Source organism: Jaculus jaculus, chromosome 3 (genome assembly GCF_020740685.1).
Source record: "Jaculus jaculus isolate mJacJac1 chromosome 3, mJacJac1.mat.Y.cur, whole genome shotgun sequence".
NCBI lineage: Eukaryota > Metazoa > Chordata > Mammalia > Rodentia > Dipodidae > Jaculus > Jaculus jaculus.
In genome coordinates, this window is record NC_059104.1 from 121894119 (window position 1) to 121965898 (window position 71780).

Sequence of the window (71780 nt, forward strand, 5' to 3'; positions counted from 1 at the left end):
AAATTTCACAAAGGGGGAATCCTTGGTGCCTTTGGAGAAATCTTTTTTTAAAAAAATATTTTATTTATTTGACAGAGAATGAGAGGGAAGAGAGGGAGACAGACAGACAGAGAGAATGGGCATGCCAGGGCCTCCAGCCATTGCAAATGAACTCCAGACACATGCGCTATCTTGTGCATCAGGCTAACGTGGGTCCTGGGGAATCAAACCTGGGTCCTTTGGCTTTACAGGCAAATGATTTAACCACTAAGCCATCCCTCTAACCCTTTGGAGCAATCTTGGCAACAGTGGTTATAGTGAAATTCTAACTGAAGTATGGAAGTGGGTACAACAGGCACCTACCATTCTCTCAAGATATTATTAAGAGGAGCAAATGAGTGAGGTGGTAGCTGGAAAGGGAGCAGGCTTCTCTGTTAGGGTGGGAAACATGACCTCTTTATGATGCCAATGGGAAAAGCGAGGGAGAACTAATGATGCAGGGAAGGGGGTCGAGACATGTCCTTCAGAATTCAGGGGCTTTGGTGTGCAGGTTTACACACACTTATAGAAATGCAGGCCTGGGCCACTAGTGACGACAGCAAGGGCATAGCGGGTCTGTGGACAAAGGTGCTCTCAGATGACAGCTGGATGGACACCCTGATCAAATTCTCTTCTGAAGGCTTCTGCAATCTCCAAGGGTGGTGGCAGGCAAAGCCACCACTGAAAGCAGTTGCTATGAAATGAAATGAAGTTCCATCACACCAAATGCTAGAATCAGTTAAATGTAACTGGCTGGCAAGATGGCTCAGCAGCTAAAGGTACGTGCTTGGGTTTGATTTCCCAGTACACATATAAAGATGGACAAGATGATACATGTATCCAGAGTTCCTTTGCAGTGGCAAAAGGCCTGTCATGCCCATACTCTCTCTTCTTTTCTCTCCCTCCCCCCTTGCAAATAAATTTTAAAAAATTTAAATAAATATAACTCAGAGAATGGTGGTGATGTGGTCTAGGGGTGAGTCTTTGCTAAACATACTTAAATACTAAGGTTCATGTCAAGCCAATTCAAAATTCAAGTAACAAAAACCATGTATATGATGCTCAGATATGTTTTATTTTCTAATATTTAAATCACTCCAAAAACACTTTTAAGAAAAAAAAACCTGAAAAATTCAGGAAGAGACTAGGTTCCATTTATCTATACAAAAGTACCTGGAAAACACTTATTTTGTTAAAACACACTTAACTTTGTGGGATACTTTCAGGTGATGGACTATTAGGATAAATAAGAACAAAGTAAAAAGGCATTGGTGTATAAAACACCATTTATAAAAAAAACATTACTTTGTACAGTAACTTTAAAGTTTCAAAAAATAAACAAAAGACCAAAAATACCATAAATTTCTCTTAAGCTGTTTCAAATGAAAATTTTGGTTAATTTTTCAAAAATTTCCTATAGAACTTAAACTTAGGCTCTACCCCCTTTCTCCAGTGAGAGCCTTGAGCTTTGGGTAGATCTGTGCAAAGGGTAGCAACTACTTTGATTCTTCATAGAGCGATGCCATTGGCTCAGTCATCACAGGTAGAAGAGATTATTGGCGAGTTCCAGACTTGGTTCCTTATGAATGCTCTGTGACACCAGGAAGGTTAGCTTGTGTGCATACAGGCATGGCGCCGGGATGCTGACTAGGCCCTGGGGAGGAAAAACAAGTGAAATTACTTCAGAGACAATTTTCCACCTACTGGCTGCTTATGTGATGGAACGTGTTTCTAGGTAAGGTAAAGAATAATTAAACTCAAGCAACAGAGAGCAGCCTCACCCACTGGGAACTTAAGTTTAACTGGAGGATCAGGCTTCAGGCCTGTGGTGGTCTGAATCATGTGTCTCCCATAAATTTATGTGTCCTGAATGCTTGGTCCCCAGCTGATGTCAATTTGGGAGGTGAAGCCTTGCTGGAGGAAGTGTGTTGCTGGGGGCAGGCTTAAGGGGTCTTCTAGGTAGTTCCACCTTGCCAGAATGGGGCTCGCCCTCCTGCTCTCTTTTCCCCCTGCTGTGGCAGAGGCGATGTCCATCCTTTGTTCATGCCATGCTTTCCCCTGACATCATGAAGCTTCCCGTTGAGAAGCCAAAGTAAAACCTTTCTTTCCATCAGCTACTTTGGATTAGGTGCCTGCAACAGAACTACTCTAAGCTTCCTACAGCCCTGTGTTCCCAGGACTCAGAGCAAGCTTTAGACTTTGAGAGCAGCTCTTGGCCTGATGCAAGGGGATATAGAAGAGACACATGCCTGTTAACTTTCCCACCGTCTGAGTCTGCGCTGTCTTCACCTCCCTCACCCATACTATGGAGTTAGCAAACTCTGCTTGTTATACCCTAGTCTTCCCCAAGACAGCATATACTGTAACTGAACATGAATCTATTGTGGTGCTTGATGCCATGTTTATACCACAGACTGGCTCCTCCCATTGCAGACTTAGGAATCACTTCCCCGTTCCAACTGTGAAAGCTGAGGGATGCAAAGGTGAACAGGAGGAACCATTCCCAGGTGGTGATCTCTAACATCACCCTTACTTCTCTAAACAGTTTTCACTCACCTGCCAATTGTAGTACAGATGGCACAATTTGTACGTCAGTCTCTGCATGTGGTCAGGCTTCAAGCCATTGTCATCATAAATGACATTATAGTAGGTGGGGCTGACAGTCCCCCGACTGGCGGTCTGGCTGACCAAGTAAAAGTCATACCTGCAGAGGAACATGGGGAGAGTGGGCCCCAGAAATCACACCAAGCAATGCCAAGCCCAGACAACACAATGGGGGTTGTTTGTTAAAAATTGTTTTTCCAGTAGGAGGGATGGCTTAGCGGTTAAGTGCCTGCCTGTGAAGCCTAAGGACCCCAATTCCAGGCTGGATTCCCCAGGACCCACGTTAACCAGATGCACAAGGGGGCACACGCATCTGGAGTTCGTTTGCAGTGGTTGGAGGCCCTGGCGTGCCCATTCTCTCTCTCTCACTCTTTCTCTCGCTGTCTGTCACTCTCAAATAAATAAATTAAAATTTTAAAAACTGATTTTGATTTTCCAATGCTAAGGAGAGAGCTCAATGTTATGTTTACCTTGCAAGCATGAGGACTTGAGTTTGATCCCCACGACCCATGTACAATGCTAGGTGTGGCAGTGTGTGTCTGCAATCCCAGTGCTGGCACGCAGGGGCAGGAGGTGGGGGAGGGGCAGAGACGGGAGCTATCCATGGAGCTCAAAATCTAGTCAACTAGCCTAATTGGTGAGCTCCAGGCCAATAAGGGCTGGAGAGATGGCTCAGCAGTTAAGGCGCTTGCCTGCAAAGCCTAATGGCCTGGGGTTTGATTCCCTAGTACCCATATAAAGCTAGATGCACCAAGTGGTACATGTGTCTGGAGTTCAGTTGCAGGGGTTAGAGGCCCTGGCACACTCATATTCATTTCTTCTCTCTCTTTCTCCTTGCAAATAAATAATAAAAGCAGGTGGATGATATTCCTAGGGATAACACTTGAGGCTGACCTCTGGCCTCCACATGCGTTCCACACACACACACACACGTGCACCCACATAATACACAAATGCACGCACACATGCATATCCACCATACACCGCCCCCCCACAATCAGTTTTATGAAGGCACTTGCCATTCAGGACGTGTTGCTTCTGAATCCACCACAGTGCCAAGTGGGGGGTTCTGCACAGTGCGGCTCATCTCCGTGAAGAAGCGTGGCATGCATTTCTTCCGGACCACAACCACCGACAGCCTGGAGCTGCTACAGCCAGAAAGGCAAGAAATGAGAAGCATGCAAAAGACCAGCCAGGCTACCTCTGGCTTACAAAGTGGGTTTTGGTTGTTTGGGTTGTTTCTGTTTGTTTTGTTTTTGTAAATTTTAAAATGAAATAAAAATTAATACAAAAACAGTGCAAAAAGAAAATAATCTCCCTCCCAAGAGAAACATGTATTTTTTAAAATTATGAACTATCTTCATTGTTATAAAAGTGCACTGTGCCAATTATTTTCCTGGTTCATACCACAGTTAATATGACAAACAACTTCCATAGTTCAGTTTGGTTTGGTGGTACTGGGAATTGAACCTAGAGCTTCACAAATGCTAGGCAAGCACTCTACCATTGATATTTTTGTTATTTTTTTTCATTTTTATTTATTTGACAGTGACAGAGAGAGAAAGATGCAGATAGAGAGAGAGAGAATGGGTGCACCAGGGCTTCCAGCCACTGCAAATGAACTACAGACGCGTGTGCCCCTTTGTGCACCTGGCTAATGTGGGTCCTGGAAAATCATGCCTTGAACCGGAGTCCTTAGGCTTCACAGGCAAGCGCTTAACCGCTAAACCATCTCTCCAGCCCTATTGATATTTTTGAGATAAGGTCTAAGCCTAGTTCATTTCCCAGTATATCCTTAAACTTGCAATTCTCCTGCCTTGACCTCCACGATGCTGGGCTTACAGGCCTGCACCACCCAGCCTAGCTTTTCAAAAACTGCATTTTGAGAAAAGATCTCTGGATTATCCTTGATAATAAGCTTCTCCCTCCATTAGCAATAGTCACCCATTTCCACCATCACCCATCCTCGCATGTTTTGCTCCAAAATGTTGCTCCAAAATTTTTTGCTCCAAAATGGCCCTCAAATTTGCTCCAAGGTAAAAAGGAAATGCTCAAAGTTTAAAAACCTGATTTTATAGAGCAAGAAAAAAACTTTTAAGAAAAATTACCTTTAATCCCAGCACTTGGGAGGCAGAGGTAGAAGGATCACCATGAGTTCAAGGCCACCCTGAGACCCAGATCAGCCTAAGCTAGAGTGAAACCCTACCTCAAAAAAAAAAAAAAAAAAGGAAAAGAAAAATTAACACCCTTGCACTTTTGGCTGCTGAATTCCTCTCGTCCCCATCAATCCCCATCAATAACCTATTTCTTACTTTCATTCATTCACCTGACACATTGGCCTGAAGTCTAGGAGACGGCAGTGGCTCTTACCCCCTAAGTGCTGCCGGCTCGCAGGCTTTCCCTCCTCCGTGACAGTAATTACCTGAGGTCAAGATTCCCTCCTCTATGGCTGGTGGTGGCCAAGGCTCTAGTGAATGGTGCCCAGGGTGTGACCCGAGAAAGCTCTCTCTGCTCATAGCTTGGAAATATTTTCCAAAATGTTTAAGATACCATCTACTGTTCCCCCTAACTTCCCACTTCAGCTATTTTTCTTGCATTTGCCACTGCATATAATCACAGAAGAACATTCGGTATTGAAAAGCTGAATCTAGACAGGAGCAATGGAGCACAGGGCTGCATGTTCAGATGTCTGATTTCCCCTCTCGTGCACCCCACCCTTCAGACGCGCAGCAACTTCAACTCCTCAGTAGACTGTTCTGCAGTTTCCACCCTGAGTGTTGGTCTGGGTCGCAAATTGGAAACCACAGCTTGAATTCCCCCATGGAATATAAATACTCTAACGAATTTTACTTGCCAGCAGTCCCTGGGCTTCTTGTGAGCCCACGTCAGCTGCTCTGAAGGATGCCACCTAGGGTCCCCAAACCTTATACCGCCAGGCTATTGAGGTTAGACCATCTCACCTAGCCTCCAGTTCTCGGGAAACTCTACGTAGCACGACAGGCATGATGCAGAAACACACAAGGATTGATTACAACAACAATGAAAGCTGTGTTCTTAAACTGTGTGGATCCCTGTAGGTGAACTCACTGCTAAGGAGGTGTTGGAGAAGAGCAGTAGCTTCATACCTGGTGTTTGCACTGGGCTTCGTCACGCTGCTCAGCAGCTGCGGGACTTCATATTCCATAACTGTTCTGAGCTGGCCATCCCCTACGCCATCACGGTACACAACTATCCGCGCTGGCAAATCATGGTTGGTCTTTTGCCATTTGTTAAGCGCCCCTGTGGAATTTGGTGTCAGTAAGAAAAGAACAAACAGTCCAGTTCCACACAAAGCACACCTGTATGTACTTTAATGTTTAAATAACTTCATTTACTTTGGACCGCAGTAAATCAAGACATACTTATTTGGGTTGCATCTCCAATAATATAAAATGAAGGGCTGGGGGGATGGCTCATTATTTAAAAGCACTTGCCTGGAAAGCCTGATACCAAATAAAGCCAGTTGCACAAAGTGGCACATGTGTCTGCAGTTTGTTTGCAGTGACGCTGGACCTTAGCATGCCCATTCTTCATTCTCCTCCCTTTCTCCCCCCCTTGCAAATAAATAAAATAAAATATTTTAGAAAAAAAGAGAGAATTAACTTTAGAGCCATTGCTTTCTCTGCTGTTTGAGCACTAAGGGTTTCTATGCCATAATATATTCTTAAATTTCTCATAACTCTTTAGTCAGATTTTAATATTTAAGCAACAAATCAAATTTAATTCATGCAAGGACAAATGTTTAAAACCCAATCAACACTAGCTAGCTCAACTTCAAGTCTTTAACTCCTCTCGCTATATATGTTTGTATCACTTTCTTCCCTAATGAGAATAAATATGAAAACATAAGGAAATGACTTTGCCAATCCTCTACAAACAGCTTTTTACACTGACTCACCCAATTGGGTTCTCTCAGGGATGGTATGGATTCTAAAAACACTTAGCTACTCTAAATTGCCTAAAAGTACAAATTAGTAACTCCTACATAAGAAACTTTTAGTAAAAGTTGCTAAAAGAAATTTACCAGATTTTTTAATGAGAAGTAGCATGTGATAATTTTTTTCAGGTAATTACACAATTGGTTTTAGAAGAGTTTGTTGTCTAGGAAATTCATCTTAGTTTAATAAAAGATAATCCTACATCTAAGACCATATATATTTATGTGATATTATATATATATCACATAATCATTTATCTAAGCAGGATCATATATAAAAAGATATTCCAAACTCCCAAAGTGGATAGACTGGGAACTGCAAAGCAGAAGTGGCAGGACTTGTAGCTCACACTGCCATGGAGCACACGGGACAGCCAGACCTGGGCCAGCCCTGCTCCTGCTGTGCCACTTTATCTGCCAGCATCCTTTTCCAGGGCAAAGGCTCGTTTTCTGTGTCTATACTTAGTACTGTTCTGTCTTCAACCTCCTTCCTCCACAGAAGATTCTTTGGCTCAAGCTACTTCCAGGGCCACCAGCACCGCAAGCCTTCCTTCCTTTCGGCTTTACACTCATTGCAAACAGTACAATGTGGGTGATACACAGTCTGCTAGCCTTGACAGTCAGCATACAGATTTGGGGATCTCCAAGTGGGTGAGAGGTGACAGGCTTAGGGAATTTGCGTCCATCAATCTGGTCTGCTATGAGCATGTGGAGTTTGGGTGTGAAGGAGCAGTCCCTGGACCCCCACCCCATCGCTACATATTTAGTACCAGTCATGAAGACTTTTAGGCAATCTGCAATGCCAGTTGTTGTTCTCTGAAGGATGCAGCGGGAAAACCACCTGAAGTAAATAAAAGAAGAGAAGTTCAGCTTCCATTTTCTTACTCTACATGTGTATTTTATTCAATTAAAAATATTCGCTACAAGTAAAACTCAATGATCCTATTTTGTAGATGATGCCTGGTCACATTTATGCTAAAATCACTTCCTCCCAGAATGAATTTCTTAAGTGAAAATAAAGCACAGAGGCCAGGCGTGACAGCAGTGCACACCTTTAATCTCAGCACTCCGGAGGTGGAGATAGAAGGATTGCCATGAGTTCAAGGCCACCCTGAGATTACCTAGTAAATTCCAGGTCAGCCTGGGATAGAGTGAAACCCTACCTTGAAAAACCAAATAAATAAATAAAAAGTACAGTGTTGGCATCAGGGCTCAGATTTTGGCCAGCACTCTGGCCAGCTGTGTGACTTTCATGTATAAACAAGCCTCAGGTTTTTTTGTTTTGTTTTTTAAGTTTTTCGAGGTAGGGTCTCACTCTAGTCCAGGCTGACCTGGAATTCACTATGTAGTCTCAGTGTGGCCTTGAACTCATAGCAATCCTCTTACCTCTGCCTCCCAAGTGCTGGGATTAAAGGCATGCACCACCCTGCCCAACTCAAGCCTCAGTTTTCTCATCTGTACCAAAAAGGTTTACAAGATAATGGTTACTACTTTGTAGACCTGATTAAAATTACATTTGAGGGCTGGAGAGATGGCTTAGCGGTTAAGCGCTTGCCTGTGAAGCCTAAGCACCCTGGTTCGAGGTTCGGTTCCCCAGGTCCCACGTTAGCCAGATGCACAAGGGGGCGCACACATCTGGAGTTCGTTTGCAGTGGCTGGAAGCCCTGGCGCGCCCATTCTCTCTCTCTCCCTCTATCTGTCTTTCTCTCTTTGTCTGTCACTCTCAATAAAGATAAAAAAAAAAAACAACGAAAATTACATTTGATAATATATGTAAAATACTTAGATTGGTACTTGGTACCTAGCAAGCACTAATAATTGTCATTATACTTTTACGAGTGTTTAGCAAGTTTTCTGCTTCCAACTGTATATTTGGAGTTGGCTATGAGAGTAAATCTGAGGTATTCTCAACACACACCAACATTATCTCTTTAAGGTTATGAGTTTGTAAATTTAATACATATATTAAAACATCATGATGTATAAATATATATGTGTATATATAATTTTATATGTCAATTACACTACAATAAAGCTTGACAAAGACTGATATATAAATTTTACTATTGTGATGGTCTTTATAAGTCTTCAATTTCATCAGACCTAGAATCACCTGTTAAGGATTATGCAGATTAGGTTAGCCTCTGGGCAGGCCATGAGGGAGTATCTTAATTAGGTTAATTGAAGTGGGAAGACCCAATGTGGTGGTTTGGATGTAAATATATGTTCCCCATTGCCTCAGGGATTTTGATTAAGAGTAAGCTTGCAACTTAAGTCTCTAGCAGCCTTTAGAGGTGTCGTCTCTGGGAGGTGGGTCTTCAGTGCAGCCCTAAGATGTGTAAAGAGCCAGTCTGAGCTCTGACTTGGTGCTTGCTGGCTGGTGTCTCTGTGCTATCATCTGCGGAAGTGAGCCAGGTTCCTCTGCCATTGATGGTGCTTCCTCTGGATTCTGTAATCCTGAAATAAACCCTTTCCTCCCATAAGCTGCTTCTGGTTGTTTGTCCAGCGACAAGAAGGTAACTGCAACATCCACCTAGCTGTGAGTAACACCAGTTCACAAGCTGGGCTCATGGACTGCATAGGAGAGAGCGGGCTGAGCACCAGCGTTCAGCCCTCTCCGCTTCCTCGCTGTGCTGAATGCGAGGCCCGTCACTGTGCCTTCGCTGCTGTGGTGAACTCTGTGGCGCACATCCACCCCTGCTGGCAGGATGCCTAGTTCTGCCTGACTTTAACAGCTGTGGGAACCACCACATCAGGTGTCTGCAAAGATGACGACTGATAACAACGTGCATGTACTGAGCATTTACTATGGGCAGCAATGTTCCTAGCATTTCCTCTTACCTAATTCCCTCACAGAACTTATGAAAAATCACTATTATTACCCAAGATAAGTACGGTAGTTATACCAAAGTTACATAAGTAGGCCTGAGTTGCAGAATAAGTGGCAGACCAGGATATGACTCCAAATGATATGATTTCAAAGCAAAACTGCTCGACATAATACATATAAAGTACCCAGATCACTGACTGGTACATGCAGACACTCAGAAAATGAATACGAATTTCCACACACCAACTGGGTGCATGCCTTTAATCCCAGCACTTGGGAGGCAGAGGTAGGAGGATTTCTATGAAAGGCCACTACATAGAGAATTCCAGGTCAGCCTGGGCAAGAGTGAGACCTTACCTTGGGGGGGAAAAAAAAAAGAATTTCCACACACACATAATTGGAGGAATGTGACTGGAATGCAAGCACTGAGTGTGTTAAAAAAAAAAAAAAAGGTTTTTAGTTAAAAGTACACTTTGGGGCTGAAGAGTTAAGGCCCTTGCTTGCAAAGTCTAATAACCTGTGTTCAATTGCCCAGTATGCATGTAAAACTGGGTACACAAAGTGGCACATGCATCTGGAGTTCATTTGCAGTAGCTAGAGACCCTGGTGAACCCATCCCCACTTGCAAATAACTAATTTTTTTTAAAAAACTATAATTTACTCCAGTATTATTGCATTTTAGCATGCAATAAATGACTATAAGTGTTGGTGTTTAAAATATGAGAATAAAACAAATTATGCCTTTTAATCTATTTATTCAAGAGAGAGAGAATGAGCAGGACAGTGCCTTTAGCCATTGCAAACGAACTCCAGACACATGAGCCACCTTGTGCATCTGGTTTATGTGGGCACTAGGGAATTGAACCTGGGTCCTTGGTCTTTCCAAGCAAGTACCTTAACCTCTAAGCCATCTGTCCAGCCCAAACTATGCCTTTTTGATGTATTCATCAATTAAACTACATTTAAAAAGCTAATTGAACAAGAGAAGGTGAATGGATGAAAGTGATTGAAGTATATTATGTATGTATGGCAATATTATGAGTTTGTACAACTAATATGTAATAATAAAAAATTTAAAGCCCTGAAGAATATGTTAGAGTGCCTGTGAAGCCTGAGGACCCCAGTTCGAGGCTCGATTCCCCAGGACCCACATTATCCAGATGCACAAGGGGGCGCTCGCATCTGGAGTTTGTTTGCAGTGGCTGGAGGCTCTGTTGCACCCATTCTCTCTCTCTGTCGCTTGCAAATAAAAATAAACAACAACAACAAAACCTGGTGACAACATGGTTCGGGGAAATTTGCAGAAGAAGGGGTGGAAAGAAATTCAGAGCCATACGTTGGGTCATGACACGCAGAGACATTTCCTCCTACCTGAAACTAAAGGCTAACCCTACAATGCACAACCCAAGTACCCCAACAAGGAGGGTTCCTGTGGAGAAGAAAGGACAGGGAGGAGGCTAACAATGGTACCAACTTGACTGTATTCACTGACTACAAATAATAATAACAACAACAACAATAATTAATAATAATACCTGGTGATTCTGGGGTTAACACTGGCCACAAATCCAATCACTGCCATGTCCTTGTTGAAGGCATCTTTAGAAATATCAATACCAACCACCATGAGGGACTTTAACTACAAAATTAAATATGTTTTCATTTAGTAGGATGACATATTCCCACAAACAATGATTAATATGACATTGCAAAGACTGTCTGTGGTTACTAATTTCTTCAAGTTAAACTGTATGTCTGACAGATCTAGATGCAGATGGGGCAGAAACCAGACTGAAAGATGGAGACAAGAAGGGATGCAGACGTTGCTTCAGAGCCTCAGTATAGACCAAAGACGCTCCAACCCCTATGACAGCTCAAGAGGAGATCCTCCCCCACCTAAGCTGGGGGGGGGGGTATAAATCCTGGTGGGGACATTTGCCTTTGCAATGGAAGCAAAAAGGGACAGGCAGTGTGAGCTGCCTCTTTTCCTCACTTCCTCCCAAAGTGGCTACAGCTCAGGAAGCAGATGTGCACAGTCCCCACCACAGTTGGGAGGTTCAGACAGTCTGCTGTGCCAGTGCTCTAAGCTCCGGAGTCACCATGTGGGGTGCAAAGCTACTCCAGGGGTGAGTACTATACTGAAAACAGGAAAAGGGAGAGGCCACGGATTTTGAGATAGCGGTCATAAAGTCCCAAGTCAAGCCTCCCCACATCAGGACACATTGGAGTGTCTTTGAAAAGAGAGTCCAAGTTAGCAGTGAAATGGAAGCTCCTTGCCAGGGGTCAGGCCTCATCTTACTTTGCAGTGGCTTGTGTGATGCCTCAACCCAGGGTGGAATTCAACCAACCAACCCCATCCAGCAAGTCCTCTGTATCTGTAGTGTTTGCACTGACTCTGGATTCACTGTGAGAGGCAACGTGGAGATGACTGAAAGCGCAGGAGGAGGCATAGAGGTATTTCAAATATCCCATCATTTTACATCAGAAACCTCAATATTTTCCAGGGTCCTGGACCAACTCTCCCAAGAATATCGAGGGATCATGTGATAGTATCTCCTGCTTTGATTTCAAAGTTAATGGACTAACTGATCGTAAGAAAGCAAAAGTGTGACAGGGTCCTCACCGGGATCTCCACAGCCCACAGCTCGCCGCCAAGTTTGCAGTTCATCTGCATGGCGATCTTGGTGGCGACACTCATCATCATTCCCTGTTTGCTCAAAGTCCTGGTCAGCACACACTGGCTTGGGACTGCACAGTCGGAGCTCAGATACTTTTTAATGGAATCATAATAGTTTTTCTGATTAGAGGGCAGAATGCACATCACCTAAAAGCGAAATGGCAAGCAAAGATAAATTCAGTCCACTTATGTTTGGTACTGGCTTTTTGGACAAATGAACACATCCATTCTCTAAACATGTTCTGCTCCTAAGTTTCCAAGAATCAAATATTAACATGTCTATAGATTCTCTCAAATGTCCTTTAAGCTACTGATAAACTAATCAGTGCTGGTTTACTCTGCACCCCAGCCCCAGCTATCACCCTTGGCAAAGTCAGCCACACATGTGTGCAAGCAGACATGTACACACACTTCCTCCTCATCGCTCTCCTGAACTCACTCTCGGTCACACAACCCCCTTCCCACTAGCCCTTTCTCCTGTGGTTGGCTGGTTGTCCCAGGGCTCTGGAGGAGAGTGACCGTGTTTACAGGACTCACCCTCAAAGAGTTCAGAAAAAAACAGAAAATGATAAAGCAAATATTGCAAAAGGCCAGTAACTAGGGATCCTGGGAAGGGACCATCATTAGAGTTCTTTGTGTTTCTTACACCCTTTTCTTAAGTTTTTCTTTCATTTAATTAAAAACAAATGATCTTAGGGTGAGAACTTTATTCATTTAATATAACACCCATTGGGCATTTTTTTTCCTGTCCAACTCTAAGAAAAACAACAGATGTTATGCGAGTTTGTAGCAGACCTGAACCAGGATCTGGGGAGCTGTGCTGCAAAAACTGGGGAGGCCAAGGCTTGCAAGAAGAGTAAAAATTTGCAGGAAGCAGGCAGGGATGAAAGCAGTGATGCCAATTTTGACTAGTCTAAAATGCTGGACTGTGATGTAATCATGCCAGGTCTGCAACATCAACTGCACAGACACAAGCAGGCACCCATGCGCATGCACACATATGCACGTACACATGCTTGCATTTCAACTCTGGGAAATGTGGCAACTGCAGATACCCAACCACGGTGTGCCGTGCAGGAGGAGGGGCACTCATCAAAGATCAAACACGTGACAATGGCACAAGTCCCTAAGAGGACCTGGGAACCACAGGCAACTAAGATGGACCTAGACCTTCTGCGAATCTCAAAATATTGAGGACACAGGTACCCTACCATTTGTGGGATTAGATAACATAAATGTTGTTTTGAGGGAGCTGCATAGTAATTTTAGACATATTATGGAACAGTATGCTCAGATCCCTTAAGACTATAGACAAAAAGAAAATAAACATAAAACGTATGCATCTAAAACCAAAAACAGTCCTGTACTTACCAACTGAACTTCAGGGTTGACCTGTTGCTGGATAGCTCTAATAAATGCACCTGGGTTTTCTTGTACTTTTATGCTATGTAAAAGAGTAATGAATTCCCATCTTAGAAACACGTAACTATATGGTGTTAGTAATAGTACAAATAGATTTTTTAACATACTAGTAATTTTAGGAAAAAAACTCATTAGAGAAAAATGAATACCTCTTGAATATGAGCTTGTTTCCAGTAAAAGATCTGCCAAAATACTCAATAATCATCTTGCTAGCATAAAAATTTGATAAAACATAAAAAAAACCTCATTCATATAGAAATCTTTTCAATTACTATTTTGATCATTCAAAATTGGGTTGAAAGTGATTTCCGAAATTATAAACTCATGCCCAGAGCAGAATTAGGGTTTCTGTTTTCTTCTGATCCTGAATCTTTGTGAGAATTTTTAAATATAAGCTTCAGAAAGCAAATTAATGAGAACAAGATATTCAACTAATCTGCATGAATCAGAAAAGGGGGGATTAATCGATCCTGTACTATCTTGCCTTTATTGTTAGTCGGCAAGTATCTGTCAAATACATAATGTTGTGTCAGGGAGCAGGAAACCGCATCACATCTTCATGCACCACCATGGGGCGCGGGGGGGGGGGGGGGGGGGGCGGGGGGGGGGGAAGACTATTTTTGTCTTCGCTCAGTGACCTTTTCAATGTTTCCCAGCAGGTGGCAGCACTAGACGCTCCCAAACAGCTGCTGCTACTAAAGGAGCTACCTGAATGGAAGTACCAATTTTATAAATAACTGTAATGAAAGTAAGGAAAAAAGAAGTAGCAACTTAGCAAACCAGTGATTCTGACATCTGTTTCCAAGTCTTGTATTCCAACATGGCCATAGGTTTTTGTTGTTGTTATTTGTGTGTTTGTTTGTTTGTTTTTGATGTAGGGTCTCACTCTAGCCCAGGCTGACCTGGAATTGACTATGTAGGCTCAGGGTGGCCTCGAAATCGCAGTGATCCTCCAACCTCTGCCTCCCGAGTGCTGGGATTAAAAGCATGTGCCACCATGCCCGGCCCAACATGGCCACTCTTACTGCTCATTCCTTCTCAAATCATCAGGCACATGTTTACAATGAAAGAAGCTGTGCACATAAATCTAACGAGTAAGTGGATAACTACAGTAATGAGAAAAGGTTGGGTAAGATACAGGCTGTCAATAAAAAGGGCCATGGACACACTGACCTTTTGTTGTTGTTGCTGCTGCTGTTTTTATCACTGAATTCATGCGACAAAAGACCTGCTCCTGGTGTGTTAGGCTTGTGGCTTAGGAGAAACTAGAACCGGGGAAACTCGAACCGGGAGATTTGGCGGCAGATTCGTTAAGCAGAGAATTCTAAACTGTGTGATGTGAAATGAGACTCTGGGAACAGCTGTGGCTTTCAGCAGAACTTGGGCTGCTGCTGTCATGATTAGCAACTGTCTTTAAAGACCAACTCCTACTTTGCTAATTAGAACATTCAAACTACTGCTGGACCGATGAAGTAGCCATTTGCTTTCCAAGTGCATCAAGTTGTACAAAGCAAGGCATGACCGATTTTTGCTTTTCAAAAAGTGAAACAATGAATTTGGAGTCTGACATGTATGTATATCACCTATTAAATTGAACTCATTTCTTTATCTCATTGCTGACAACTGATTAGTATCTAGCGTACAGTAGATACTCAAAAATCTTCAAAAAGTAAAAAACCTTGGCTTTTTTGTTTTTTCTTTTTCTTTTTCTTTTCTTTCTTTCTTTCTTTTTTTTTTTTTTTAGAAGTAGGGTCTCACTCTAGCCCAAGTTGATCTAGAACTCACTATGTAGTCTCAGGGTGGCCTTGAACTCACAGTGATACTCCTGCCTTCTGAGTGCTAGGATTAGAGGCGTGCACCACCACACCTTGGTTTTATCAGAAAGCTGTCTGATAACAGAATCAGAGAAACATTGTAGATCTATTAAGTTGTTTTTTTGTGTGTGTTTTTGTTTTTGTTTTGGGTTTTTTTTTGTTTTGTTTTGTTTGGGGGGATTTTTTGGTTTTTCGAGGTAGGGTCTCACTGTAGCTCAGGCTGACCTAGAATTCTCTATGTGGTCTCAGGGTGGCCTCCAACTCTCAGTGATCCTTCTACCTCTGCCTCCCGAGTGCTGGGATTAAAGGTGTGTGCCACCATGCTTAGCCATCAAGTTATTTTAATTTTTTTTTATGACAGAGAGAGAGAATGAGCAAGTCAGGGCTTCCAGTTACACAAATGAATTCCAGACGCATGTGCCACCTTGTGCATCTGGCTTATGTGTGTACTGGGGAGTCAAACCTAGGTCCTTAGGTTCCAGGCAAGTGCCTTAACCACTAAACCATCTCTTCAGGCCTTAAATTATTATTTCTTGTGTGTGTGTGTGTGTGTGTATGTGTGTGTGTGTGTGTTTTATGTAGACTTTCACTTTAGCTCAGGCTGACCTGGAATTCACTATATAGTCTCAGGATGGCCTTGAACTCACAGTGAGCCTCCTACCTCTGGCCCCAAGTGCTGAGATTAAAGGTATGTGCCATCACACCTGGCTCAATTTCTACAGTAAATTTTGAAGTCTAAAATCTATCAAGTCAGTCAGGAAACACATTATTTTTTCATATACAGTTTGCTGTTAAATTTTATAAATAACTGTTATGAAAGTAAAGAAAAAAGAAGGCAATAAGTATTTTCACCCCCAGCTAATACTGAAAGGAATGAGATATATAAGAAAAACTGTGAAACTAACTTTTACAAAAATCAGCATAAAATAAAATTTAACTTTGTAAAATAATTTAATAATTATAAAATGTATCTTGCTATGACTAATTTTTTACACCTTAAGAAACGTTATTAAGATGAGACTTGTATGTATTTGTCAGTCATTATTTCCTACTTTCAAACCAAATTAACATATGAAAAATCTATTGTAGTCTCACATTTGGGGGTAGCCCACATTAAATCCCATGGAACTTCCAACTCTTCTCAAGCAGCTCAGAAAGCTCTCAATCACATATTCAGCTCTGTTAGCACAGAAGATCAACCATTTATCCAAAGACTGTGCACTTAGCACCTTGCAAGTTCGTATGTCCTTGGCCCAATCAGCAGCAGATGCAGGCTGACACTGCAAAAAATAAAGATCATGAATGGATTGAACGGATTTATTCAGAACAATTAAATGTTTGTCATAACGAAACAACTGAAGACAGCTTGTTATTCACAGTCTTAAAACACAGATGAGGCACTGCTCAACTCAGCAGAAGATGTGCTTCCTGAGAGTGAGCCGCCACAGCATGGGCCAGCTCCACCAGGCTGCACAACCCTGGGTCTGTGTGTGTGCAGAGAACAGTGTCTGACTTAGAGGTCTCTGAGGTTCCCTTCAAACTCAAACTCTATGTCCTTGTCCTTTCTTCTGAATAGCCCAGGCAAGCAGCTGTCCAGTTTTTCTCCTTACTTTAGGTATCCATAATGGAAAATAAAGACCAATGTCTTGGTCATCATGCTAAAATGAACTAGGCTTGCAAGGAAGTTATGACTGTGCATTCTGTGAGCCTTGTTGGGAGTGGACTCCAAGAGCTCTTCACGTGAGAACAGAGGGAAGGCTTGTGTCCTAGCTGGTTCAATCAGGAACTTAAGATTATTCCTGCTAATTATGATTAGTGCAGAAACAGCCACAGCCCACTTGCCCACAACACTACATAAAGTCATCCTGCAGAGACAGGAGCTCAAGACACTATGCATACAGATCTTATAGTTCACTCTGTTCCTTAGGACACGCTTCCAGAAAAGAAGTGACCAAGAAGTTACTGACACAGCCACCTCCAGCCAAGTGCTCCCTCCATTCCAATGGCTTTTTCCTAAGGGGACCTATTTCCACAATAAAAAATGCAAACAAGGGCTGGAGAGATGGCTTAGTGGTTAAGCGCTTGCCTGTGAAGCCTAAGGACCCCGGTTTGAGGCTCTATTCCCCAGGACTCATGTTAGCCAGATGTACAAGGGGACACATGGATTGAGTTTGTTTGCAGTAGCTGGAGGCCCCAGCGTGCCCATTCTCTCTCTCTCTGCCTCTTTCTGTCTTCCACTCTCAAATAAATAAATAAAAATAAACAAAAAAATAAAGAAAGAAAACTGCAAACAGAAGAAACCACCACTCTAGACAATATGGCTTGATCATTAAGTCCTGTGCCCTGTGTGCTTCTGAAGCTGAGCTGAGCTTCACCAACCCCTGACCAACAATGGAGCCTGTATTTCAGTACTCCACAAAGTCTGCCTCTAAGAACTAGCTTTTCTCTAGCTTCTCCAACAAAGGTTCTGATGATTTGTATATCATATATCAAAAATGATGAAAAAATTCTTCATTTGGTCAGCTTAAGCTATTCACTGAACAGCTGTATTGGTTTTGACATGTTGGCTCATTGTAAGTTGAGAGAAGCTTTTAAAATGCAGTGTTTTACCCCTTCTTTCTCTCTCTCTTTCTGCCTCTTTCAAATAAATAATAATAATAATAAGGAAAGGGCAGGAGATATTGCTTAGTGGTTAAGGTGCTTGCCTGCAAAGCCTAAGAACTCATACTCGAATCTCCAGGTCCCATGTAAGCCAGATGCAGTGACACAAGTGTGCAGTGTCACACACGTGCACAAGGGGCGCATGTGTCTGGAGTTCATTTGCAGCAGCTGACAGCCCTGACATACCCATTCTCTCCCTCTCTCTCTCTCTCTCCTTCTCTCTCTCAAATAAGTAATAAAAATGCAGTGTTAGTTGTCCTTAGAAGTGGACAAATCAGAGGCTAGGAAGATGGTTCAGCAGTTAAAGGTACTTGCTTGTAAAGTCTGCTAACCTGCTTCAATTCCCCATGGTAAGGCTGGACACAAAAAGTGCCACATGCCACTGGCATATGTTTAACAGTACCAATAGACCACGGTGCAGACACACACAAGCACACGCGCATGCACACACACACACACAGACACACACACAGAGAGAGAGTGAAATATAAAAGTTAAAATAAATAAATTTTAATGAAGTGAACAAAACAGAAAGAAAAAGAGATGCACAGTAGAATTTTTCCCTAAAATCAATTCATTTCTTCAACCGAAGCCTGGAAGTGTCAATGATTTCTCTCTTTGGGTCTCAGGAGATCTTTACCTAAGCACTATGTCTGGGGATGGGGCTTTTGGAAATCTCTTCACTTTTATACTAAAATGGCCAGCACAACTAAAGTTGCTCCTCTACCAGTTAGAATTTTCTCAAGTGTTTGTTGGGTGGTTTGTTTTTTGCTATGGACAAGTGACAGCCATTAGCTAGCTGGTGTGTTTAACTTGGAATGGTTTGAAATACCACTTGGTAACAAATGTAATCATGCCCAACAGATACCACTAAGTCCCTTCAATTAAATTCACACTATAAAAAGAACAAGAAGAGACCTGAACTGTTAGGACAAAGTAGTCAGAGTCATGGTCACAAAGAAAATAAACATTTACAGCCCTCTCGTCACTCTGGTAACTGCTCAAACTTCAAATTTTTGAAGTAAATACTTCAAAATGAATGTCAAACCATAATACTTACTACGTGGTCTTGCATTAGTATCTTTTCTGGAGGCACAATCCGGCCAGTCAGAGACATCTGGCTTCCAAAATGAAGTCCCCAGTTCTCCAACTCAAAACGAGCAACCTGGTTTCTGTGGACAGAGGCATTTACAATCAGACTGAGGATTAATTTTCTAAAGATTTTAAACTGAGGAACCATGATTGAAACTAGATAAATGATTCAGAGGTGATTTTCTGTCTTTAAAATTCTGGCTTCTATTTCTCATGATCTTTTTTTCCTCTGCAAAAGAATTATGTGACAACCATGCCCATCTGGAATATTCAGGCAGGGGAACATGCTTCCACTTGGGTATATGGGTTACACAAGGAGCCTGTACGCCTGGCAGACCTGTGTTTTACTCCCAGATTTAACCTTTGATAACATATGGCCTTGAGCAAATTATTAGATCTTTCAAAGCCTTGGTTTCTTGACTGGCAAAACATAAAGATAGTGAAAGTAGCTACATCATACACTGGATATAAACATGAAATAGGACCGGACCTGAAAATGCTTACCAAAGTGCCTGAAACATGCTGTGTGCTCACTAAATGTGAGATGTTATCAATGCTACTAACTGGTTATTAAAGAGACACTCGGGTGTCTGTCTGGGGAGACAGCTCCTGGGAATCTTTGAGTTTACTGGCTTGAGAGTGGATGGAGAATGCCCAAGGAAGGGAACGTCGGGATGTAAGCTTCAACGAATTCGCAGGACACAGAGTAGTGGGACGACTTTGAATTAGTATTAGTATTAGCAATAATAATAGCCTCTTATATTTTTATAAAACAAATGATTTATGTTTGTGACTTAAGCTTCACCGTGTGTTTTATCTCATGGCATCAGGCTATGAGGGATTCCTACTGAGCTGTCCGTGAGACCAGCAAAGCATACTGACCTTGTTCTGTTTCCTACTCGGACATCCATCACAAGCCCGGCACTTGCAGAACGCTGGAAAGACCCACACTCATTCTTTGGGGAGCTCAAACCTCTTCCCAGTGCTGCTCCGTAACAACTCACCATTTCCAAACACTAAAATTGTGTGTGTTTTGCCTGATCATACAGAATCCTCTGAATCACTATTTTGCTTCAGATACTGTCTGCCAAAAATGAGATGGGTGATGCCAACTAACGCTGGTTAGAAAATTGAGTGGCAACCCGCTCCTAATGCAAGGAGAGCGCTGTGGTTTGAATGTAGAATGTCTCCCACAGGCTCCTGTATGGAAATACATGGTCGTGCAAGTAGTGACAGTTTGGGGAAGGTTGGGGCACTCGTAGGAAACAGAGGCCTGCAGGAGGAAGTGGGTCACTAGGCACAGACCCCACTTCCTATTCGTCCTCTCCTTCCTGACTGCAATGGACTAAGCCAACCTGTTACGCCTCCCCTGCCAGGAAACTCTCCTATAACTAAAACTAAAACTAAAATAAGCCCTTTCCCTTCTTAAGTTGCTCCTGGTCAGGCACTTGTTCAACAGCAATGAAAAAGTAACTGATACAGGGGCAACCAGAGCCTCTTCTCTGGTCAGCATACATCAGGCATATCCAGAATAAGTGGGAAAAAGAGTGTATCCATAAAGTGGAACCATGAAACCACTAGTATAGACAAGAAATGCATGGTTACTATAAGGAAACATCCAAGAAAAACCTTAAATGAAAATGTTACTGGGTGTGGTGGCGCACGCCTTTAATCCCAGCACTAGGAGGGCAGAGGTAGAAGGATCGGTGTGAGTTCGAGGCCACTCTGAGACTACATAGTGAATTCCAGGTCAGCCTGGACTAGAGTAAGACCCTACCTTGAAAAGCAAAAAAAAAAAAAAAAAAAAAAGGTACACATTATGACTTATTATGCCATTTTTCCTTAAAAGAACAAAATTGCATGCATTTTCAAATATTCGCAAAAAAAGTCCATTCAGTCAACTTATTATTAAATAATTGAGTTCTCTCTTCCTCCTTCTCTTCTTCTCTATTTGGTATTCCAAATTTCTATGAGCTAATGCTACTTAAAAACAATTTTAAAGAAAAAATGATCATTTTATGATAATATGGACCAACAAAGATATAAATCAAGCTACAAACATAATTGAAAGTTTTTAGGTACCTCATCAACATAGTAGGTAGTACTTCAGCATAAAGCTTTCTTACAGCTACATTAATTGTAAAAAGTAACTAAAAGTATTTTTAAAATATGTACTATTTGGGGCCAGGAAGATGGCTCAGTAGTTAAAGGCATTTGCAAAGCCTAACAGCCTAGGTTTGATTCCACAGCAAGAGGCCCTGGCATGCTCATAACTCTCTCTCAATTAAATAAATGTTAAAAAAAACTATGTGTTATTTAACCTAATATATCCAAAATGTTATCAATTTAAAGATGTGTCACAAGCCATATTTCAAGTGTCTCATAGCACAATTTCAGGAAGTCAGAAAACAGAATCAGGGAGCAACTGGAGTCTTTCCTCACAAGCCACACACAGCAAACTGTGGAGAGGGTGGGAGGGAGTCTGAGCAGGCAGAGATCTATCAAGTCAGCTGACCTTTGTATTATGACCTGAGCATTGCTTACTCTAAATCCTAGCAGCCTGGAGAAAGGCTGTGTTAGGTTTAGTTCTCATTCATTCTTTAAAACTATAGTTTCTCTCTTCGTTCACAATTTACCCAGACTTCAAAGCCTCTCACTGAAGCTGGTCCACATCCAACCAGCCGTGATGCTGAGCTGTCCTGCTGGACCTCTGCACTCTCCAAACAGCTTTGCTCTGAATTGAGAAGATTGGGAACTTTTATCAAGGAATGAAACAACATATCCATTGCATAATTCCACATCAGCAGCCTCAGGAAGGGCACACACGGTCTTGGCAAGGATACCCAGTACCTTTGGATGTCATCTGCAAGCCTAGCCAGGCGCTGCTGCCGGTCCAGAGGACTGAGCCGCGTCTCTTCAGCCACTGCCTTCATGAGCTGGAAATCTGAGGTCGCTTGACCACTCAGGCCTGTAAAATGTGAAAGTGGAAATGTGGAAGTGAAAGCAAAACTGGGAGAGGACCACAGGTCGGGGACAGCCTGGCCCATTCAGAGCTGCAGAGCACCATCGAGCAGAAGTGCAAGGCCACAAGCCACTTAAGGTCTTCTAAGCAGCTGGTGAAGTGGGGGATGCCTCAGCGCTCGGGAGGCAGAGATAGGAGGACTGAGAGTTCAAGGCCTGGTGGGACTACACAGCAAGCCCTCTCTCAAAAAGGGGAGAGGGGTTAGCTTAGGGGTTATGAAGATGGCTCAGTCAATAAAGTTTGTTCCCACATAGGTATGTAAAGCTGGGCGTGGCGGGGTGTGACTGTAATCCCAGCACTAGTGAGTGGAGACAGGGAGAACCCCAGGATTTGATAGCTAGCTAGTGTAGCCAAATTGTTGGTGAATTCCAAGGTCAGTAAGAGTCTTAAAAAAAAAAATAAAACAGTCAAGCCAGGCATGATGCCACGTGCCTTTAGCCCCAGCACTACTTTGGCTGAAGTAGGAGGATCTGTGAATTCAAGGCAACCCTGAGACTACATAGTGAATTCCAGGGCAGCCTGGGCTACAGTAAGACCCTACCTCAAAAAAGAAAAAATCCAACATGTAGAGCAATTGAGGAAGACACCCAATGTCAACCTCGGTCCTTCACACACACGTGCACAGACATGCATGTATACCCCCACACATGTACCCACATGCACATAAACACACATATGCACGTGTACCACACACATATGCCAACAAAAGACGCTTTCTAAGTAGCCATGTTTTAAAAAGCAAAAAAAAAGTGAAATTATTTCAAATAGTATGAATCATTTAACTCAATATATTCAATATATAAATACAAAACTCTATTACTTAGATAACTTTCTTTAAAAAAAACACTAAACTCTCAAAATCTGGTGGGTATTTTGCAAGCACAACTCGTCCTATGGGGGAGCTAATCACATTTCAAGTGCTCAATAAACTTATGCGGCCAGGGCTTCCATCTGGACTGAAGAGTATCAGAAAAACAAAGGAACACAGTAAACTCCCTTCAAAGATTATGTTATACCAACTTCTCTAACCACAGAACAAATATTTATATATCATAAAGGATTGAAGCAACACAAACATGTAAAAATATAAAGTCCCCTTCCTTAGTCACACATTACTAGTCAAACATTACCGACAATACTAGAGATATATAGATTCTGATAGGTTGTTTTCTTTTTTGAAAACTCATACAAAGAAACTGAGGGTCATTTGATGCCACTTTAACATTGAAAACCAAGTCATATCACTTCCTGTATTATTGAATTAAACACACACAGAGACAGACAGAGATAGAGATAAGAGACAGAGGGAGACAGATTGTAAACACCAGACTGGCTTCAGGAAGCTATGCAGAGGCCTACTGGACATCAAAATTACAAGTGCAGTGCCTGATATAATGGAGATTCTGGAGGGCACTCCACCTTCTCATGTGTGCTAGCTACTGGATAAGCTATGAAGGGGCCCATCCTCCCCGAACACTAATACTCTGGCCCTGAGCTGATGTGGGAGGTTCTGCCCTCTGTGAGACTCCACAGCTGTGATCAGGGGTCCAACAGAGTTATCGACATAAAACTTACCTGTTAGAAAGCAGAGTTCTGGGATCAGGTGGACAACCTGAGGCTCAGAGTTGTCGTTTCTCTTTCTTTTCAGCAGACTAACAAGCATTGGCTGATTTAGGTCAGATAAGGTGATATCGTATTGCTGTAAAACACAAGCACAATGAAGGGAGAGTTAAGGAGGAAACCAGGGTGAAGAGCACCTGTTACACACAACACACAATCCTCAAAATGGTATCTGAGCAAATCTGAAAACCAACAGTATGCCCTTTTGATGCTCCTTAGAACTTTCTTTCCAGGACTAATCTTCTCTATCCGAGGGCCATTTTTATGATTCTAATCATCTTTTATAGTGCAGCACTATCTTTAAAACATCATGGCCCTGTTCCTCTGGGTATCATCCAGATTGAGAACAGGTTCCAGCAGGTTCCAAACTAGTTCAGCGACCTCCCCTGGTGCTGACTCACAGCCAGCACTTCCACTATAAATGACCGAGGCACACTGACCAGGGCTTGAATAACAGATTCTAAACATCAGAATTCACTTTGAAATTGTTGAGGCAAGAGTTTGTTAACTCAAGTTCTCAGAGAGCAGCTGCACCTACACTGAACATCCTACAAAGGTGATGGACTGATTAGAGCCTCAACGACAGGGCTGGACAGTGTTACATGTCCATATTATCTTGGGATACCTTAGGCACTGTTGCATCTCTGTGAGATCCAACACGCTTGTGGTTATTAGGTAAGTCCTTTTGGGATGTACAGACACCCTTGCTTCCACCAATTCCAAAAGCGAAGATTGTCATCAGACAGATGTATAGTAGATGTCCTGCTTTGCTGTAACTCCCCTTCTTAATGTTCCCATGCACCAATATATTTGAAATGTGTTTTGTGACTTTCTTTGTTCTATTACCATAAAAGTTTCATGAAACTGTAACCACATTGGAACACAGTATTTGGGGTAACCTAAATCTGTGTTCCAAGCCATGATCACACATATTTGGCTCTAGAATTGATTGTGTTTATTACCTTTGAGGGGAGAGCTGCCCTTTTCAAGTTGCCAGGTCATATTAAGTTGACCTCAATTTCCCACAACAGCAAGAAAGTCTTTAACATCCAGGGTGGTATATCACAGAAGGCAGCTCAGAATTGACAAAGGGGAATTTGATCCCCAGCGCTTCTGTTCCTCAGGACTGTAACACCCTCCCTCATGAGGACAAACAGCAGCTCAGAATGATCCTGGGTAAGCCACTAACCTCCAATTTACAGTGAGTCCTCAACTACAATCTGATCACACCCCTCTCCTCTTCCCTTCCTAGACTTGAATTTCAGCCTGTTCTCCTTGCTTTGCAAAAGTTCATTTCCACAGACAAAATGCAAACTAATATTCACTTTCCATAAGATAATGACAGAACTACTTGAATTATAATTTATAAAAAGCATGGGGATTATGCGATACTGACCTCAACAATTATAATTAAGAGCATAAGATATGTTTATCTATTTCAATAAAGACTTTTTAGTCATTAAAATAAAAAGCTATTCAGGAATATTGTATGAGTACAACTAATACTATGGAAAAATAGGTTGGAGCCTTGCTCAACGAGGGCTTATACATTGGTACTTTATGGATTCAGTACATATTCTACCTTCTAGTAACTACGACAGATGCAGACAGAGATAAAGAAGACACAGTCTTTGCCTTTGTAAAGACTCATAACTACATTATTTACAGAGCAATGCAGAGAAGCACAAATGACACACCCAGCACAGTTTTCCACTTTAACCTTCACAGACATAGGAAATAAACATTAGCATCATCCCCTTTGTAGATGAGGCAATGGTCAGAAATCAGACAACTCCTCCAGGGCTCAGTAACTGCATAACCAGGATTTGACTCTTCTGCCTGTTGTACTACAAAGTGCTGTGTCCTTTGGTCTACTAAATCAAGGAAGGCTTCATGAAAGAAGCAGAGTCTGAGAAAGGGCCTTGGGGAAAATGTAGGAGCAGGAGAGTCCTAACAAAACAGCCCCACCAAAGCTGTGCAAGTTCAGGGAAGAGTGCCTTCTACTTATATGAAGCACTCTACCTGCCCCTCCATAGCTGCCCTCAAGCGAATTTTACCGTCCCTTACCCCGATTTTCTTAGTATTTAAAAATACTTTTGGGGGGCTGGAGAGATTGCTCAGTGGTTAAGGTACTTGCCTCAGAGCCAAAAGACCCTGGATAAATTTCCTAGTACTCACATAAATCCAGATGCAGAGGGTGGCACATGCATCTGGAGTTTGTTTGCAGTGGCTACAGACCCTGGTGTGCCCATTCTCATTCCTTCTCTCTCTCTCTCTTTCTCCCTCCCTGCCTCTCTTACCTCTCTTCCTATGTGAAAATAAATACATAAAATACTTTAAAAAAATTTCCATGGTAACATAATACCTTCCACTTTGAAAACTGAGTACACAGAAATTTAGTGCTCATTTCCCGGTATGGAGAGGATGACGTTCTAAAAGGAGACAGGATTTTGTTTGCTTAGGTCCATAACTGCCATATGCATGTGGTGCATGCCAACTCATTGCAAAAATGAGAGTGGGGGGCTGGAGAGATGGCTTAGCCATTAATGTGCTTGCCTGCAAAGCCAAAGGTCCTCAGGACCCACATAAGCCAGATGTACAAGGGACTGCATGCATCTGGAGTTCATTTGCAGTGACTGGAGGCCCTGGCATGCCCATTCTATCTCCCTCCCTCCCTCTCTCTCTTTCTCTCTCTCTGCCCTCCCTCAAACAAATAAAAAATAAAAATTAAAAAAAATGGGGGTGGAGTCTTGCCATGATTCTCCATTGAGAAAAACCACAGGTTCTAAAATTCATGCATTCAAACTCTTATTGTAATTTCCAATGTAGGAAGCCCCAGTGTCTAACAAACTGCAGATTTAATAAACACATCCACAGCACAATTTATGCACAAGACACTTTGCAGCTACTATGCAACCAGGATCCCAAAGGCCATCTCTGTTCTATAAGACAAATGCATTCTAGAAGCAGTGTGGTATAACTGGTACAGGTGTTTAAGACCTTTTCTGCATTGTGTGACAGAAAGGACATCATGATAAGGTGACAGCTGTAGTGTAACCTAGTGATGGATGCATATCTGTGTGCAGATACCCACGGACCATGCAAAAAGTCTGATGATCACTTATAGTCTAGTAAGGACACAGGAAACATAACAGCATGGAATGTGTGGGGAGATGCTGCAGGCAGGTGAGGCTAAAAGGTGAAAGACAGTCAAACTATGATGTCAGAGAAGAAGGGGAGGCTGCAAGAGAAGGACAAGGCCTTCACAGTTTACCCAAGGTCAGATCTCACCCTGTGCAGGTCTCAGGCTAAGGGCCCTGAAGGCACTGTCACCCTGTTCAATGCTTACATCACACGATGAAGGCAGTTCAATTTCTTTGATGGCAAAATTGCATCTGGAGTTTGTCTGCAGTGGCTAGAAGCCCTGGCATGCCCATTCTCTTTATCTGCCTCCTTTTCTCTCTCTCTAATACATAAAAAAATACTTTTATTTTTAAAAATTTTTGTTTATTTTTATTTATTTGAGAGCGTCAGAGAGAGAAAGAGGCAAAGAGAGAAAGAGAGAATGGGTGCACCAGGGCCTCAAGCCACTGCAAATGAACTCCAGATGCATGCGCCCCCTTGTGCATCTGGCTAATGTGGGTCTTGGGGAACCGAGCCTTGAATCGGGGTCCTCAGACTTCACAGGAAAGCATTTAACCACTAAGCCATCTCTCCAGCCCACAAAATACTTTTAAAAAATAAAAGAGGCAGACATCATCCTGGTAACAGCTGAATGAGCAGCTAAGGGCAAAGGAAAGGAAGAAAATCGTCAAAAGATTTGCTAGCTGGCAAGCAGAATTCTCATGGAGAGCCTGCAAGGGGAAGTTAATGACCTCAGTTTGAATGATGATAGTCTGAGGCACCCGCAGGGTATTCATGCAAATATGTTCTGGAAGTGAAGGTGATATGTAATTTAAGAACGAGGGCAAGGCAAAATTACTATATTTGAGCACTCTCAAAATACAAGGGAGAGATTCTATGTGCAAGAGCTGTAGTGAATTAATTTGGTGTGAGGGGAAAGAGGGAGGAAATGTCAAAAAAAGCTGAGAAAGATGAAGCTGAAGACTAAGGGAGGACCACACGGAATGCAACGCAGGGTGCAAGGAAGGAAGGGAGCTGGTCAAGCAAGTGGGCAAGGTCACAGGGGTCCAATGTCACAAAAATGCATAATGCATTATCAACTATAACTGCCTCTGGTATGGAACACCAGAAAGCCTTCCTCCCATTTCACATGGCTTTGTCCCAGTTAGACAAGCTTCCCTCTTCCTCCCCTCCCCGGCCTCTGGTTATCACTGTTCCACTGCCCAAGTGCAGGAGCTCAGCTGCTTCAGATTCCACCGCCAAGTCGAACTGTGCGCTGTCCTTCTGTGCCTCTCTTCTTTCATTTAACATTATGATCTCAGGGAAAAAAAAATGCACAAATATCCCAAATGCCATACTTTGTACTGTAAAGATAACTGAAAGATAATGATAAAGATAGAGATAATGAAAAATAAAATAATTACTAATAAGAAAGAAATGCCATGGAAGGCCGCATGGACTAAGAATGGCAAGTACCTTTGACCTTCACAGCATTATTTTCATAGCAACAGAGCCAGATATAGGACTTCTGAGGATGGACGGGGGCTTGGAGCTAGTAAAGGGTTTTCCAAAGTTGGCTAAGGAGAAAAAAAGAGCTTTTCCTGTAGATGTTTGAAGATCACGGAAGGACGTGTGGTTTGTTTTTTGATACAACTATGAGATCTGAGGGATTGGAATGAGGACAAAGATGCCACCTCTGAAGGGAGCCTGGAAATGGGAGGGCAGGGCAACTGTGACAGACATACACAGAGCATCCAGAGGCAGCAGGAGATTTCTCCATCAATAATGTTTCTTGGGTATCTGCTGTGAGCTAGGAAATGTGACAACTGAAGTACCCAGAAACAGAGTTCAAGGCATGCCTTGGACAGAGTAATGTCCAGGAAGATCTGTCACACCATTCATGACCTCCATGAGATGAGTCAGGGAAGGTCAGCTCAGGGAAGGGAGTCCAGGATCAGTGCCAGGGCTCCCATGAAGGAGCTTCTCTTTGACTCCTGTGGCAATAAAGAGCCAAGGATATCTTTAAGCTTGGCAGTGACATGACCAGTATGATTTTCAGGAAGAGCACTCAGACTTCAGGAAGAAGGACAATAGGAGGCCGGATGAAGGTCTCAGCCAAGCCATAGACAGTGAGGATGGAGAAGAGACAAGGTCAAGAATGAATTATGTGGGAGGCACACACACTCTGACAACTCCTAGAATTTGCTGGAAGGAACAGGGAGAATTATTTCTAGTTAAGAGCAGACAAGACAAGAAAAGCAATTCCTACCTGCTTGTAGTAATCCACATAGGTGATCTCAGCACCATCTCGCTTCTGAAAGCTGAACGTGGGTTTCACTGTCCAGTCAATGTCATCAATGCGGTATGTTCTGTTATTGTATCTGGAAAATGCAAGACACCTTCAAAGCTCTTCCTGATCATCTCAGACAGGCAGCTACACCACCACCTTTGAATTTTAAAACTGTAAGATACACTCCAGAATGCCAAAACTAACAGAAGCTACCATCACAAGCAGAGTCATTTTTCCTTTCTAAATGATCAGCTCTTAACTGAGAAAAGCATTAATGAATTCTTCCGTATTCAGGAAGATCTCTGTATTCCCACTAATCTGGTGACAAAGTCATTAGCCCACACTGTGCAGGGTAATGGTGCTCAAATTTTGTCATTGTCTTCTGGTGTCGCATATATTGAACTCCCAGGTAATCTTTCTGACAAAAGAGTTCCAAAGTGGGCTAACCAGTTACAGCATTGTAGCATCCCTCTTAACCTCCTACCTGGGCTTGGCCCTCAGCAAAAGTGCAGAACAGGCGAGCTGAGCCCACTTCACGTGACTTCTCCCCTTCACAACCACTGTGCAGCCTACCATGTCCCGCTTGTGTTCTAGCCTGTGGACAGAAACCTCCAAGGCAGGTTTCTCCAGAGCACTGAGTACCTAGAGAGGTGTCTCTGAAAGTGTGGCATTGTGATGCATCACCACAGGGGAGGGGGGAAGGCCCCGTGCTGGGCAGAACTTAGCCAGCCCTACCCTCTGCTGTACAACCCAGAAAACTAGCTTGAAGGGGATAGTCCAAGCCAGGCTAGATGCTAACATGCTCCTGAAAAGAAGCCAGTATGTGATGACTTCTGAGAGCTAGGAAGTCTTAATTTAACTTGCCAGTGTCTGATTTAGTCCATGCATACTGAGGACAAACTACAATGATAAACCTAGAAGTTTGCTCTCAAGGCTACAAGACTTCGGTGTCTTATACAGAAAACCAGCCACAGTTCTCATGTGCCATCTTATGACTTAACAACAAAAAGGCCAGAAAGAGGTGGCTCTAAGCAAAGTGCTATGGAAGCCGCCAGGGAAGGGGCAAGTGAGGGCCAGAGAAGCTCTGGAGCTGGGTGTGCAGATGGAGACTGACAGGCAGAACTAGGGTGGGGAGCCCTGGCAGAGGCATTGCGATGGCTGAGGCTCAGAATGGGAGGGAGTACAAGAGAGAATGTTTGATGAGACTGGCTCGGGATAGCCCAGAATGTCACATGAGGAAGTCTACACTTCAGACAACAGCACAGCCAGGCCTTACGCACAGGTGGGCAGACTGACCACACCTGTGCTTTGGTCAGTGCTCTAGTGAAAACTCGGATCCTGAACATCCCTAAATCATTCACTCTCTACAGAACATCTATTTTTACCTAGTAAGGACGACAAGCCCCACCAGCTGCTTCTCACACATCTGGGTGAAGCAGGACGTGCCAGTTTTGAAGCAGAGATCAGTCATGAATTCCAGAACCGTCTCATTACGAAGGACCTTATAGCTCACATCGGCACTAAACAGGAGCCTGCTTTCAAAAGGGGATACAGAAATGGCAAAGCCAGGCCAAAGCGATAATCTTTAAAATCAAATAAAAGAAAAAGAAAAATTAAAATCTTGATATTTAAAATATCATCCCAGAAACCCAGTAAAGATTTTAAAGTGGTGGATATTTTTCATTCTAATTCTCTAGAAGTAATTTTTTTTTCTTTAATACTATTTCTTTCCATGGATGACTAAAAACTTTAGTTCTTTTCAGCTGGAGTGCCTTTCAGCACATTATTTAGGATAAAAACTGCATTCCCACACAGTGGGTTTCTCAACCTCTCCACTGATGGCATTTTGCAGGGTTAACTCTGTTACACACTGCCGTGCGCCTTGCAGGATGCTCAGCAGAACCACTGGAATTCACAGGTATCCCCTGAGGATGTCCAGGAGAAATGCCTGCAAGCCATGCCTAATGTCCTTGAGAGCAGGGGAAATACCACCACTGTAAGAATGATGTCCTTGTGGGGATCAGTTCCAGCACTAAATACATCTGGCTCAGAAAAGCACACCAACTCCAAGGGGAAAGGCAGTGATTAGGACACTTTAAAGAATGAGGTTGAGAAATGCAAAAATGATATCATTTACAAGTATGCGAAGGCATTCCAGGTGACAGTCCCTTTCCACATAAACTGCAAAGTCTCAAATGAGAAGTTCCCCAAATGAAAAACATGGACAAATTATTGGTACCAATCATTCCAGTTTGTAATTTCAAAACTTAATTCACTGATAGCAGGCCAGCCTCAGGCAGGCCCATGCCCAGGGCACCTGTGGTGGTGGACTGTGTGAACACGCACATGGACACGTCTCACCCAGGAGGAAAGGAGGCAGCAGGCATGAATGCAATGCTGCAGAGAGGACATGCTGACACACTGAATGAACTCAGAGGAACCCCACCATCTTGCCTCCACTGGTCAGACGGGCAAATGCTCCACCCCAGCCCTAACCTTTACACATCTCTGCCTCGGTTCATGTGTCTCTTTGGGAAAGCAGTTACCTATCTATCTTTGACTTCACCATGATATTCCAGAGACTGTGTCCAGCCAGCACATGGCACTGCTGTCCCTCCAACTTCTTCCCAGTTTAGGGGAAACATTATGCAAAGGTGAAGCAGTTCCGCCCTCTGCCAGGGACGTGGCTGGTTTCTCTCCATCTGACTATTTACCTGATGTCGTCTTGTGGGTCATTCTGGCTGTGCTAATTTCCTTTCAACACAAGCACAGAGCACCAGCTATGTGTTACAACAGAACATGGCCTATTCTACTTCCATGACTTGCCATCCACAGAAAATCAAGCTTCTGAATTCCTTCTATAGTTTATAATGACCTAGCACATTGAAGAAAATAAGCTTCTAGTTTTCACATTTGGACTCAGCATTCCATTACAAAACACAATTATAAAGCTCTACTCCATTTCATATCACAGGAGGCATAATGGCACGGTACTGCCTCATAAATCATGCTGCACAATTCTAACCATTTCACAGGAACAGAACATAGAAACAAACCTACTTGTGCTGGGGGATTTCCACTGGCTCTGAAGGCTTGTAGAAGTTTCGTCCAATCTGATACATGGATAATTTTTTCAAGATCCTGCAAGGACATTTTTGAATTTTTGGTAAATACTAGTCAGTAACAGTGTTATTCAAAGTTTGATGAACATAATAAAAATATACAGAAAAAGCTGGGGATGTACCTCAGTTGGTAAAGTGCTTGCATAACTTTAATAAAGTCCTAGGTTCAATCCTCAGCACCCCATAAAACACACCTGTAATCCCAGCACTCAAGGGTTTGGGTCAGAAAGATCAAGTTCAAGGCCACCCACTTATTCATAAAGAGTTCAAGATCAGCCTGAGCTGCATGAGACCCTTGAACACTGGAACATTAATTTACATACTAAATATACATGTGGGTGTTTACACATAAGAAACATTGCTTCATATCTGAGAATGATGCAGCTGACATCATTTTATAATGCAGTGCGATGTAACTGCCATGGTAAGTATGTGGCCAATTACCAACCACAGCTGTGGTTACTGTGACATTCTAGTTAATTTCAAGGTCTGAGGCGCGCTGGGCCTAGGGCACTCTTGGCCTCTCCAACGAGTCATTCAGGCCTCTGTGATGGGCCGCTTTCATCAGGACGGCACCTTCAGCAACTACCTGCCCCAGTTGCCTCTGGAACTGGAGGCATTGAAAATGGAGACTGTCCGGGGAATGGGGAAAGGTAAGAAGCTTTGAGTCTGACTACAGGAATGCCAACTCTGTGATGCGGGCCACCGAGCCTCCGCCTCCCTGCCTGTAAGGTGGAGACTTAGTAACAGCACCTGCTCAGGACGCTACACTGAGGAGCGTTACAAAGAACTCAAGTGAAAAGGCTTTGCCACTGGAAAGGACCTTCTGCATGTCAGCTGGTATACAACAGTCCCCTCATGAGGGCACAGACAGGGTCCAATAAGACTAGACATGGGCTAGAGGGATGGCTTAGCAGTTAAGGTGCTTGCCTTCAAAGCCTAAGGATGTAGATTTGATTGCCCAGTACCCTCGTAAGCCAGATGCACAAGGTGGCACATTATGTCTGTAGTTCATTTGCAGAAGACCTGAAGTGCCCATTCTCTTTCTCTTTCTTTTTCTTTCTTTCTTTCTCTCTCTCTCTCTCTGCTGTTTTTTTCTCCCAAATAAATAAATAAATATTGAAAAAAAGACTAGACAAGTCATAGGACTAAAAATTAGGAAATAGCACATCTGTGGGGAGGAAGCTCCTCTAAGCACTCTACTCAGCAAAACCCCAAATGCCCCACCTCCTCCTCTCCAGTGCTGGGCAGAGGGGTGGTATCCTAGATTTCCAAACAGCTCACAACAACATTGTAGCAAAACTGTTGCAGGCGTATCCAACCTATGGCCCATGGGCCACGTGTATTCCAGGACAGCTACAGATGCGTCATGTCAAAAGGTCAGACACCCCTTCTAAATTGTCCACTTGTCACTTGAGAAGCTTGTTCAAATTTTCAGGTTTTTCCCATATCCCTCCACCAGGAAAAAAATAAATATTGATTTCCAGGCCCTAGTGGTGAAAATGTGTTTACTAGGTCTGATGAGGGACCAGGAATTCTTCATTCAATCAAACTGCCCCACCCCCAAGGTGACTGCAGATCACATGGTCCTGGGGTCATTCTGAAGAACACTGACGCTTAGTGACAGCCTTCCCTCTGCCCTGCATGTGCTATGAGGGAGCGTCAGGACTGAAGACAGAGCCAGGGCACAAAGAAACTAGTGAGGTCCATTCACTTCCCCAGTCAGACTGCTAGTTGAGAAATAAATCATTCAGCTGACTGGCTGGAGAGCTGTTAAACCTAGGGACTGAGAGTGGTACTGGAGACAATGTACCACCAGTGAGACACACTAACTTTCAAATCCCTTGTCTTAACTTGGTAATGCTGGATACTGAGGATTTGCCCTAGAGAGGGGCTGTGCTGGACTTGTATGGACCCATCGCCGCCAGAATGCAATCAAGTGTGTGAGTGTCCTAAAGATGGTGTAGTTTCTAGAATGCTGCCAACACAGTGTGGACTATGTTAAAAGCCAGTTTCTATGCTGAAGGGAATCATTAGAAGAAATTAAAATCAGCCTCAAATGCCTTACTTTCTGAAGATGATATTGATGAACTGGATGCACACAGGGGAGCTGGACACCAGCTCCTTGATCAGGGTAACGGTGATCTTCACTGTCTCCCCTCTTTGAGTTTCGCTCGACAGTTCGGTGACCTGGAAAAAGATGTATTTAAAATGCCCTCTGCAGATTATCCCCAAGTGTGTGGAATGTAGATACCATGAAGCCATCATAATTTAGCAGGCATTAATAGAAACAAAACTGCAGCTGTCTGTGTATGAGTCATGATCTAATCACCTACGTTTAGAGGACACTTTTGTTCCCTGTATCTCACTGACCCCAAAAAAGCAACACATCACTCTACCCTCCAAATTCATAAGGGAAAATCAGAGCCAGATTGTATGGTTATTTTTTATTTTTATTTATTTGAGAGTGACAGACACAGAGAGAAAGACAGATAGAGGGAGAGAGAGAGAATGGGCGCACCAGGGCTTCCAGCCTCTGCAAACGAACTCCAGACACGTGCACCCCCTTGTGCATCTGGCTAACGTGGGACCTGGGGAACCGAGCCTCGAACCGGGGTCCTTAGGCTTCACAGGCAAGCACTTAACTGCTAAGCAATCTCCCCAGCCCAGATTGTATGGTTAAAAGATGTGATTCAAACAGGATTCCAGAACAGTGGGTCTTAATATCTTTATTTTGTTTAGTTTTGGTTTTGATTTTTCGAGGTAGGGTCTCACTCTGGTCCAGGCTAAGCTGGAATTAACTATGTAGTCTCAGGGTGGCCTCGAACTCATGGCAATCCTCCTACCTCTGTCTCCCGAGTGCTGGGATTCAAGGTGTGCGCCACCACACCCGGCCAGTCTAAATATCTTGAGGGGATGAAAGGGAAATGAAATGCAAGTTACTCTGAGAGTCTGCTAAAAGTAAAGAGGTTCTCCTTAGATGATGTCATATATGTATATTCACAAGAGCATATCCTGTGTCCATTTGCAGGGGGTTTGTGGACTACCCTGCCCCTTCCAAGTTCATAATTCCAGAGATATCCTCCCACAGCTTTTGCATAAAACAGAACAGAGTAGAGCAAGTAGGCAAAGGACAGGGAATCAAAGATGAGGGAAGGAGACAAAATGCATGTCAGAAAAGCTAGGAATTCTCTTAAAGTTTATAAAGAAATCTTTAGGGCTCTTCTAAGATGGAACAATGTTTTATCTAGTTAATGAATGCTCTACAGGGTTCTACAGCAACTGAAGAAAATTCTCAGACAGGGACCAGAGAGATGGCTTAGTAGATAGGGCACTTGCCTATGCAGCCTAAGGACCCAGGACCCACGGAAGCCAGATACACAAGGGGGCTCATGCATTTAGAGTTCATTTGCAGTAGCTAGAGGCCCTGGCATGCCTTCTCTCTCTTTCTCTTTCTCTCTCACTCTCTCTCTAATAAATAAATAAATTCTAAGTCAGGTAGGACTTGGTTAGGTTTAGAAATACACTAATTCACAAATCAGTCAATAAATATCAGTCAGCAATCAGGGATTTTTTTTTTCAAAAGGATAATGAGTTAGAAATCTTTACTAGTAAGTATCTGCATATTCTATTAGTTACAGTGTTAGCTTAATAGATTTTAGGTTCAGCCAAGAATTTGTAGCAGGAACCAGTCACTGCATGGAAACAAAGAGAAACTGACCCCTTCACAGGGGATGCAATATTTCACTGGAGTGATTTCTTCTCACAGATAAGAATAGAAGTAAATCAGAGAAACTGCAGGAAGAAGTCCGTCTGCTCTGGACTATGGAGCAAGGACAAGGATTGAGAACAACAAAGGATGTGGGGTGAGGAGTGGAGGGGAGGGAGCAGCAGATGGTCTCAGGAATTGTATTTGTCAACAGCCACCTAAGAGCCAACAAGTCTCAGGCTGCCCTGTGCCTCCCTCATCAAACACCAACTGCTCCTTCACTTTTACCATCTGTTCCTGGCCCACCCCTCCATTCCCCAGTCCACTAATCTCAGCGTGCAAGTTTGGTGCATCTCCACCAGCAATGCATCTATTGACATCCACTGCTACAAGGGCATTTACCACAGAGCTTACACACACACGATTTGGAATCAGAGAGACCCTAGCTAGCTGCCACTCACAGCCTGTGTGTGATCTGAACAAGTCACTCTAAGACCTTCCTCCAATTCTAAAGCGGGAAGGAGTCCAGCTGAAGCCACAGGGTTTGAAGATAAACATAGTAAAGCCTGGATCTTATCTCTATCCAGAGCCAGACGCTGGGGAAGGTCAAACAAAGAGCAGCGCTTTGTAGCTTTGTTCAAGCCCTTTTGACATGCTGCCCAGACTATTCCATTACTCTTCCCACCCTTTTCTGGAAGCTCTTCAATAGGATGGGACCAGGCGCACTGCAAAGTTACACAGCTCCAGGGAGAGTCTCTTGGTAGTGTCGGTGCTTCATGAAGGACAGACTCCTTTCCTCAGAAGTGCATTTAAAGTTCTCCCTACTTTTGGAACCACTACTTCCCACCTTCCTGATTAAGCCGGTTTCCTTCCTATCTCTCTGCCTCGCCACCCCCCCCCCCCCGCCCACACACACACTGTCCACTTCACTGATCATTGTCCTAACCCAAGAAACTAACCACTGCTCTCACGGAAGGGTCTGAAGGATGATGTTGCTTTTCACCAAACTCTACATGGAACTTGAACAAGACCCTCAAATTGAGTTCCAGGAGTGGGGGGAGGGTTAAAAGACATGTTATTAAGAGCCTGGCAAGGCATTGGTCCTCAAATGTACTTTAAAAAAAAAAAAGATTTTGTGTATTTTTATTTATGTATTTGAGAGTGAGAGAGAGAGAAAGAGGCAGTTAAAGAGAGAGAGAGAATGGGCACGCCAGGGTCTCCAGCCACTGCAAACGAACCAGACAAGTGCACCCCCTTGTGCATCTGGCTAATGTGGGTCCTGGGGAACTGAGCCTCGAACAGGGGTCCTTAGGCTTCACAGGCAAGCACTTAACTGCTAAGCCATCTCTCCAGCCCTCAAATGTACTCTTGACAGGCTGAACAATGAACAATATCAGTGGATTTTATACTTAGCAAGTACTCAACAAAAAATTTTCATAATTTTGCCAGGCTTGATGGCACACGCCTTTAATCCCAGCACATCCAGCCACTGTACTTATTTGTAATGTGAATATTAAACTGAAAGATTTTTGCATATGTGCCTTTGTGTGGGTATGAATGTTTATATGTACGTGAGTATATGTGAATGTGTGTGGAGGTCAGAGCTTGACATGGGAGCCTTCCTTAATCCCTCTCCACCTTATTTTTTGAACCAAGATCTCTTACGGAGCACAGAGCACACTATGCAGCTAGACTAACGAGCCAGGACATCCCAAGGAGTCTCTGCCTTCCCAGCATTGGGGTGACAGAAACAAGCCCTTTGCCTAACTTTATGTGGGAACTAGAAATCTGAAATCAAGTCCACATGCTCAAGCATGTAGGAAGTACGTACTTCCCCAACTGAACTATCTCCCAAAACCCTAAATTTAGAATTTTCAAGGAAAAACAAAGAACCCTGTTTCATCTGTTCTTGTCCATGGCACTACCACCCTACTGAGCACCCAGTAACTACCAGTGCATGAGGGTTGCAAGTAGATGTGAACATAGCATCCCTAGTGCACAGATGGGGGTCTGGAAAACCCTGGGACCCAAGCCAAGAGGCAGCTGGAAGACTTCTAGAAGCATGTATGAGAATGCAATGAATGCATTAGTGGAATCAGGGGCTCTTTAACTATTAAAAAACACCCTAGGTATTAGCACAGGTACAGGATTTGTCTCTGGAATAAGAGGCCAGGGAAATAGTTCAGTCAATAATGTGGCTTGTCTCCCAAGCATGAGGACCTGAGTTCAATCCTCAAAACCACAAAAAGTGCTGACCATGGTGATATGCATCTGTAACCCCAGTGCCAGAGAAGTGAGGGAGCCCTGTAGCCCACTGGCCAGCCAGTCTCGCCCAGCTGGTGAGTTACAAGCTGAGAGAGTCTGTGTCAAAAGAGGTGGACAGCAGAGTTCCTGAGGATGACCCGGAGGCGTTCTTCTGTCCTCTGCGCACTCATGTGTATGCACACCCACATGAGCACACACACAAATACACATGTATGCATGCATGCATTACTTAAAAAGACCAAAACAGAAAATGAGGATAGTAGAATCCTCATTAGTACAATCAGTGTAATGAGGTGGCAGGCCACTGACAATATAAATGATAATACTCTTCTTCGTGTAAACCTAATGTCACTTGGAAATCAAATCAATAAGCCTTGCTTGTCACATGCTGCTTTTATAGCCTATCACCTGCTTGCCATGAGACTCCACCCCCATCAACAGAGACAGGTTTGGCGCATATGATGGACTCATTTTGAACAAGAGATGAGTAGTTCTTATTCCTGGCATCTGCAGAATAGAACTTCTCCATTTTGGCTAGGTACAACTGAAGTGAACAGGATAATTCAAGGATTGTACAAAATCATTTTAACATATTGTTCCTAAACTAACAGCATAAACATATTTAAGAACAAAAGGTTCTTTAGCAATAACAACATACTTAAAATTTTGTTTACATATGAGAAACAATATTAGCATGCTTCCAGAATCTAATCACAAGACCTAAGAGTGTTATAGATCAAAACATTTCTAAACTAACAGATCCAGATGTGCTAAGCCATTAGAGTTATCCATTTTGTGTAATAAATCTTAATATTTCTTAAAAGGATAGGGGCACCAGGAATGCTCAGAGATTCATTAATTGAGAAAATTCACAAAGAATTACTTATAATCTAGAAAGTTTAACCTATGTAATTGATACCATACTGCTTAAAATGTTAATTGATGGTTTTAATTCTGTGTACTATTTCAACTTTTCATATGGAAACTGATCCTTCTTTTCTCATGCTATTTTTAGTAGAGTTTTACAACAACATGTTGCTTAAAACATCCAAAACAATGTATTTTAGAGCAAAAAAATGTTCAGTCTAAAAAAATGGGTAAAAGAATATCATACCATTTATTTCCACTTTTAATTGTAACAGTTTTTGTTTTGTTTTGTTTTACTTCCATGCAAATGGACATAGAGAGAGAGAGAGAGGAGGGAAAGAAAGAGAATGAGAATAGGCATGCTAGAACGTCCAACCACTGCAAACAGAACTCCAGATGCATTTGTCACTGTGTATCTTGGCTTTATGTGGGTACTGGGGAGTTGAACCAGGGTCATCAGGCTTTTCGGGCAAGCACATTAACTACTGAGCCATCTCTCCAGCCCTCACATTTAAAAAAATACTCCTAGAGCTGATATAACTCACCTTTTAGAATACAGACACAGCAAGTAATGAAAGAAACAAATATTCTAGGATGTGAAATTATTTGGACCTAGGCACAACTGCACAGGGGTAAGTAAAGTAGGATAAACTTAAAGCTGTGAAGCCATGGGCCAAATGGTGTTTCTTCAAGTTTTACATATTTAGGGAAAAGTTTTAAGTTTTAAGGCCACTCACAGCTCTTTATATTTAAAATGCCAGACCATCATATTCATAATTATGAAATCAGTTACTGGTGAAGTCTTAGGAAGTCTTTGAGCTCTCAAACAAAGGTGCAAGTAAAAGGTGTAAGAAACATTTACTCCAATTGTCATGAAAACAACTGATTTTCTAATAATACACATATAATTGAATATATACACATGCGTGCCATACTCTACCTTCTTGTCCAGTTTCTGTAGCAGGAAGAGAGTAGCACCGTCAAATGCTTTTGTCCTGTTAGAAAGTTCACTATGATTGTAAAGCAAAGCAGTCCTCAGTCTTCTGGAAGCTAAGTCTGGACTAAATGTAACACAGTACTGGTACAGCTGCCAGTCCTGAGGAAAATCTAGATTGAAAAGATTCGTAACCAGCTTCACAGGTATTCCACTGGAACCTGGGGAAGAAAACACAGTATTTTCAACAAAAAGTACACCATATTAATTATACTCAAAAATTAATTTGCATGTGCATGATAGGTTTTGTAAAGCAAAATTTTGATCAGGGCTGGAGAGATGGCTTACCAGTTAAGGCACTTGCCTGCAAAGCCAAAGGACCCGGGTTCAACTCCCCAGAACCCACATAAGCCAGATGCACAAGGGGATGCATGCATCTGGATTTCATTTGCAGTAGCTGGAGGCCCTGGTGTGCCCATTATCTATCTATCTATCTATCTATCTATCTATCTATCTATCTATCTCTATCTCTCTCTCTCTCTCTCTCTCTGTCTCCCTGCCTATTTCTCTCTCAAATAAATAAATAAAAATAAAATATTTATTAAAAAAAGTATTTTGATCAATGATGCTAGATAAACTCTTAACCTTTTCAACCTTGTAACATCTTGGGAGTTAAAGTGGGATCATATGTAAAGCAAGCTTCCAAAAAACACAGGAGCAGATGCTAGCATACTTGACATTGAGAGAAGAGAAGCATCTGTACTTGACCACCCCTACCTTCCAACTCTGATTTTCTGCAATTCAAATCTGCTGGAATAATATTCTGAGAGGCTGCTCTTGAATTACACTGTTCACGGACGTCTAAGACACTGTCCAATTTTCACTTTGAATAACACAGCTCCCAACCTCTGGGAAAGCCAGATAGGAAAAGGTGCTAAAAATTCTGGAAAAGTCAGTGGATAGAGCGTTGGGCAAGCCCCACCCCATTCCTGGGGGAAGCAGACATGGCCTGAAAGCTCTGTCTTCTGCAGGCACATGGAGGCCATGTGTGCTTCTTGAAATTCCTTCCCCCTATTGAAATTTTTATTCCCAGCTTAAGCCTGCAGGAAAAACATTAGAGCTGATCATAATATAGTCAGCTAGGACTCAGGATGGCATAAGCTCCTCCTACAGAAAGAGCACTAAAGGACTGGTTTGCTACCTATCTTCATATGAATTCACCCAGTTTCAGTCTTTAAAAAAAAAATACCAAACAGACACTAATTTGCTTTTCATACGGAAGAGGTGGAATGTGAGTCCCAGGGTAGTGAGGAGTAAACAGTATCCTATACACCTTCACCTTCTCACAGCCTTGGCCTGCAGTACTTTATCTGGTAGGAATAAGGAATCACTGTGCTAGTTGTAATTTAAGAAAAACTTTTGTTCTCTTAGATCCAGAGTAAATGGCAACACATTTCAGCTGCTCATATAACGGACTAAGAATGAAAATTCACAATCTAAAATCTGAACTGGAGAGGAATCATCGCTTCCAGTGTTTTCAAACTTCAGGGAGTCCAGCCATTACAGGGGTTAAGAAGGCATGTTTTATGAAAGCCCCAGAACACAGGGGTTGAGGGTATACAGTTCAGTTGGTAGAGTATGTGCCTTAGCATGCACAAAGCCCCAGGCTGGCCCTCAGTGCCAAATATGATCCAAGAATGGTGGTAAATGCATGTAATGGCAGCATTAGGGAGGTGAAGGCAGGAAGATCACTTCAAAGTCATCTTTGGCTACAGCAAGTTCAGGACAAATCTGGAATAGAAGACTTATTTATCTTGAAACCCCCCCCAAAAAAAAAACCCTAAAAAAAGTCAAATTACCAAAAATGTAGCAGAATGGACCCAGAGTGCCTGGAAGGTAGCAGGCTAACACACTTCTAGGAATCTTTTGCTTCAGCTGTGAAACTATTTGCTGGGTAATATTTCTGTTTCTCATTTCTCTGCTTTGGCTTTAAAAAGTTTCAAAAGCATAATGAGCATCCATGAAGGGAGCAAGAAAGCCTTCTGAACATCTGAAAGAAACCGCAGACCTACTTCTCAGAAAGCACGGATGCCACAACTGTTCATGTGATTTCAGAAGGAGCCCTGGGTCTGGAAAAAGAAGCCCCACACTGGTTACGACTACCTCTGTTATAGCTGAAATTCCCAAAGGCTTATTCAGAGCATGGGATATGAATGAGGCAAGAGTCCATCCCAGGTGTGAGGGGAAAATCTTCCAGGAGTTTAATGGAGTTTTGAGGATGACAGTTTTATTTCTATCCATAAAAGAGAAAATAAAATGAAGCAAAGATACTTTTAGTGCCTGGACAATGCCTTGGACACAGCAGATGTGCAATAAATCCCTGTCAAATGAATATATGGATTTGTTTATTTTATTATTAAAATTCCCTAAGCAAGACTTGGTAGCATTTAAAACATATGTAACATGAAAGACAGTGTACCTGTTTTACAATCTTTCACGTGTGCCAATTTTTCTCTGGTACTGATTTCCAAGTCCATTAAGTCCCGTCTCATCCTCATACTTCTTTCCATGTGCGACTGTCCACTATCACCAGAACATACACTGTCCTTATCTGAAACATGAAGAGAACACAGTCATACTCACTGGCATGCTAGTGATGCCAACCATGACCGCTATATTAAAAATGTATCTATGAGCTGGGCACCATGGCTCATGCCTTTAATTCCAGCATTCAGGAGGCAGAGGAAGGAGGATCACCATGAGTTCAAGGCCATCCTAAGACTACACAGTGAATTCAAGGTGAGCCTGGGCTAGAGTGAGACCCTACCTCAAAAAAAAAAAATGTATCTACAATCAATACTCAGTTACAGAAAAAATAAAACTCAGTCACTTGGGTTTTTTTTTGTTGTTGTTGTTTGTTTTTGAGGTAGGGTCTCATTCTAGCCCAGGTTGACCTGGGATTCATTATGTAGTCTCAGGATGGCCTCAAATTCACAGTGATCCTCCTACCTCTGCCTCCCATGTGCTGGGATTAAAAATGTATGCTACCATGCCCAGCTCTGCTTGTAGTTTTTTAAATATTTAATATTTATTTATTTATTTGAGATAAAGAGGGAAAGAATGGGTACAACAGAGCCTCCAGCCACTGCAAACGAACTCCAGACACATGCACCACCTTATGCATCTGGCTTATGTGGGTACTGGGGAATCAAACCTGGGTCCTTAGGCTTTGCAGGCAAGTGCCTTAATCACTAAGCTATCCCTCCAACCCATGTCTAGTCTTTTTTGACCCTATCTGTTAAGCCATCTCTTCAGCCCCCACTTGTAATTTTTAATAAGATATGTCTATGGGGCTGGAGGAATGACTTAGTGGTTAAGACACTAGCCTGCAAAGCCAAAGGACCCAAGTTCAATTCCCCAGGACCCACATAAGCCAGATGCCTAAGGTGGCACATGCTTCTGGAGTACATTTGCAGTAGCTGAAAGCCCTGGTATGCCCATTATCTACCTACCTATCTGTCTATCTATCTTCCCCCCTCCCCTCCCTCAAATAAAATGAATAAATTAAAATGTAAAACCAGGAGTGGTGGTGCATGCCTTAAATCCCAGCACTCCAGAGGCAAAGATGGCTGGATCGCCGTGAGTTCGAGGTCATCCTGAGACTACATAGTGAATTACAGGTCAGCCTGGGCTAGAGTGAGATCCTTCCTTGAAAAACAACAAAAATTTTAAAAGAAAAATGTGTCTATATTGCTGAAAACACTCATGACTACACAGAAGTCCTTTGCATAAAAGTGGTAAATTATGAAAAAAAAACCTTCTGGAATATTTTAGTTAGAAATAAAACATTTTGAGTTAGAATTAGCTCTTGTCACAGACTTTTTCTTAATGACTCAAGAGAAAGCTCTTTCCCCCCTGGTTCCATTCTACAGCTGTTTACACAGGTGACAACTCTCCTGCCACTAGCTCTGGCCTGACCACACCCTGAAGAGCTCCAAGTTAAGCATGGTCCACACGGACTTCTGCTGGGAGAGGCTGAGTCCCTCACCTTTACCCAAGAGCAGAGAAACCGCACAGCAGGCAACTTTCTAGACAAATCACTCCGTGAGATCCAAAGGCAGAGTTCCACCTTGGAGCCTGATCACTTACTATCAGTCTGTAGAAAATATAAAACAAATCTAGTTCCAAATTAGCGTCTTCTGTTTCAGTACAGAAGATACTAACTTTTTAAATATGCTTTTGGCACTCTGAAAAGAACTTTTAGCACATCAAAATACAGGACACCCCTGTGTCTCTGGACTCTGACTTGCCCTCCCTGTGGCATATATGGCTCCAGTACTGAATATACCCAAATGACATTGCCATCTGCTCCAAACTGCCACCCATACCCATCTCTGTGGAGTTTGAACCTGTCAAGAAAGTCAAAAACTTCACCTGATTTTTAACAGTTCTAATACGCTCATTGGAATGTCCCTCTCACCTACAGCTCTTGATGTGAGATGACTACCATAGAAAACTTCAAACTACCATAGAAAGGCTGTACTTAGGAGCTGGGGGCGCGGGGGGAGGGCACGGAACAGAAGAATGGGGAATTACTGTTTAACAAGTATCAAGTTTCAGTTTTACAAGACAAAAAGGCTCCTAAGATGGATGGTGGTGGAACCATACAATATAAACGGATTTACTATCCCAGGACTATTTAGAGAAGAGTTGAAATGGCCAATTTTGTTACATATATTCCACTATAATTTAAGTAAACAAAATTCAGTCTGTTGGGCTGGAGAGATGGCTTAGCGGTTAAGCGCTTGCCTGTGAAGCCTAAGGACCCCGGTTCGAGGCTCGGTTCCCCAGGTCCCACGTTAGCCAGATGCACAAGGGGGCACACGCGTCTGGAGTTTGTGTGCAGAGGCTGGAAGCCCTGGCGCGCCCATTCTCTCTCTCTCCCTCTATCTGTCTTTCTGTCTTTCTGTGTCTGTCGCTCTCAAATAAATAAATAAATAAATAAATTTTTTAAAAAAATTCAGTCTGTCTTGAAAGCATGAAGGGTTTCCTTCACATGATAGTCGTAAGAATGTGCAGCAGATGACAAAAACATTATGAAACTGAAATGTCATCTGAATGGTAGTGGGCCCAACATGCTGCCTCAGAACAGATGTGTCCTCCAGGGTATTCATATGTGCACTTCAGATCACAAGGCCTGTATGCGTGTGTAGAAACCCCCCAGCCACAGGCAGCTGAGTCAGGCAGGAGATGGACTCTTGAGTGTCCAGGAAGACTAGAAATCACTCCCCTCCAAGTAGAAGGGAGATAACAGACCCATGTGACCCACGCATGTGGAATGAACTGTGTCCCCCACAATTCACATGTGTTAATCCTAAGCCCAATACTTCACTATGTGACTATTGCTTGGAGAGAGGGGTTTTAAAGAGGTAACTACCACTTTAGAGTGAGCTCTGGGCTTGCCTACGAAGCCTAAGGACCCAGGTTCAAGTCTCCAGGTCTCACATAAGCCAGATGCACAAGGTGGCACATGTGTCTGGAGTTCATTTGCAGTGGCTAGAGGCCTTGGTGAGCCCATTATCTCCTCCTCCCCAACCCACCCCCGTCTCAAATAAAAATAAATAAATAAAGTGAGCTCATTCAGGTGGTCCCTAATCTAACATGGCTGGCATCATGAGGAATTAAGTGTCAGAATTAGGACAGTGAGGAAGCATGGTATGAATCTAGAAAGAATGTGAGCAAGGAGCCAAAGGTAAGAGACTTCAGAAGAAACCATCCCCACCAACTACTAGAGGATGAGAAACTTCACACTTCCAGAATTAGGAGAAAATAAATGTCTCTTTAAGCCCCTCAGGGCTTCTCCTCCCTCCCTCCCTCTTTCTTTTCTCTCCTTTTTTCCTTTCCTTTCCTTTCCTTTCCCCCCACCCCTTCCCTCCTTCCTTCCTGCCAGCAAACCCAACATACTCCTTTTTTTTTTTAAATTTTTTTTTAATTTTTTTATTTATTTATTTGAGAGCGACAGACACAGAAAGACAGATAGAGGGAGAGAATGGACGCGCCAGGGCTTCCAGTCTCTGCAAACGAACTCCAGACGCGTGCGCCCCCTTGTGCATCTGGCTAACGTGGGACCTGGGGAACCGAGCCTCGAACCAAGGTCCTTAGGCTTCACAGGCAAGCGCTTAACCGCTAAGTCATCTCTCCAGCCCCACACTCCTTTTTTTAAGTGTGAGAGTGACAGAGCACGAGACAGAATTGGCATGCCAGTGACTCTAACCACTGCAATCCAACTCAAGCTGTATGTGCCGCCTTGTGTGCGTGTGCAACCTAGTGGGCTTGTGTCACCTTCTGCATCTGGCTTATGTGGGATCTGGAGAGCTAAACATGGGTTCTTGGGCTTCGCAGATAAGCACTTTAATCACTCACTAAGACATCTCTCCAGCCTGTGCCACTTTCTTATGACAGTCCAAGCAATAAATAAGACTTCAGGCAGACCATTTCACCCTGTGTGACAGTGGCAAGGATCCTGAGACAGCATCTGGCTTTGAAGAGAGGAGAGTGACCTCTAAACCGTGAAGTGCACTGCAGGGCATGGGGAAGAAGAGATAGGCAGCAGGTGAGCTGGGTTGCTCCAAAAAGCTTTGTGGAATTTTCAGGCCATAAAAATTTCTAGGTTATTCTTCAAAATTCAGTGAGGAGAAGCTGGAGGGATGGCTTAGCCATTAAGACCTTTGCCAGCAAAGCCAAAGGACCCAGGCTGGATTCCCCAGGACCCGTGTTAGCCAGATACATAAGGGGGCACAAGTGTCTGGCGGTTGTTAGCAGTGGCTGGAAGCCCTGGCATGCCCATTCTCTCTCTCTCTCTCCTTCTCTGACAAATAAATAAATAAATAAAATATAAAAAAATATCAGCGAGGAGAAAGAACTAGAAACCTAGTGCGCGCATGCCTATGTATTCCCATGTATGCAGCGCCCTCACGAAGCTCACGCTGACTGCAAGGACAGGACGACAGACGGCTGAGAAGGGAAGGCGGACGCAGCAAGGCTTGCTGAGTCACTTTTGTTCTCGGCAGCCTGAAGGGAAGTCAGGGGCACTTACCCCACTGTGGAATAATGTTTGCTTCCACAAGGCCGCTGCTAGAGGATGCTTCCTGGTCCCCAGGTTCAACAGATGTGGCCTATGAAACAGGCAAAAAGACTGCTCAGATTTAAACCAAGTCAAAACCCATAGCAGGGGATGGTGGCGCACACTTTTAAATCCCAGCACTCGGGAGGCAGCGATAGGAGGATCACCATGAGTTGGAGGCTACCCTGAGACTACATAGTGAATTCTGGTCGGCCTGAGCTAGAGTGAAACCCTACATCAGAACCCCTGCCCCCCCACCCCCGAAGAAAAAAACAAAGGTTATTGAAAGACAAGGGCAGCGTCATGTCCAAAATCACAGATTGCCATGATCCATAGAAAGAAAGCAGCAAGGATTATAACAGGTTAAAAAAAAAACAAAACCCTTGAGGGTCAGGAGAGTTCCCCTTCTAGACTAATGGATAAGGATGACCTTGCTTCTCCCTCATCAAAGCGCTTTCAGCATTGACCACCACACTGGCATAGTACTGGATCACACAAGTGCAAAAGGCAGACATGGGCAGAGCCTCACTGCCTCCACGACCCACAGGCAAGAAAACACCTTGAGCTCAGGGCACTTGGGGCATTAGCCCACAGGACAACTTCTGTGAGTCAACTGGGCTAAAATTAATTCGTGAAATAGGAACAGACCATTATTTTTTTCTTTTGCATTAACTTCTGCGCTTTAAGAAATGGTCACTTTGGGCTGGAGAGATGGCTCAGAGGTTAAGGCATTTGCCTGCAAAGCTAAAGGACCCAGATTCGATTCCCCAGGACCCACGTAAGCCAAATGCACAAAGGGGTACATGTGTCTGGAATTCGTTTGCAGTGGCTGGAGGCCCTGTCGTGCCCATTCTCTATCTGCCTCTTTCTCTCTCCTTCTGTCTCTCAAATAAATGAAAAAAAAAATTTTTTTTTTCAATGGTTACTTTATCTTAACCTGCTTAGAAGAATGGCTAAAGTCTGGCAAGAAGAGCACTTCATGAGAATAAAGACATAACGACCACCAACCGCTAAGCCAGCTGCTCCACATAACCACATGAAGGTATGTCTCCCACACCCTAAACACTGTACAGATAAATCAGGAAATTAAATCTCAGAAGGCCAACGCACCTCCCATGTTTAGTCCTCTCACTGTCTACGGTAGTAACTGTAGATCCTGCTAGGTTAAGATCCCTTGGAAGGAGAAAGTGAGAGAAGAGAGGCATGCAGAAGACGCCGGCCAGAGGCGCAGAGGAAGGCAGCCAGCAGCTCCACGTTCACTCACCGAGGGCGAGGCGGGGGCACGGCCCACGTCCACCGCACCGAGGCTGCGGGTGATGCCCCGAGCCCGCACGCGGGCTCTTCCACTCATGGTGCCGCGCCCCTGAGGCCTTACCAGGGCATCCGGGCTTCAACAAGGGTATTTTCTCTTTGGATAGAGACGGGGACGCTGTGCTGGAGTCTACACGACTGGAAAGACAACCTCGGGAGTAGGCGGACAGAGCTCTGGTGGGTGGGAGAGAGCACGTGCGGAGAGAGCACGTGGGGGGGCGGAGCTTCAAGTCTAGAACTTTCTTTGCGTCATTCCCCATCCGCTGAATTTGAAATCCACCTTTCTATTATCAGTATTATTTGTCTATCTAGCATCAACTCTTTTTAAAAAATAAATTTTTATTTAAGCCAGAGAGAGAGCCCAAGAGTGAGACCAAGAGCGCGCCAGAGAGAGAGAGAGAGAGAGAATAGGCATGCCACGGCCTCTGGCCACTGCAAACCAACTCCAGGTGCATGCGCCACCTTGTGCATCTGGCTTACCTGGGTACTAGGGAAACAAACCTGGGTCCTTAGGCTTTGCAGGCAAGTTCCTTAACCACTAAGCCATCTCTCCAGCCCCCAACCCTTGTTTTCTTAACTTTGATGTAATCATCTCCAGAAAAAATTTTAAATGTCATGTTTTGTTATTTAAGGGTCTTTTGTTGGGTTTTGTGACATTGCCCAAACTGCAACTTGATAGATGGCCAAGGATGACCTTGAACTTCTCATCCTCTCACTTTCTTCTGCCTGCCAAGTGGCTGGGATTACTGGAATAAACCACCACTCCTACTTACGGGAGGAGATCAAACTCAAGGCCTTGTGGATGCTAGGTGTGCTTCACCCCAATCCTGATGTTTGTATTTTGAAATAAGTTTTCTTATAGCCCAGGCTGACCTTGGACCTCTGATTCATTCCCTCCCTCCCTCCCTCCCTCCCTCCCTCCCTCCCTCCCTCCCTCCCTCTCTCTCTCTCTCTCTCTCTCTCTCTCTCTCTCTCTCTCTCTCTTCCTCTCAAGTGCTATGACTGCAAGCAGGTATGAGACGTCAAGTCCAGCTATGGGCCTTTTTAAAAGAGTAATTCCCCAGCCCTTAATGTATAAAATGAAGACATTATGTGGCATTTTTCTTACTAACTTTACAAATTTCTTGTTGACATGAAATACCTTGTATCCTTCCGAAATTGATACACACATATACAGTGAGGGAAGGATATGGTGAGGGAAGGATGCAACATGTTAAGGTAAGGACACAACTTTATTTCCGTATATGACCCTTTTTTGTTAAACTCATTAATTAAAAGTCTGTGAGCCACTTTCAGAAAATGAGTAATTCCCATAGACACAGCTCTGGTCTGTGCCTTCCACCTCTTGTAGGTGTCTCATTTCTTTGTCATTGCTCCTTGACTTTAAAGTTTAATTTACTTTGTCTCAAAATGTATTCTTTCATGTAAAAATTTAAATATTGTCAAGTTTTTTAAAGGCTTATTTAAATTTCAGTAGCATTTTACTGAATATATAAATAGCTTTGTCAAGAACTCTCTCATGTTTACAATATTAGACGTCTCCATTTATTTGTTTCTCTTTGTGATCTTCCTTATTTTTCAAGGTAGGATTTCACTCTAGCCCAGGCTGACCTGGAATTCACCATGTAGTCTCAGGGTGGCCTCAAACTCACAGTGGTCCACCTACCTCTGCCTCCTCAGTGCTGGGATTAAAGGCATGTGCCACCACGCCCAGCTTTCTATGTGGTCTTAAATAAAAGTTAATTGTTTTATAAAAGTCTTATGCATTTTTAGGTTAACTTTTAAGGTTTTTATACTTTTTGTTGTTACAATGATTTGTATCTTGTTTTTATTATTTGTTGTCACTGGTGATCATCAGTAATCGATGCTTATTAGTGTAGGCACATGATACTTGCTTCATACAGTTGATATTGTTTGTTAAACATGCTGATTCCAATGGGCGAAATATGTAGATGATCATATTATCTGCAAATGGTAATAAGGTTTCATCCCTTCTTATTCTTCTTATGTCTTTTTCTGGTCTCAGTGTTGGTCTACACTGCTGAAAGTTACTATGAGAAATGAAAATTTTAAAAGGATCATCTCTGTTATCAGTTTCTCCTCTTCCTACAACCCACTCACAAGTTTCCTGTAATGTCTGGTTTGTAATCTTTATCATTTTTATTTTTGTTTTTTTTTTTTTCAAAGTAAGGTCTCACTCTAGTCCAGGCTGACTTGGAATTCACTATGTATTTCCAAGGTAGTCGGACTCATAGGAATCCAGTTACCTTTGCCTCCTGAATACTGGTATTAAAGGCATGCCCTCTAGGCCTGCAGTCTTTATCATTTGAATGAAGTAGCCCTCTATTCCTGGATGCTTAAAGATTATTTTAATCATTGCTGTATGTGGAATGTTATTAGCTACTGCTCTGTTCCTATTAGGAGCTTGTGCTGAGGTTATAAGATGCATGTGTGGGCTGGTCATCAGAGGGTTATTATAGGTAGCAGGAAATTAAGGCAGCCTCTGTACCCATCAGAAGAGTTAATGGACAGATGAAAATATGGAAGGTGCATAGAGTGAAATGCTAGATATTCAGAAATGATGGCCTGAAGATTTAGCAATGTGAATAGATCTTAAGGAATTGCATTAAATGAAAAAAAAAAAGATTTAAAACATGAGATCCTCTTCATTGCGACTAGAGAGAGGGATGAGCATAGAAAGAACGTGAGTGAAAAGGAATGGAGAAAGGATTGCCAGGCACAAACTGTTGATAGCAGTGGACACTTCACCCTTACTGGAGCCAGGCTTACTCCCTGCCTCACCATCTCAAAAAGCTGTGCCGTGTTGCTTTATCAGCTGAACTTTTGCCAAATCGTCGTTCTTGCAGTTGTTTGGAATAAACTGGAAGCTATTTTATGGCTTTGCCATTTAATACGCTTAATAATACTGTGTTTGCATCCTTGTTTTCCTTGTCTTATTTATTTGATATTATCATTGTCATATATGAAAAAACGGTAATTGAAAGTGTGTATCCTTTTGCCTTAATTTGATTTTTGTGTGTATTTCCTTATATGTGACTATTTTGATTCTTTGTCTATTTCTCCTATTGTTATATTTATACTAATTCTTTAGTGCTATATATTTTACATAGAACTCTAAGTCATCTGGAGTTTATTTTAACTTCATGAATTAAAAACTCCATTCTCTCTATCTATCTGTCTCTGTCACTCGCAAATAAATAAATAAAAATGAACAAAAAAAATTTTAAAAACTGCTTAATTTTTTATGAGATTCAAGGATTAATGAGTCTTGAAATTGTCTGGAAATTTTAGAAAGTAAAAAAATAAACTTTTGCCTTTAGAAAAAATTGAGATCTATATTCTGGCAAGATATTATGTACATTAATTTTTAAAACATTAGAGACACATGTATATAGACTTGTACTAATTTTTTCAATTAAACACGCATGTCCAGTAGCATACAACAGACACAATAGTTGGAGTACCTCTGAAAGGGAAGAGAACAGGAGTGTGGTTGAGGGATGGGCAGTGAAAAGGCAGCTTCGAACTTGTATAGATCCATGAGAATCATGTATAATGAATCAAAGACTATGATGCATTCAACTGTCTATACTCGAGGCTTTACAATGTAGTAAATATCTATTTTTGCTCTTGTATGTGTGTAGTATGCATGGAGGCTGGCTGCACCTGTGTACATGTGGAGTCCAGAGGTTGATGTTGGATAAGTTCTTCATTGTTCTCCACTTTTCTTTTTACTGATGAGCCAGAGTTTCCACTTGAACTCAAAATTTATAGATTTGGCTAGCTCACCCTGGGACTCCCTGTCTCCACAGCTCCAGTTACTGGGATTACAGATGGGCAGCCATGCCCATAGGCATTTACATGAGTGCCCAGGATCCAAGGTCCAGTCCTCACACATGTGTGGCAAGTACTTATCTACTGAGCCACCTCCCTAGCCCATAGCTATTATTTATCAATACCTATATCAAGCTCTGTGGAAGAGTTTATTGCCACTGTTTTTTATTGTTTATTTTGTTGCTTTGCTTTGTTTTGTTTTTCAAGATAAGGTCTTGCTCTAGCCCAGGCTGACCAGGAATTCACTATGTAGTCTATGTAGTCTCAGGGTGGCCTCACGCTCACTATGATCCTCTGCCTCCCACATGCTGGGATTAAAAGTGTGTGCCATCAACACTGTTTTATAGGCAAAGAAAGTGGAAACCTGAGAGAGTTACCTGAGGCCCCACAGCTTTGTGGTAAAGCTGGACTCATCTCAGGTCTATCTGCCTGTCAAGCCCACACTGTTTCTACCAATTTCCTGTCCTCCCCCCCTCCAAGAACATGATCTTATTTCAGCACAGCTTTTTTTTTTTTTTTTTTTTTTTTTTTTTTGGTTTTTTGAGGTAGGGTCTCACTCTGGCTCAGGCTGACCTGGAATTCACTATGTAGTCTCAGGGTGGCCTTGAACTCTCGGCGATCCTCCTACCTCTGCCTCCCGAGTGCTGGGATTAAAGGCGTGCGCCACCACGCCCGGCTCAGCACAGCTTTTATTAAAGAAAAAGTCCAAATATTGTATAATACGTCATATACTGCTTTCCACTTATTTCCCAAACCTTTTATCGGGCTGCTTGGAGACTGGAGGATGACAAGAACAAGAGATAATGATGACTTTGGGCAGAGATGTCCCGTCTTGAATGTGGATTGGCAGGGAAGCCATTCTAATGAATAATAATACAATTCTTAGAAAATGAATGAGTCTGAAAATTGTGGGCAGTCATAGGATGCTATGTTTTTTTAAAAGAAGGGACTGGTAGAAAATAGAATCTGGATAAGGAATTTATGCTTTGAATCTGAACAAAGTAATCCGTCATTTGCCCAGTTTACCACTTTCTATACTATCTTTTGTGCATGGTTGACACTGACGTGCTAGCGATCCACAGTACCAATTACAAGACAAGCTGAGAAGACGAGCAGATAACTGTGGTGGTTCATGCTTTGTTGCCGACTTGATTGAGGAGAGTATAGGAAGCTAGGGAAGCATACCTCTAGGTATGCTTCTATGAGGATGTTTTCAGAGATGGTTGGTTTATGGGACACAGCAGAGTTACAGGGATTGCCCTGAATGTGGAGATCACTGTGAAATGGCACAGGGCCCAAGGGAGCAAGCAGCGGAAGGATGAAGCTCTAGGCACAGGCTGGAGCTTCTCGGTTCACACAGGTTTGGGTCAATGCTGCCATTACCTAAGAACATCATCTCTACATTCTTCAGCCTTTGGCCATGAAGTTCATCATCAGTTACCAAAGAAGTTTCCAGGCATTCAGCTTGAGACTGTTTCCACATTGTGGTATTTTGAATATATGTCCCCGATAGACTCAGCTGTTAAAATTAAACTTGTAACATGGATCCCCAGTGCCCCTAGCTGGAGGAGCTGTCACTGGGGGGATCCTGGAATCCAGCTCTAAGTTGTCACTGGCAGTAGATCTGAATTCCAGACCAAAGGTTTAAGAGAGCAGTTTGTGTTCTGGTAATGTGCTTGCTGCTTTTGGTGTTTGCTGGCTGGCTGGTTGTTCCTCTCGGCTTGGATCTGTGAAAAGGAGCTGGCTTCTTCTGCCATCGATGAAACTTCCCCTGGATCTATAAACCTGAAATCAACCCCTTCCTCCTATAAACTGTGTCTGGTTTGTATGGTCATCCCAGCAACATGAAACGAACTCATGTTCCAAGGCTTCCAGCTTCTTGAACTGCACAGTTCTGGTTTCCCGAATTGACAGACTACAAGGTGGCCACTGCGGTCATCTTGATCAGCCAATGTCCAATCATGCAGCAGTCTGATAAGTCCCCTCCCATAGTTACTTAAACACTCTATTAACTCTATTCCTCTGGAGAGCCCTCACTAATTCAAAGTCTAACCCTTTTAGTTGTCCCCATATTGACTTGTTTTAAAATCAGAAATATCAATTATTTCTAATCATTATCTGCATTATCAGCTTCTGCTATGATTGCTATAATAACTAATATGCAAATCAATCAGTTGTGTCCTCAACATATGATCTTTAAAATGCACCTATATTATCTCTGACAGGGAATAATAGTTACAAGTAAACCTGGGCTTCCAAGTCATACACTCTGGAGTTTATATGCCACCGCAATCACTCACTGGTTTTTGACCCAGGAAAGCGTACTTTATCTCACTTAGCCTCAGTTTCTTCTATTATACGAAACAGGATAGACAGGACATATTTTCTGACCTCCAACACTATTTGCACTTTAAGCTGAACTGTAAGTGTGGGAATCAGCCTGCCCCTGTGCATTGCAGGCTGTTTATCAGTGGCCCTGGCCTCTACTCACTAGATGGCAGCAATACTAAAATTATCTTTACATCTGGGATAATGTTCCCTGTGGAGCCTGGGTGAGAACCATTAAGTTATGCCTACCTCCCACCCTCAGGATATTTTCAGGATTAAATGACATAATGCTAAGTGCACTGTTTGGCATGTAGTCAGAACTAGATAATTAATTTCATTACCATAATGATTGTGTAGACAAGTTTGATGACATTAAGTTCAATACAGTCTTTGCCATAGATTACCCTTCAAACTGTTTCATGTGCATGGGTGGGCTTATGACAGTGTTCATCACAGATCAATGCAGGTTGCCCATACATTGTGCTCCTCCACCTCATCCCACTTAGCCATTCTAACTACTGGGGCAAGCCTCAGTCTGACACAGTTAGTACCTCATGGAGTCATCCTTGGCCAAGGGTGGAAGCAAATTCATTGAACAGACAGTCCTGTGATACATTCCAGGGTTTTGCCAAAGGTCCCAGGGGGATCAAGTACCAAATGCCATAGGAACTTGACTTGATGTTGTATCTTTGGGCTGTGCTTCACCCTTTTGTGTTTCTTCTTCACAGTTTATTGTTCCTTGCAGTAAAGTGGCTACACGTGAGCTGTTGTCTTAGGTTCCATTGTGAACTAAGCTAGCACAGAGTAGAATACAGACAGTATCTCCTCTACAACATATTCCACGTCTGATGTAGAACAAGGCCCACACATTCATACCTCTTAAGTCTTTTTGGTTGTTTCTTAATTTTTTTTTTTCATTTATTTGCACACACACACACACATAGAGAGAGAGAGAGAGAGAGGGAGGGAGGGAGAGAGAGTGGGGAGGCTCCAGGGCCTCTTGCCACTGCAAACGACCTCCAGACAATTGTGCCACTTTGTACATCTGGCTTTACATGGGTAATGGGGAATTGAACCCAGGTCAGAAGGCTTTGCAAGTAAGAACCACTGAGCAATCTCCTCAGCCCCTATTATTAGTATCTTAATTTTATTAATTTAAAGACTTTCCTGAATTCATTCTGCGAGGCAATTGTGAAAAACAGCTTTTCAAGCATTACGTCTTATTAGGTGTGTGGAGACAAGAGGTGAACACCCAGGGTCTTACGCATCCATCTTCATCTTGTAGGGTTTTTTGTTTTTCTCTTGTTTTTGAGGTAGGGTCTCACTTTAGCCCAGGCTGGCCTGGAATTCACTATGTAGTCTCAGGATGGCCTCAAACTCATGGTGATCCTCCTACCCCTGCCTCCCACATGCTAGGATTAAAGGCATGTACCACCACACCTGGCATTCATCTTTATTTTTATTTTTATTTTTTTGGTTTTTCGAGGTAGGGTCTCACTCTGGTCCAGGCCAACCTGGAATTAACTCTGTCATCTCAGGGTGGCCTTGAACTCACGGCGATCCTCCTACCTCTGCCTCCTGAGTGCTGGGATTAAAGGCGTGTGCCACCACACCCAGCTTCATCTTTATTTTTGAGACAGAATCTGTAGCTAAACCTGGAGCTCACTAATTCAACTAGACAAGCCCCAGGGATCTGCTTGTCTCCACCTCCCCATTGCTGACTGTCACTGATATGCACCACCATGCCCAGAATTGTACATGGATTCCGAAGATCCAAATTCAGTACTCCATGCTCACATGGCAAGCATTTTACCTGCTGAGTCATATCTACAGCCCTGGTCTGACTTTAATTTTTTAAGTGAGTCTCATTAGGAAATCTTGTAACTAACAAGAACAGACATCAGCTAATTTGTCCAGTGTTCATGGTTTGATTGAATTCAAAATTACTTCCCTGGACACAGGTGAAGGTGGTTGAATGTGGAGTGAGTGTATTGATAGTATTAGCTTCATTGACCTTTACTTCAATAATATTACATGATCAATTTCAGTAGTCTCATATTTTCAACCTCCTCTTTTACCTTATTTTATTATTATTTATTTATTTATTTTACTTCATTTATTTATTTTGGTTTTTTGAGGTATGATCTCATTCTAGTCCAGGCTGGCCTGGAATTCACTATTTAGTCTCATGCTGGCCTTGAACCCACAATGATCCTCCTACCTCTGCTGGGATTAAAGGCATGCGCTGCCATGCCCAACTTCAACCTTTTATTTTGAAATGTATTGCAGTTACAGGAAAGTTGCAGGAAGAGTTCAAAGAATGCTCATTAGCCTTTCTCCAAGATTGACCAGTTAACATTTTGCTACAATTACTGTATGTTTTCAGCTTTTATGCATTCATACACTTTTATGATTCCTATACAGTGAAGTTGTAGACATTATGTCCTTTGACCCTTAATATTTTAGTGTGTATTTTCAAAAAATAATATTTTCTACTACTTAATGTATTGACTACTTCTCTCATTGACATAACCAAGTACTTGATAGGAAATAACTTTGGAAATGGAATTTCAAAGGGGAAAGTGTGGGGGGGATGGAGGATATTACTATGGGATATTTTTTATAATCATAGAAAATGTTAATAAAAATTGAGAAAAAAATTTTTTAAAAAAAAGAACTTTGGGACAGGACATGGTGATGGATGCCTTTAGTCCCAGCACTTGGGAGGCCAAGGTAAGAAAATCCCTGTGAGTTCAAGGTCAGTCTGAGACTTCATAGTGAATTCCAGGTCAGCCTGGGATAGAGCGAGACCCTACCTCAAAATAATAATCACTTTAGGGAGGAAGACTTTATTTTACTTATAACTCAAGGAAGGACACAATCCCTCATAGCAGGAAAGCCATGGATGCACCGTCTACGGGGGCAAGTTCCATTCTCCCTGCAGCAGGTGTCACCTCTGAAAAGTTCCACAACCTCCTAAATCAGTAGTATCCAACTGGGAATCACGAGTTCAGACACATAAGCCTCTGGGGGACACTTCACATCCAAACCCTAACACCTGGAGATTTGGCATGGATAAAATAAAATGTCTCATCTACAGACCATAGTGACATTTTACCAGTTGGCCTCAAATGTTCTAGAAAGCATTTTGTTAAGGTCTAGAATGCAGTTAGACCAAGATAACACGTTGTATTTAGCTCCCATACATCTATAGTTTTCATTAGCATGTAACATGTCTCTCTATCTTTCTATATATGTATGTATATATACTTGCACACACACACACACACACACACACACACACAAAGACACACACATTATGAAAATACATTAGTGAAATGTCCAGGGTAAAATTCCCGTTCAGCATAAGCCTTATATGTTAACTGTTCAGTCATGGTGCATCTTCTTCCTCTACACTGACCTTCACATTTCTGCTTCCTTGTCTGTCCTTTATGCACCAGAGGGGATGTATAATGACTTCAGCCTACAAGGTGAAAGGGAAGCAGCTCAAAGGAGTGCTTTTCTGCTTCCTCCTCCTGGCCTGAGAGGACCCTAACCTCCAGTTGTGAGCGCCCCCACCCAACCAACCTGCCCCACCAAGGCCCTGGGGTAGCTTCTGACATTCTTTGGCTCTCAGCACTTTTCTATGTGGGCTCCTCCAACTAAAACAAAATGTTTTAAATTATAGCTTACAACTTACATGGTAAAAAAACAGCATATGTTAGCATCCAAAATTAAAGCATTTTCTTCTGCCTGTATTTTTTTCATTTTGACTTTAAAAGAAGTTAAAACACATTCAGGGACCACCAAGCTTGGTGAAGGCCCTGTGGATGAGCTGGTCCTGCGCACGGCTTCCGGTGCATCTCTGCAGAGTGAGAGACTTGCCCTTGCAACACGCGGGCCACATGACGTCAGGGAGGCCAGGGACTTCTGGGTGGAGTGGGGCAGAATCTCTGGCCCTGTAACGCCAATGGCCAAGGGTTCTAGTGAAGGAGGAACAGAAGTAAGAGTTTTTTAAAAGTAGTTAGTCAGGGACAGGAACCCAAAGAGGGAACAAGGAGATGCCATTCTGACTGACTTTAAAACTAGCTCTCGCGTCTGATGCGGTTGCATTCAAGATGGCTGCTTCACTACTCCCCAGCAGGAGCTTCCTGCTTCTGCCTCAGCTTATCCGCGCTGGACCTGCCCTGTCAGCCCACTGAGTCCATGAACCAACCAGGTGTCTCCTAACAAACCTGAGCTGAACAGCAAGGGTCTGATCCTTACAAAGGAGGTTAAGCTGTGGGCGAGCCAGGCCTCTTTTCCCTTCGTGTGATCTTTCCTGAACAGTTTCTTAACTCTATCTTTCCCCTGCCCAGCGTGCACTTCCTTCTGCCTGGGTATTTTCCTGCTCCCTTCTACATGCATCTTGCTTTGGGATGCTTTCTCACTTTTTTAATTCTGTGATTCTTGACCACAGAGGCCCTCACTATTTCTCTCTCTTTTTTTTTTTCATCCCCCCCCCCCACTATTTCTGAATTCTCTCTGGTCTTCTAAGTTAAGGGGATCTTTTGCTTTATATGCTGTACCTTCCATGTGTGGGTGTGTGTCTCCTCCAGAGACCTTTTACCCCAGGAGATGTCTCTGTGGTAGAGTCTTTCCAGCAACCCTGTCCCTTTCCAGCTGATAAAGAGAATAAGAGAATTATTCTCTGGCTTGAGTCTTTCAGCTAGCCTCTTCCCTGAATTTTAATTCCCCCTATGATAAACTTCATAATTCATAATTTCTCTCTAAATAAACAATTCATAATTTATCCCTCTCAGAGTCTGTTTTATCAAGTACTTGCTAATAGGATAAAGACCCCAAAGTTGGGGTTCATAGGCCTTCCCCAAGCCCCCAAATCCTGCATCACTAAGTAATAGGTCCTTCTGTGTGAGCCACAGGCAGGTTTGCTGGCTTTACTTAATTATGGAGCCTGTTAGAATCATTCCAGGTCCTCTCCCACAGCAGGCAAAATGAAAGGGACGAGCCTGCCAAAGCTCACACAGGGAAGGGCAACAGTTCCTCCATCAGCACGGCTCCCTTTCCTCTGCCCTAAACCAGGTATATTCCCACTATTGTGTGAAGTTTAATTGCTTTTGGTGTCTTTCTGTTAAATTGGGGCCTTCCAGAATAACAAAGGAAGTTATCTTCTCTCAATACTGACTGCTCATTTTGTTACCCCAAGGAAGGGCTTTAAATCTGTGGCTGTACAAAGTGCTCCATTAATTAGCTGTGGTTTAATAGTATACATTATACATGCTTACAGAATTACAGGACAATGAGCCTGGAGAGATGATTCGGGGGTTAAAGACACTTTTCTTGCAAAGCCTGGTGGCCTGGATTTAATTCCCTAGTACCCTCATAAACCCAGATGCACAGCCTGGGTAGAATAAGACCCTATCTCAAGAAAAAAAAAAAAAATTACTGGAAAGTAAGAGACTTTGGCAAATATTTAAAGAATTGTCTAATTACAGCATGACTAACTTCCACAAGTGTTGTACAGTACTCTAGATTGCAATTATAAAACTGAAAAGTCAGTTTAGAATACCATCTGTCCTTCTACATGAATGATGGCAATAAAAAGTGCTTTCAAACAAAGCAAGGAAGATACAATGAGCAAAGATGTGCTTTGCTTTTGCCTTCAAAGGGAGGTATCTGTTAAGATGCATGAAAATAAGAAAAGAATGAAACAAGGAAAAAATTAGTATTTATTATTTATTTGTTTTTCCCCTTGAGTGCTGGGGAACTCAGGTTGTTAGGCATTACAGGCAAGTGTCTTAACTGCTGAGCCAGCAAAGTGTCCAGAGAGAACTGAAAACTCACAGATGCATAGCCAAGCAGAGGCAAGGAGAAGCGCCCAGGGTGGCCTCACTCATTCGTTTTACAAACTAAGGCTGAAGGCAGAGCCACCCATGTCCCACGGATCATCACCTTGAAGATGTGCTCATTTGTCACAGCAGAAGAATAGCATTATTTCATGCAAGGAGATAGTCTGCTAAGACCTCCCAAATGTGTCATCTCACAAGACATGTAATCTGGGATGGTGTCACCAAAGCTGCCGGTGTGCTGGCCATTCAGCCGCCCCGTAAGGGCAGCCGGAACCGTTTCCTTCCTAGCACATCCAGCACAGGTCAGTCTCCAAACAACAGAGACGACTGTGGGCAGCAGCAGCTAAAGGCCACAATAAAAATAAATTCCTGTTGTTCCTGGAACAATCACAAGCTGGGAGGACACAGTTAAGTGGTACAGTTCAAGGATAAATGTACATGACTAAGAACTCCCAGGATACTGAATTTCCCCTATAACTGTCTAAATTAAAACCCAGAGTTTAAAGGAATGATGGTTAATATTGTTTAAGGAAAATCGCTAACATAGAAGCTTTTTACCCTATATCAGTATAAAGAAACAGAGAAAGGGAGGAAAAGAGAGAGAGAGAAGGAGGAGGCAGAAAAGATGAAAGGAGGAAGAGGAAGGGTGGAGGAAAAAAAGAGAACATAACAGGAAGGAAACAAAAAGGCAAATAAAATTGGCAGGCCAAAAAAAGAAGAAAGGACAGAAAGCCAGCCTTTCTATAGCCTGATGTAATCTTGACATGTCAGCTTTCTCTCCTATCTAGTCCTTAGTGGTTGATCCAGATGAAACTCAAGGAAGATAATATGACACCATGGATACCAGGAGGCAGGGGAGGATGGCAGTCGCCTAGCAGCTGCCTCCACACTGCTGGTCACTGAATGGTAATAGCTAGAGTAAAAGCAGTTAGAAAGCATCCTGCATAGACTGAGAGTCTCACCAGCAACAACCTTAGTGGACTGCAGCCTCTGGCAAAGAATCTTGGTTTTAAAGCTGTAGCTGAATACCTCCCCAGGAAGCCTTGGTAAACAACAAGGTTCCTAGCATTATCTAAAGGCAGTATTATTGGATCACCAAGATAGGAATAGGTGTAAGCTTTAGCTAATGGTATAGAGTCTTCTAGATTGTTTACTTCCCCTCCCAGAGAACCAGAAAATCACAGGGTAAGGGCAGGTTGCTAGGAGAGCAAAATCCCTGCAGAGGTTAGTCATTTTGAAGGTGATGCTTAATAACAGCACTTATTTTTAACTATAGAATTAGTGGAAGCTGTCACGTAGACAAAACATTGAGACCAGAGGCACAGCACCTGTGTTTTTCCTGTAATAAGATTAAAGAAACTCAGTTTGCAGTACAGGAAATTCATTCCTAATTTGCAACCCTCTACTAATTTTGAGGCTTCCCCAAGACTACATTCTGTGATTCTGCACAGTGTGATACATCTTCCTATGAGAGACCATTGTTATGATAGTGTTATATGTTGATGTATGTATACGCACATATGTGTGCCCTGTATACAGATATGTGTGCTAATGCACATGCTTCATGCACACATGTGCAAAGACCAGGGGGAAGATGTTGGAGGAGGATATCTGGTGTCCTCCTCTACCACTGTATTGCTTTATTCCCTGAGATGGGATCTCTCACTAAACCTGGAACTCATTTTTTGGCTAGATTGGCTGACAAGCCAAGCCACAGCAACCTTCATGTCTCTATTCTGTCCAGTACAGGGGTTACAGGTGCTCCCTGCCACACCTGGCTTTTAGAACACACACTTTGGAGTGGAGAGTTCTAGTATCCATTTGGCATATATCCTCTAGTCTTAGCACAGTGCTGGCACACAGCAGACCACACAGACATATTTGCTAAATGTCATTTGAGCTGTCCATCCTTGCTCCTTTAAAAAATAATATACAATATGCTGAGCATGCGTGGTCTAGTAAGGCATTCTTATTTTCAAAATATTAGAAGATAGTAATTCTTTTTTTATTTAATTATTTTTTTAAATACATATTTAAATTTTATTTAATACAGAAGATCAGAGGTTTAACTGCAATTTAAAATTTTATCAGAAAGTTTTCCATTTTCCTCAGCTGAACATAATTCACATGCATGAGTTCAAAATGATCAATACTGTTTTACTAACACACTGGACACTACTATAGACACTTCACCTTTCCATCATGACCACTGCATCTGTAGGAATGGTTTGTTGTTGTTTTTAATCTTATTTATTTAATTTGCAAGCAGACAGAGAGGGAGAAAGAGAAAAAGAACTTGGGCACACTGGGACCTCTAGCTGCTGCAAACTCCAGATACATGTGACACCTGTGCCTTAACTATTGAGCCACCTCTCCAGCCCTGTAGGAATGTTTTTAGTTTTCAATCTTCCAACAAGCTTTTTCTCCACATAAATGTTATTTTTGAAATAATCTTAAGTGAATACTATGCAAATCAAAAACTCTCACAATATCTTTCTCATTTATTAGCCTTCTTGTATAAGATGTCAGTAATAGGACACATTTTAAACAAAAAACACTGAATTCCATCTGTTCTTCATCAACCCATAAGAGACATGCAGTTATGATTAGATCGGCCATTTCCACTGGTTGGCAGGAGGCTCTTCTACCAGTGGCTCCCATGGTTTCCACTGCAACATTTTTCTTGCCAGACTTAGTTCTTTCTCAGCCTGAAGAATCACTTCTTCTAGTTGGCCACCCTGAAGTTGATCTTCTAGTTTTTTAACATCTGATTCCACTCTAACCATAGCCAGCTTCTCATTTGTAATCTGCTCTGTATATTTCCCGTATGCTGCATTTTTAGGAATTTGATCAAGAATATCAACAATCTTTGTGTACAATATTCTGAGTGTATCGTGTGGAGTGTCGCACACGGCCAATCCCACCAGCCCAGTGGTCTTCTTCAGTATGCCCGCCATGACAGTGCCCAGAAGATAGTAATTCTTAAAAACATTAACTCAAAGGTCAATTCTTGAAATCTAATTTGAAAGGTGTTTTTTTTTAAATATTTTTTGTTCATTTTAATTTATTTATTTGAGAGTGGCAGAGAGGACAGAAAGACAGAGGGAGAGGGAGAGAATGGGCACGCCAGAGCTTCCAGCCACTGCAAACGAACTCCAGACACATGCGCCCCCTTGTGCATCTGGCTAATGTGGGACCTGGGGAACCGAGCCTCGAACTGGGGTCCTTAGGCTTCATAGGCAAGCACTTAACCGCTAAGCCATCTCTCCAGCCCGAATGGTGTTTTGTTTTTGTTTTTGTTTTTTTATAAGTTTTATAGTAAGGTTTTACAGGAAACTAACTGGTATACTAAACAGGTTGTGTCCTTCATACATTTTCCTCCTTTGCTTTAAAAGAATAATTTTAAAATTTAACTTAAAATAATTTTCTTTAAAATAATACTTTAATAATATGGTAATTGTTTCTGTATATAAATAGATCTCTTTAAAAGTGGGCCTTGAGTACAGATAAGTATGCTGACTGGGATTTTTTAAAAAGGCAATAAATGTGATTTTTCCTAGATTTAAAGAAAAAAAAGCAGCATTTAGAAGAGCTCACGAATCTGTTGTGATGAATCAGTTTTATGTTTCTGCTGTAATGGTTATTCCTTGTTAATTCCTGCCTCTCCCTGTCAGCAAGTTCACTTTGATTTCATTCCCACTTGTCCACAGATGTGGGCTTCGAGCTGCAACCAAGTGGTGGTATAAATGGTGCATTTAAAACTGACCCTGTGTGCACATGTCCCTGCTTTATTCTACTTCTGTTGTTGTCTTTTATACTTCCTCTCCTTCTCCCAGGCCTCCCTCCCTCTCCAGCTTTTCTAGCTCATCTTGGTTGTTCTCACTGACCCCAGTGTCTTCCCCTCTTCTCTCTGAGCCGTAATCACCACCTGTTCCATCTTAAAATGCACTTTTAACTCATCTATCATTGAATCTTCTTTTCCTGACAGTCCTGCTCTTACCCTCAGCTGGCCATGTACATTTGCAGTCTGTACTTACATAAGCATGTCAGTAAATGTGTGTGTGTGTGTGTGTGTGTGTGTGTGTGTTTTGGAGGAAAGAGAATCATTTTATTCCAATTTCATATTTTCCTCTTTTAACAATCCCAGCATCTTCTATAAAGTAGCTTGCATCCAATAACTAAGTAAATAAATAAAGAAAGAAGCTTGCTTTCTCTGCTCTCTGCCCATCATATTCCCAGTCTGTAGTCTGGAAAAAAAAAAAAAACATATATCATGTAATGGGCAGGCACAAGTAAACTGTGCATGGCAACCATAGGAGCACTTGGTAGAGTCAGTTGGATGGAGACACCCAAGTGTCCACCTGTGCTCTTGGGGATGAGTCATTAGGGTGAATTGTGTAGGAGGCAAAAAAGCAAGAACTCAGCTAAACTGGACATAGGGTCACTTCGCAGAGGCAAAGTCATGGTGGCTCAGTTTTCTGAGTAGAACCAGCAAACCCAGAGAATCCTTCCCCACCAAGAGGTACCCAAGAGACGTGAGTGAAAGGTTAGTGCATGGGGGTATGTATTATAAACAAAGAGCCATTTCCATCTCATTACTTTAATCATTTTGTCAAAATAATATAAGCATGTTTACATAGACTTGATTTGTTAAGAGAATGTGTAGCTTAAAAGTCCCTGAGACAAGGGCAGGAATGACTTAAAGACATGCAGTGCAGTTATTCACCAAACTAATGACCAAGGGCTTGGTTCCTGTCCTGGATATCTGAGAAATTATAATGTGTGAATGTATGTACAAACACACACTCAAGCGAAGCTGCCTGGTTTTCTGCATTTCCTACTCCTGGGTATGAACTCATTTCCAGACTGTTAGGAAGGCACACAGAGAGCTCTAGGGGGACATTTAGCAGAATGAGAGCAAGTAGAAGTGGAAGATCCCATGAGTTTTTGTCCAATCCCCTCATTTTGCAGTTCAAGTGACAGAGGCTCAAGGGGCTGTCACACAGACACAGCTGGTTCTACCACTGTTACTGTCCCCTTAGGTAAGTATGGACCTTCATTCATTCCTCTTTCTATAAGAGACTGGTGCTGATATCAGCTACATCTTCTACACAGACCAGGCACTATAGTGAGTACATTAAGTGTCTTATGCATTCCCCTTTGTACCTCCATGGACGACCAAAACACAGAAAGCTTACATAATTTGCCCCAGTGATCTCTACCTCCAGAATTCTGAAATTCCAATTCTTAAATCCCTTTTAAGAGATGCCTATCAAGCTAGTTAATTATATCTGTGAACATCTAGAGCCAAACTGGCAAACTGAGTGGGCCAAATCTAGCATCCCGATTGTGCCATGTATCTTTGAGGCTGCTCCCGCCACTTCCACCGTGGAGGTTGGTACTGGCCTCAGAAGTTTCAGACTGTGGAGTTTGAACCATTCATTCTTTGGTCCTGCACAGAAAGTGTTTGCTGCCTCCTGGTCTAGAGCCTTCAAAGTTGAGAGTATCTTGTAATGGTACAGCATTTTACAATGGACAAAGTACCTTGGTACACATCATCACATATAATGCTGATTTGGTAGGGGCCATCATAAAGAAGGAAGCTAAAATTGAAATTTAAGTAACTTTCCTGACTCAGGCCAAAGGCAGAAAGTGGCAGTACCACATATCTGGGTTCTGGCTCCAAACTGTAAAGTCTCTCCTGAAATCACCCTCCTGCCTTCCTCTCACTGTCAGGAAAGGGTTTATGTGAGGAGAATTTAAAAACTGCAAGTAAGTCTCACTGCCTTTTGATGTGACTATCCTTTCAGCTACACTCATGGAGTTAGTTAGGATCATGCATTGCTAAAAATATTACATTTACAATACATTTCAAAGAAAAGCTTATGACTTAACAGAAGTCATGACAATCACAGGAAATACATTTTGAAATATATAATACACTTAGATGCATTCTTGTTCATACTAGTCAATAAATACATGGTTAGGTTTAGATGATGGATTTAATACAGCTTACTCTAAATGCCAGTGTTTCCTGAAATGCATTAAGATTCATTCTTCTTCAGAGTGAGGAGTCAATGAGCACATGGTTAGGTTTAGGTAGTTCTAGTACAATTGCAAGTTCCAGCTTACTGTAAACACCAGTGCTTCCTAAGAAAGGACTAGCTTTAGAGGCTTCTCACAGATACTCTGTCAGAACCTGTAACCTTGAGATTTAAGCTCAGACATAAAGATGGATATGTACTTATCCTAAAATTATTATAAAGAAAAGAAATGTATGCATGTATACTTAACTTGGTTGGGGATCTTCACTTATTTCCTGAAGTGCCCACAGTGAGCTGCACTTCCCAAGATCACTGATCAATATTTTATCAATAATCATTTCAAAAATAGAACTTTTCAGGTGCTGTATTAGAGCAAGGTAGTGCTTCAGTCTCATAAAAATAGAACTTTTTTTTTTCTTTTATTGGAAGGCAGGTGCTTGGAAATTACAGTTCGGGAGCATTGTAACACTTAAATGGGGAAATGTGATTCACATCTTTAAGTACTCCTTTTTATGGAGAGAGAATTGAAGCATCTAGGGTTAAGTGAACATTTCAAGTATGTATGCAACAAAAGCACATGGAAATAAACTTGCTCCAAGACTCAGCTAATTGTACTAATCAAACACAGAGGTTGAGCATATAAAAACTAATGAATCTTAAACTTTACCACTTGAACAGTTAGTCACCAAAAGTCCTTATAAAACTTGAGGAGGAACCCCCTTTATTTCAAGCTTTAAGTAAACTGGCTTTATAACCAATGACAGGTCTGCATTATCATGAATGATACTACAATCACATAGACATGGCCATGTTTGATCAAAATCACTGTTCACTTTATTGGCAGTGGTAGAGCATAAGCAACCTGAAGAGGAGGACCTGCCTCATACCTCTTTGTACTTGCCCAGGGAGTGGGGATGCAAGTCAGTGTTTGGCACAGAGTTGGCACTCAGTAACACAGTGTCATCTGTTAGATATGCTGCTCAATGGACAACCTGGAAAGCTAGTGTATTTTCAAGACTGGCCCCACAGCCCAGGCTCAAAGGCATCACAAACAGGAGGATTTGCTGTGTTATGCTGCAGACCAGGAAGGGAACCTTCAGGTTTAGCCTTTAGCAAAAAAAAAAAAAAAAAAAAAAAAAAAAAAAAAAATCACTGTAGGCACTACTTTAGTTCCATTTAACTAAGAATCAACAGAATCAAAACCTGCCTTTAACAGACACCATGAGATTTGTAATTTGTTTACTTCATGAGTCCATGGTTCAGTGAAATCCCTTTCACTGTTTCTCACAGGCAACACCAGAGCCTAATTTCAGGTCCATCAGAGACATGAAATAAATAATGCTGTGAAAGGTGGCATTGTGACTTCCTTCTCTTCTGTTTGTAAACACTGGTTTGTTGGAAGAGGGGAGAACATTGTGCTTTTTTTTTTTTTTTTCACATCTGTTAACTTTAAGGTTTCTTTAAATCCAGGTTATAGGAAAACATAAAGACAGAAGAAAAAAGAATTAGGAGATGGCTATTCACATTGTAAAGGGACTCTCCGTAGGGTTCTGTTGAATACTGAACTCCTTTAGGGCCCTGAATTTGGATCTAATTTAAATGCAGCTTTTCAGGAATAAGTTTCTCTGGTGAGGTAAGGTACACCCATATATTCGGATTAACTTTCCTCCAAAGACAATAAGGCCTCTTGTTTATTCCATTCACAGAGCTAGGGAACAAACAGAGCTTGTTAAGGAAGTCAATGGCTTCTTGAACCACTCTCCTCACCTTTCCCAGTATCAGAGACTTTGAGGAATCAAGAATTAAGAATTGCTGTGGGCTTCCTTATCCTTCCACTATCTCACACCCACAGTCTCTGCTCCTTGCTGGTCTAGGCAAATGTGAGTCAATGAACAGTGTGCATGAGTTCTGTAGACCACACAAGCCCAGATATGGCTTGTGACAGATGAGGAAATTCAAAGCCACTTCTTCACATGGGTGCCAACTAAGGAAGGAGCCCCGTGTTCGTCCCAACACTGATGCCCATCAACAGTAGAAAGAATCCAACCACTAGTTGTGCAGAAACCTTGAGTGACAGGTAACTTTCCTGACCCATCCTTGTGCTAAATAGTAAATCACCATTTCCCCATAATACAAAATGGGTGCCTGGGAAAATTTTGCCAATATGATGCACTGTAAAAGTTCAAACCGGTCAATTCTGAGCAGGGTGGCTTCACCGCTCAAACCAGCTCGCCAAGTTGCGGATGCTCTTGGGCCGGTCCCCCGCTGTCTGCACCGCCTGGCAGGCCCGGCACCAAGGCTCATCCCAGAAGGAGGTGATGTGCACGGCGTAGCTGCGGCGCCAGTGGAAGTAGCGGCGGTAGACGGCCAGGTTGCGGTCGAGGAAGAGCAGGTGGGCGGCCAGGGCGGAGGCACTGGGGAAGTCGTTCACGTGGATGAAGGCGCCACGCGGCACAAAGCGCTCATAGTTGGCACGGTCGGGGCCTAGCACCACCGGTACGGCCCCGGCCAGCAAGGCATTGCGCCAGAGCTTCTCGGTGATGTAATCCAGGTGCTGCGAGTTCTCGAAGGCCAGGTAAAACTTGTAGCGGGCCACGGTGTGCAGCAGCCCGCTGCTGGGCACCGGCCTGCCGGGCCCGGCTCTGCCGAACACGTCCACGGACACGTGCCGGCTCAGCTGGTGGTAGTAGCGGACCCGCGCCTGGCGCTCGTCCCAGTGGCTCACCACCCAGGCCACCAGCCCTCGCTTGCGGGCCAGCGGGGGCATCGGGCCTGGGGGCTGGTCCCCCGGGTGGCTCCGGGGGTAAAGGAAGCCGTAGGGCACGAAGACGTCCGAGTCGGCCCGGTAGGAGAGCGTCCAGTTGAAGAGGTTGCTGGCCAGGCCGCGGAGCCCCGGGGAATGGGAGGGCGACTCGAAGTTCATCCACACCCAGCGCTGGCCCGGGGGTCTGGGGCCCGAGGTCCCCAGCGCCGCGGCCGCCGCTCTCTCCGGGTCGTGGAAGACGCGCCACCCCAGCGCCTCGGGCGCGCGCGGGGGGTCGCCCCAGGGCGGGGGCCAGTCCGGGGGGCCCCTCACCAGGTCGCGGTGATGGAACAGCACGGCCTGGGCTTCTCCGTAGGCCGCGCGGTCGGTGAGGAGGCGACAGCCGCTGATGTTGAAGCGCAGCCAGCAATCGGGGGGCGGCTTGCTGTGGTCGCCGCGCCCCCCGAAGGGCTCCCACCACAGCAGCACTCCCACCGGTGGCGGCGGGGCCCGGGACGCCCAGGGCGGCGGCGGCAGCGGCAGCTGTCCCCAGCAGGCGTAAGCGGTCAGCGCGGTGCACAGCAGCCCCGCGGCCGCCGCCGCCGAGGCGCTCCGGGGCAGCCCCCAGCCTCCGCGCCGCGCGCGCCGCCGGCTCCCCGGCTCCCCCATGCAGGGCGCGGCAGCCGCAGCTCGCCACGCGTCGGCCGGTCGCGAAGGGCGGCACCGGCTCTCATACTGCCCGGGCGGCTCCAGGGCTCTCGGCCGCTCGCCGCGGGCCGGAGAACCGGAGGGGGCGGGCCCGGCATCCACAAGCCCACGGCCCCCGCGGCGCTCCTCCCTGGCCCTAGGCGAGGTGAGCTGGGCGGGCAGCCTGGCCGGGCACCGCCCCGTCCCTCCCTGCCACCGCGCCCCCAGCCCCGCGGGCCTGGCCCCGGGCTTTTCCTGGTGCGCCTGCGCCCGCTCTCCTCGCCTTCCCGGGCCCTGGGGCTCCCCGGCTGCGCCCCACTGGCGCCTCATCTGGGGGTCCAGGACTTCTCTGCAGCCGTGCCCTCGGTGGCCTAAGTCCTAGCTTTCCAGAGTCGGCCGGCGTTCCGGGCCTGGGCCCCGGGTCTCCACGGGACTCCGGGGCAGAATCCGTCTCTTTCCGCCAGCACGGTCCGGCACCCAGCCTGAGAGGGCCAGGCTGGACGGGAGGGAGCCCTGCGGCGGCAGCTGGAACTGGGCCCGGGCATTGTGGCCTGCAAACCGGCCAGCGGTGGAGTCAGCCCCTCCTACGTCCCGGCCCACGGAAGTTATGCTTGTGGGAAACGAAGTTTTCAGTGTGACTAATCCTGAGACCATTCGCTGTGCCTTTATCGCCAGCATAGTACAGCGTTTTCAGAGCGAAGGGAACATATTCTGTCCTTCCTACCCTAGTATGTTTTTGTTTATGTTTTTCCAAGGTAGGGTCTCGCTGGTGCACAGGCTAACGTAGAATTCACTATGTAGTCTCAGGCTGGCCTCAAACTCACGAAGATCCTCACACTTCAGCCTTCCGGCCTCCCGAGTGCTGGCTGGAGTTACAGGCGTGCACTATCACACCCACATCCCGATTTTTTTTTTTTTTTTAATGTAGGCTGACAGCATTCCTTGCACTGAGATGCTGAGAACTTGCAAGCCTCAGATAAAATATGACTCCTGAGGCACCTGTTCAGAGCAACATACTGCCAGTTTGCTGAGGTGAATGAATGGAGGGCACTATTAACTTTACCAAGCAATTTCTGCAATCAGGAAGGGCATGCAAAATATTTGGCACCCTAAAATCATGACTCATAAAGATTTCTGCACCGAAATCCAGATAAACTTTACCCAAGTAAAGACAGCCACACAGCCTCTGCAGGTTTACCCAAGAAGCTATACTATAATCAGACATCCACACCTAAGGCCATTTAAGAAGCCTTTTGCCCTAAGGCTAGATTTTAGATTCCTGGACTTCGTTCAGCTGTCAGTCAGTGGAATTCTAAATGGGTCCTGGACAGGGTTGCCTGTTTGAGGAGAGAATTTTGAGAATTTTTTTTTCTTCCTGGATCCAGGCTGCGCACCCACCATTTGTGTGATTAATAGTCTGTAGGATATCAGGGGAGAAGCAGCTGAGAGGAGGGCCGTCCTGAAACGTGCTTCTTATACTATTGATACAGAAGATAAAGTTGGGTTTGTCTCCATTGACTTGTTTTATGTTTCAATTTCTGACTGACATATAAAAACTACATTTTTATGGAGTGCTATGTGATGTTTCAATACATACATAAATATGTATAATGTTCATAGTAGAGCAAATATACCTATCGTTTCAAACATAGTTTATGATGAAAACATTCAAAATCCTTTATTTTGGCTCTAATATATAAATATATGATAGTTTATAAAGTATTATGTATAGTATATTATCAGCCACCTGAATTTCTTTTTTTTTTTTAATTTATTTATTTGAGAGTGACAGAC

General features: G+C 43.3%; 3 protein-coding genes across 4 annotated transcripts; all 3 read right to left on the reverse strand.

Moving 5' to 3' along the window:
- Nucleotides 1-1478: 1478 nt before the first annotated feature.
- Piwil4 (piwi like RNA-mediated gene silencing 4) lies at nt 1479-48520 on the reverse strand. 2 transcript variants are annotated; one of them, XM_004661876.2, is made up of 20 exons: nt 48434-48520; nt 47143-47221; nt 42526-42657; nt 40053-40267; nt 34340-34461; nt 32210-32290; nt 30535-30732; nt 29129-29240; nt 23692-23815; nt 21945-22062; nt 19063-19174; nt 16437-16621; nt 13477-13549; nt 12052-12252; nt 10964-11067; nt 7369-7439; nt 5748-5901; nt 3642-3767; nt 2575-2722; nt 1479-1672 (listed from the first exon to the last, which is right to left on the reverse strand). In XM_004661876.2, the coding sequence occupies exons 1-20, from the start codon at nt 48518-48520 to the stop codon at nt 1556-1558; spliced, it is 2559 nt and encodes an 852-aa protein (XP_004661933.2). In that variant the 3' UTR covers nt 1479-1555. The 2 variants fall into 2 exon arrangements, with proteins under 2 accessions (XP_004661933.2, XP_045002148.1); XM_045146213.1 differs by having other exon boundaries at nt 3642-3770; nt 42526-42647; nt 47143-47146; nt 48424-48520.
- A 14484-nt stretch (nt 48521-63004) lies between these two features.
- Nucleotides 63005-63484, reverse strand: LOC101608319 (NADH dehydrogenase [ubiquinone] 1 alpha subcomplex subunit 5-like). Its single transcript, XM_012949535.2, has one exon. It carries the CDS (start codon nt 63467-63469, stop codon nt 63119-63121), a length of 351 nt encoding a protein of 116 aa, XP_012804989.1. The 5' UTR covers nt 63470-63484; the 3' UTR covers nt 63005-63118.
- A 4294-nt stretch (nt 63485-67778) lies between these two features.
- Nucleotides 67779-70316, reverse strand: Fut4 (fucosyltransferase 4). The gene has a single exon (XM_045146088.1). It carries the CDS (start codon nt 70314-70316, stop codon nt 68769-68771), a length of 1548 nt encoding a protein of 515 aa, XP_045002023.1. The 3' UTR covers nt 67779-68768.
- Between the last annotated feature and the right edge of the window lie 1464 nt (nt 70317-71780).

Bases quoted from the DNA above. Each gene is read 5' to 3' on its own strand.
- Piwil4 (XM_004661876.2), bottom strand. From the start codon at position 48,520: ATGAGTGGAAGAGCCCGCGTGCGGGCTCGGGGCATCACCCGCAGCCTC. The intron at 47,222-48,433 runs GTGAGTGAACGT...CCTGTTTCATAG, and splicing joins GTGCCCCCGCCTCGCCCTCG to GCCACATCTGTTGAACCTGG. The intron at 11,068-12,051 runs GTGAGGACCCTG...TTAATTTTGTAG, and splicing joins TGTGGGCTGTGGAGATCCCG to TTAAAGTCCCTCATGGTGGT.
- LOC101608319 (XM_012949535.2), bottom strand. From the start codon at position 63,469: ATGGCGGGCATACTGAAGAAGACCACTGGGCTGGTGGGATTGGCCGTG.
- Fut4 (XM_045146088.1), bottom strand. From the start codon at position 70,316: ATGAGGCGCCAGTGGGGCGCAGCCGGGGAGCCCCAGGGCCCGGGAAGG.